Below are 72,089 nucleotides of genomic sequence, written 5' to 3'. Positions count from 1 at the left end.
AAGATGCATAGTATGTGATTTATGTGAAAAGTCACAGAAAATATAAATCACAAGTTTTTTGTAAACTCATAATTTTAGTTCGTAGTTGGTGATGAAATTAGGCATTTTATATGCGAAGACTATAACATATCAACTAAGATGATTTGTCTTGATCATAGAAGTGGAGATTTCTAGTTGATGTGTTGATATGTTTTAAGAGTTAAGACATATTGAACTGGACCGCTATGAGATTTATTATTCTCCTAATGACTGTCAAATGAATAATAAATCTCACGACTTCTATTTCCATGAACTCTTAATCCTGAGAGGATAGTGGACCTGATCATGAAGTTTAGGTTGCTTTGATATATCAAGAGTGAGATCTAAAGCCACGATCAAAATCTCAGTATGTTGGACAGCCACATTTAGTGTTGATGGAACATATATTCTCAAGATGGAATTCATAGTCTCTTAATGAAGATATAAAAAATTCCATTGAGATAAGTTTAATGAGTTTGGTTATTCAGAGTGTTAGGCCTAACCACTTTAGTAAGGAGTTACTAAAGTATATATTTATGAAATTGAATTTCATAATTATATGATAAATAACATCAATGATTAAATCGGGTACTCAAGGATTAAGATGTAGTAATTTACAAAATGACAGTCTACATTCATGACTTTGTATTATTACGAATATTTTATAAAGGGGTTTCATGTATGATAAAGTCTTGAGATATAATTTATAAATAAGGTCTAGAGTGCAACTATATTTTTATAGTGGTATTAAATATAGTTAATGGTAACTTTAGACTTGTTAAGTGTTGACAGAAAAGCCCAAGGCCCATTTGAGCTAGTGTCTTATTAGTCCCTTTTGGTCCCACTCCAAGCCACACACTAAAGCCCAATTGGAAAGGCCTAAAAGGTCAGCCCAATTAGATAATCAGTTTGATACAAAGGGAAAAACATACAGAATTTTAGAGTAAGGGAGAGACACTATTGTGAAATGCTGTGTATGTGAGTGTGAGACGCTCTTTTATTTTCCCTTATAAAACTGATTGAGAAAACACACTTCTTGGATGTAAAGTGGAATTGGAATGAAGATTAAAAGTATTCCCAAGTGCTTCTGATTTTTTGTTTTGAATTTCACCGCACTAAGATACGCTCTCTTGATCTTGAATTCTGAAATTTACATAGTACATGTTATCAATTGCGAATGAAGTAGATCCATTAATTTCTCCACAGCGTATGCTTTGTATGAGATACAAACATGTTTTTGACCAATAATCATTCCCTTAGAAATTTTACAGCTTTGAAGTCTATCATGTGATCAATAAAGTTTGCAACATTGTTATGCTGCAAATAAGTTGTCAAAGCTTTATAGAGAGAATGTAGGTTAACCATATTTAAGCTCACCGATAGAGTTGGAATGATGTATATTGAGTTTTAAGCTTGTCAATAAAAGACATAGTTCAAGCTTGTTTGTGAGGTATGGCCTACCAATTGAGTTTGTACTATCAATTATGGTGAAAACGTGCTGTTGAAGCTTCGTAAAGATATTGGGAACTAGCTGCGTGAACTTATGCTCATCAGTGAAGTTTGTAGTTTTGAGATGATGTAAACTAACTACTGAAGATTTGACAATAGAGTTCGTATCATTGCATTGATTTAAACTGGCTACTGAAGATTTTCTCTTTCACAATAGGGTTTGTATCTCAGAGTTGATCTTGGTAGTAGAGTTTGTATCATAGATCGCCAACTTGAGTTGATACTCGTCAGTGGAATCTGTTTTGATGTAGATTGACTACCTGAGCATATGCTCTTCAATAGAATCTGTATCGTTGGTCCGATGTAGATTGACTACCTGAGCTTATGCTCTTCTGCAGAATCTGCATCAACGATTTGATGTAGATTGACTACCTGAGCTCATGCTTGTCTGCAGAATCTGTATCAACGATTTAATGTAGATTGACTACCTAAGCTTGTGCTCGTTAGTAGAATTTGTATCATAGACTTGCTATTGAAGTTTTGTGCTATCCTTGGAGCTTATATTACTTTTGAACAATCAAGTATTTGAATAGCTTGGAAGTTCTTTTATTTCATTCACCTTAATAAGGGAATTGCAAGGGAAACAATCTTGACTAAAAAGAAATGCTCAAAAGAAATGCATTAATAAAAAAATTTCTTATTTGATACTTCAACATCTTTTACTAGTATTGAGTCATTCTTTGAGTTGCCTCGTCTTTGACTTCAGGTAGGCAGTCCAGGTTTAGCTTTAGTGTTGAGAGCCTCGTCATAATGAGTTCTTCTTAGACTTGACAGTCCAACTTCAACAGGAATCATAGTTTTAGTACCAAAGACTAGCCTAAATGGAGTTTCTCTTATCGGTGTTCTTGCAGTGGTTTGATAGGCCCATAACACTCCAGGCAGTTTTTCTGGCCATAGCCCTTTTGCCCTCTCAAGTTGAGTTTTGATGATTTTCAACAAAGTTTGATTTGTGACTTCGGTCTAGCTGTTTTCTTGGGGTGCCCAGGTGACGAATAATGGTTTTTGATGCCTAAATCTCCACAAAACTCTCTGAAGTCATGGTTGTCGAATTGACGACCATTATTTAAGACGATTACTCTTGGGATTCCAAACCTGCAAACAATGATCTTCCTTGAATTTGAATGGTCTGCAGTTCTTCAATGCTTAAGGTTATCTTTATATCCAAGTGTACTCCTTGTTGGTCTATGACATCACTGGATGAGGCCATTCTAGCCAGCTTTGTTAGCTTCGAGGTTGCTTTCCCTTGGGATCTGTTCAAACCTAACATCATCAAAGTAATCAACCAATTGTTGAGTTAGTCTTAAATACTTTTGTATTCTTTTCTCTTTCTTCTCGTTCTCATACTCGTTGGTCGTTTGTCCAACAGCGAGCTTGGAGTCGGTTTTTAGTTTTAAGTTCTTTGCCCCCAGAGCTTTGGCTATCCTCAAGCTGTTGAGAACAGCCTTATACTTTGCTTCATTGTTGGTGGCGGAGACTTGTAATTACACTTCATATTTGAGGATGTCCTTCTCTAGTGAGATGATAACTACACCAGCTCCACCAAGGCCTGTAACAGACGAATCATCTACATATGCTATATAGTATTCTAACTTAAGGTCTGGTTCCGGAAGTGTGAATCCAGCAATGAAATCTGCCAAAGCTTAAGCTTTGATTGTTGTTCTCGGCTTGTACTCAATGTCAAGTTGACTAAGCTTGATAGCCCATTGAACCATGTGTGTTGCATCGGGCCTGCTCATAGACTTTTTAAAGGGCTGGTCCATTATTACAATGATGGCATGAGTTTGAAAGTATGGACGAAGCTTCCTCGAAGCAACGACCAAAGCAAATGCCAATTTCTCCATCCTTGGGTACTTCATCTCAGCCCCTTGAAAAGCTTGACTTGTGTAGTAGACTAGCCATTGGATCTTGTTCTCTTCACGAACCAAGGCTGAACTGACTGCTGCCTAGGATACAATCAGGTACAAGAACAGACCTTCTCCTTGTATTGATGGGCTCAGGAGTGGAGGCTTTGCTAAGTACTCCTTGAGGTTTTGAGAGGCTGCTTCATACTCTTCCGTCCACTGGAAAACCTGCTTAGGGGTTTTAAAGAAGGGTAGGCACTTATCTGTAGCTTTAGAGATGAACTTGTTCAGAGCCACGATTCATCCCTTCAGTCTTTGTATCTCCTTTTCTGATCTTGGTGAAGCCATATCTAATATAGCCTTCTCCTTCTTTGGACTTGCTTCAATCCCTCGTTGAGAAACCATGAAACCGAGGAACTTTCTCGAAGAGACTCCAAATACACATTTGGCTGGGTTTAGCTTCATTTGATACGTCCTCAAAGTATTAAAGGTCTCTTGGAGGTCGTCAAGATGGGACTTTGCCTCCCTACTCTTTACGAACATGTCGTCCACATAGACTTCTGCGTTTCTGCCTATCTTCTTGCTAAACATGTGATTTACCAGCCTCTGGTATTTAGTTCCTGCATTCTGCAAACCGAAGGGCTTGACTTCGTAACAGTATAGACTTTGATTGGTTTCAAATGAGGTCTTCTCTTGGTCTTCCTCACTCATGAATATCTTATTATTACTTAAAATGCATCCATGAACGTCAGTAGTTCATGTCCTGTTGTCGAATCGACGAGCCGATAAATCCTGGGGAGAGGAAAGTTGTCGTTTGGACATGCACTGTTCAGGTTTGTGAAACTCATACACATCCTTCATTTTCCATTGGATTTTTTTTACCATGATGATGTTTGCAAGCCATTATGGATAGTAGACTTTGCGGACAAGACCTGTTGTGAGGAGCTTATCTACTTCCTCCATTACTGCTTTGTTTCACTCTGGGACGAATACTCATCGTCTTTGATGAATGGGCCTCTTGGTTGGGTCGACATTCAAGCGGTGTTTAATTACTCGTTTGTCAATACCATGCATGTCTTTATAGCTCCAGGCAAAGACGTCAAAATTTCCCTTTAAGAAGTTTATGATTTCTTCTTTCAAAGGAGACTAGAGCTCTCCACCGATCTTTGTGACCTTTGATGAGTCACCTTCAACCAATCACATTGAAGGTTTATTCCGCCGGTTTAGATTCTTCAACGGTTGTCTTTGATTCTTCTTCTACCATTTAAGCATGGTTTTCTTTGGAAGCCAACACAACATGATAACATTTTCTAGTCGGGAGTTGATCTCCACTGATTTCTCCAATCCCATGGGGAGTTGGGAATTTCACTTTGAGGCAATGGGTGGAGGTTGCTGCTTTTAGACGATTGAGAGTTGGTCGTCCTAGGATGACATTGTAAGTGGAAGGAAAATCGACTACCAAGAATCTACTTGCTTTGTTACTTACATTGTATAACTGCCTACTGTGATGGATAAGGAGATGATGCCATTTGGGTCAAATCGACCTCCACTGAAGCTTACTAGAGGAGACTCAAATGGTTGGAGTCGTTTCGGATCCAGCTTTATCTATTGGTAGGTTGTCATATACATAATATCAGCGGAGCTTCCATTATCCACCAATACCCTTTTTTCATTGAATCCCTCGATGGCTAACATGATGACAAGGGGATCGTTGTGTGGCTGCCTGATTCCTCTTGCAACTCGTTCAGAGAAGGTGATGTCGTCTATACAACGACACTTCGTCACTGGCTGAGTCATGTGGACGCTGTTGACTTGTCTCTGATAAGCTTTCTTCAGGGACCTGTATGAACCTCTGGTAAATGGTCCTCCAATAATCATCTGGATTTCCCCTACTGTTGGTTTTGGACGATCCTCTTCTTCTTCCTTCTGGTCGTCACTGGACAAGTCGTATGTTTTTGGTCCGGATTGATAATCCTTTTTGATGAACTTCTGGAGTTTGCCTCTTTGGATGAGTTCCTCAATTTGCTTCTTCAATTTACGACATTCATTAGTAGAATGACCATTACCTTCATGGAATCAACAGTACTTCCGAGAATTCTTGCCCTTTGGCCTTGAGCTTAAGGGCTTTGGCCACCTCAAGGTTGGGTCGTCCTTAACCTGTATGAGAATCTTATCAACAGGCATCGGTAGAGGAGTACAATCTCTTCTTTACCATCTCTGGACTAGTCTTGTTAGCTCACTTGTCTGAAGGATTGCATTTATGGTCCTTCTTTCTGTTCTACAAATCAATCTTCTTGTCCTTCTTTCGTTTGCCTGTTAGGCTCTTGGTGGCCAAGGCATCTTCCCCATTTACATACTTCTAGGATTTGAATAGTAGGTCTGTCATTGACATTGGTGTGGTCTTTCTTAGAGAGAAGAAGACATCTGGATTGACCAGCCTTGCCAGGAAGGTCGTCATTATAAATTGGTCATCACCCTTGTTAATCTCTAGTACTACTTTGTTAAAGCGCTTCACATACTTCCTTAGGGTTTCTCCCTCTTGCTGCTTTATGGTCAACAAGTATGAAGTGAGCCTTTTACGCCGCTAGCCTCCAATGAAGTGACGAACAAAGGAGTCGCTTAACTACTCAAAGTTATCAATCGAGGCCGCTGGCCTCCAATTAAGTGACGAACAATCGAGGCCACTAGTAGCTTGATAAACCACTCTCTTGCAGCCCCCCTGAGGGTGGTGGGGAAGGATTTGCATATCACCTTGTCTGGTGTTTGTTGAAGGTTTAGGATTGTCTTGAATGCACCAATGTGATCAAGAGGATCTTTCGTGTCATCATAGACCTCTAATTGTGGGAGTTTAAACTTGGGGTGAAGAGGACACTTGAGTACTTGGGCAATGAAAGGTGAGTTTGTCCTCTTGAGCATGCCATCAAGGTTTACGACAGTTTTCCCTTTCATGGCACTTTTGACCTCATCCAGCTCTCCTCTCATGGCTTCCATCATTTAATCTTTATCGGGCGTGGTCTACCCAGTTCATTTAAAGGTGGCTCTACTACTGCTTGGACTGTGGTCTTCGTCATTGTTGCGATTACGTCGTACCAGAGAAGTGTTGTTGTTCTTAGGACGTTCTCGGTTCTCGGGATGTCCTCTTGGACGTTGGCTGTCTGAATTTGGATCTGCTCAGTCATCACAGTTGGGTTCGTATGAGGTGATGAAGTGGAAGTGTCCATATGTCTCGAGGAACTTTGTTGGTAGAGATACGATGAATTGCCTAAGATAATTGCAACTCAGTCGTTTCCCATAGACATCGCCAAACTGATGTAGCAGGAAGTTTCCTCGTCAGTATGCCCCTCATCACTGGACTAGACGACTGTTAGTACCTATTTCAAAGAAACAATGTAAGAGGGCACTTGGGGTTCGGGGGGTGCCTCCGATGCTTAAGTCAATTTATCTCCTGGAGAAATAGAGTAATGCAAGAGACAGCCTGAGTATAGTGTGTAAGTGTATATGTAGATCCCTGCTTACTTGTTGTTGTTTGCCTTATATAGCATGTCTATGAATAAATGCTTGGGGAATTTATTGTGCCAAATGTTGGAGGCTTTGAATTGCCTCTTGAATGCCATTATATGCTTGTTTAAAGTCTTGTAACGCTTTTACAACAACCAGTTTAGCTGTCTGAAGTTGTCTGCTGAAATCCGTAACGTCCAGACCTTATTAAGGAAAGGATTTAAGACCGGATCATTAATGTGTGTAACAGTCGTCAGTATTATTGACGACCTATTTTACTGATGGTCTGCAATCTTATAGTCGACCAAATTCACTAAAGGATTGTTGATCAAATGTGGCTTTTCAGTTCTTCAGGCACAACCACAAGTCAATTCTAATATTCATTTGAAAATCAAAATTCTTCTGTGAGTTTATTGAGATATTATTATGTATTGTAGGATGTTTTGAGTTTGAAGTAAAAAATTGATGTGACAATTTCTTATTAGATGATGGAAAACATAGGTTTTACACCCAATGCTTATCAAACTCAAACTCACACTTTAATATGTAATATGATGATGTGACATGTTAAGATTAGAGAGGTAAACTTGAGTTTTATATCACATCCTTATAGAATTTAATCTCATCTAGTATATATAACCAAAGTAGTTTAACTTTTGGGTGACATCATAATTTAAATTTGATGTGGCACTATATATTTTATTAGAGGTATCCTAATAGAATTTATTCTCAATCCCACTATAACAATGTCGGTTTTTTTTTTATTTTGTTTTTTTTATTATTATTTTTTTTTATACAAGATACAATTCTTCTCTATCCTAATTTAAGTGTATATGTGTATGAAATTCCCTCCTGAAGACTTAAACCCCGGCCCTTTACCCCCACACCCCACAAGCACTTATACTTGTAGAGTGACCATCACACCAAGGGTGTGCGGTGGTGTTTTTAAAATTTTGTAAAGTCACAGATCTAGCTAAATAGTAATTAAATACTTTCATTTATTTCAAATCAATTTAAAGAGGCTAATTTGTTCTATAATTAAATCCAATTTATTTAAGGTGTTATTTAATGAGACTTAATTATTTTTTGCTAATTGCTGTAATTAATAACATGTTAAATTCTATAATTAAGACATGAAAGTATGAAGGAATTTAACAGAAATGATATGTTCACAACATTTTCACAACATTTTTACAACAAATTTTAAGTGGCATATTGTTACTAGTTGTTATTGTTGGGGTAAAAAAGTAATCTTAATGTTAAGTTTAAATTTGAACCAATAACAATTAACCACCTGTTATTTGTTATGAAAATGTTGTGGACGTAACATCTCTCGGAATTCAAAATTTCAAATATCCAGAAGAGAGTTTCACACACATACATATAGATTAGGATAGAATATAATTCTATCTCAGATAAAAAAAAAAAAACTATATTCACAATATTTTCACAATAAATCTTATGTGCCAGACTATTACTTATTCTAATCTAGGCTCACTATTGATGTCACTTTTTTACCTACCAATAATAGCCTGCTATTTAAAATTTATTATGAAAATGTTGTAAAACTAGAATCACTGGTGATCAACTTTTTAGGAGTCATTTGAAAAGGTAAGACCGTAATAGTGCCAATTTATTAAAAATTTAATGATTTTTTCAACTATATATTTTATTTGAATCAATTCTATTAATATAATTAAGAGTTATGGGTATGGGGCAATTTCAAACAATAGTAATTATAAAGTATTCTGATACTATAATAAATGCGCATTCAATGAAAACTCACACTTATTTTATAGGGTGGAACACATTTATTATATTCCCATAATATTCTATCATTTTTCTTCAGCAAATGTGTGACCCATAATTGTCAAAGAAACTCATTAATTCTGGAAAATGAAAAGGTTAATTTAGCTTTCATTTGACCCACTATAAATAGCCATGGAAGATGGAACTCTAAAGCACATAAATTGGAGAACATGCCATTTCTCTCCACCAAATAGTAAAATCTTGAAGAAATTTCTTAACAATGGCAATGGTCACTAAGTATTTTATTGCTATTCTTATTATTAGTCTCATAAGCAAAGGTACAATGCTTTTGCTTTGCAAATTTCTTAATTCATCAGCTAGCTCTCTCTCTCAATTTGTCACATTTTTTTTAGCAGATATGTTCCTATGTTTCTATATTACGGAATGTTTTCCTTCAATTAATCTCTTTGTATAAAAAATTTTAGGCCTAAAATGATATGATAGCCAAATGATCTATACTATTATTATTATTATAGGTTTTTTTTTTTTTTTTTGATATAGCCAGACAGGTAGCTAAGTATAAAGTTTAGCTCCAAATGGTTTAACATTATCTTTTTCCAACTTATTATATGACAATTGAAGAGATTATTTGTATATAGTTTTAATCACATAACTTTTTTAATTAGTCATGAAACTTGTTTAAATATTTTTTTAATTAGTCATATAACTTGTTTAAACAATAAATAAAGTGGATCGAATGAGATGACTCTAAACAGATTTGGAACTAAACTTTGTTTTCTTTTTCTTTTTTCTTTTTTTTTTATGTGACTAAACTTTGTTCTTTATATAATAAGAGAGGGATGTAATGTTCGAACTCAGAACATGAAACACCACGTATAATGCTATTATCACTAAATTATTACTTGAACCCCTTTAACAATGCTTCTTTCAAATGGTAGGGTATTGCCAATGCCCTTTCCAGCATATTTCGATTCAACAATCTGAAACTGGAGTTGTGATGCAAGAAAAGCCGGTGTGGAATGTGGCGATTAAGAACAATAACAGATGTACCATATCGAGCCTAAAATTAGATTGCGCTGGTTTTCGGACTGTGAAAAGTGTTGACCCTTCGATATTGAGCGTATCAGGTGCAGTGTGTCTTGTCAATGGTGGGGCACCCATCTCTGGATTTTCCAAACTCAACTTTACCTATTCTTGGGCTCCTCCATTCCCATTTAAGCCACTAGACTGTTTAATTTCTTGTAGTTAGGGGGGCAAGCATTTTCAAGTCCATTTAGGGGCTTAGTTTAAGCAAATTATGACTAAGAGCTTGATTTATCCTCCATTTTTGGCTAATAATTTATTGATGGTTATTGGGCTCATGGTTATCTTGGATACCTTCTTTTTCAAACAAATATAATTTTAAGAATAAACTATAACACATTAGGTAAAGAAAAAAAAGTAAATATATAATATGAATTACACCTTACTCAACTCAATGCTAGAAATAGATCTAACAGTGAAAATATTTATATTTGAGAATTGCATCTCTAATTAATAAGTAATTTGATCAATACTCTACCATATAAAATTTTAATATAACGTTAGTATACAACGAAAATGAGTTAATAAAGAATTAAAATTTTATAGCTATGACTATTTTATAAATGTATTAAATTTTGCCTTCAAATCTATATGACTTACTTTAAGTGCAAATCAAAACTTCCACATTCTTAGGCAAAATCAAGATCGATACTAAGTAAAAATTTAACTTCTAGTGTTAAAAAGTTAGGTCAAAAGCAACCACAATTATAGGAAGAATACTCAAGAGATCATGTGCCATTAATGAGAGCTCAAAAAATCGATTGTATTTTTTTTTTCTTTTCTTTTTAGAGTAATGACTGTAATTTTCTTTCCTCCAAAAAAAGTCATCAAACTTTGCATATTGCCTTCAATTTTTATTTTTTATTTTTTATGCTTTGTTTCTTTTGACATTAACATTTTATGGAAAATAAATCATTTTCCAAAAAATAATTTCTAGAAAATTATCTCATTTCCTATATTTTGTAGCAATCATAAATGAGTTGAAAAACTATATATCTTTTTTTTTTTTTTGTTGAGAATTTGAAAAATTATATCTTGATTTCCTTTATTTAGATTTGTGTAAGATATTTGTTCTCCTTATTTAGTTTTGCATAAGATTTGTTTTTCTTATTTAGTTTTGCGTGTGATAGAGTTGTTTTTTCATAAAATTTCAGTGGAAAACAATTTTATCTTATACAAAGCTAAAAAAATTATTCTCAAAAAAAAAAATACAAAGCTAAATAAAGAAAGTTAAGATAAAGTTTTCTTTTGACTTTTTTTTTATTCGGATATCATTAAATACGGGAAAATACAAAAAGAAATTATCTTTATAGAAGGTTTTTCATTAAAACAGACTGAACATTAGACTGGGTTACGAATTTAGGTCCAATTTTTCCAAATATTTTAGACAAGGATAATCACTATTTTTTTTAAAAAAGATGATAATCTCTAATTAGGTAATACAGATATGAGCATGTCAAACAATTTGAATAGTAGCAGATTTGGCTAAATAGCGATTAATTACTTCCATTAATTTCAAATTAATTTAATGAGGCCATTTTATTTTATAATTAGATTCCATTTATGTAAGTGTTATTTAATGAGACTCATTTATTCTCTGCAAGATAATTAATAACATGTTAAATTCTTATAATTAAGACATAAAGAGTATGAAGCAATTCAAACAATTTGACATGAAAGACCGACTTTTCACGAGTAATTTGAAAAGGCAATAGTGTATATTGGGAAATGCTAACGGATGGCTTTAAGACGTTGGTTAACAATCTATTTAAAAAAAAATTATGGGAAAAAAAAGCAATTAGGCCTCGTTTGGGAGGAGGGAATGGAATGGAATGGAAAGGAATGAAAAGAATAATTTTAGAATATTCTTCTCTTTCCTTATTTGGGAGTTTTAATGGAGGGAATGAAAAGTCCATTCCCTTATTTTGGAGTTTAAGTGGGAGGGAATGGAATGAGTAGGAGGGAATACTCATTCCTCTCTATTCCCTTAAAACCTCAAATTTTCATTCCCCCAAAATTGGGAGGAATTGGAGGGAATGGAATTAGATTTAATGAATTTTTTACAAAACTCCCAAAATACCCCTATAAATTCAACTCTTTATTTTAAAATAGGGGTCTAATAGTAATATTGTCATAAAATGATTCCATTCGATTCCCTCCATGTTACTCCCAAACAAGATTACTTACATTCCATTCATTTTCATTCATTTCCATTCCTTTATTTTAAAACATCCAATCAAGGTTACTTAATTTCATTCCATTCCATTCTTTTCCATTCATTTCCCTTACTTAAATACATTCCATTTCATTCCATTCCTTTTCCATTCCCTTATGATCATTCCATTCCCTTTCCTTATGAACTCCCAAACGGAGCCTTAATATTATAAAAGTGACGTCAAAACTTTCCCAAAATAGATTGTTAACAATTGCACCACCGCGCACCCTTCATGTGGTGGTCACTCCACAAATATAAATGTTTGTGGGGTATGGTGGGCAAGGGCCGGGGTTCAAGTCTTCAAGAGGGAGCATCACACACATATATACTTAGATTAGGCTAGAGTAAAAATTCTATCTTGTATAAAAAAAAATTGTTAACTATTGCCTTAAGGGTACTCGTGAGCATGACCCATGTATATTTAAAGGTGAGTTTATTTAGATATTAGTGATATTTCAAATTTTAATTCTATAATTTTTTATTATTTGAATCAATTCTATAAAAATAGAGCAGAAGCTGTTTTCCTATCGCTAAGAAAGCCCTGGTTTCTCCCAAGACTTCTCTTAGGCAGTGAAATTAGTCGTTCCTTCATCGGAAGAAATTTCTTTCCCTTGAGATAACATTGTTATCAGCAGGGCTAGTGGGTTTATCCTTTAGGGATTCGGGAAACAGTTTTTTTTATTTCTCTCTTCGCTTCTCTCTTTTTTCTTCTTCTATTCCTCTTGTGTACTCCCAGTCGCCATGGAAGATTTATCAAAACAATGGACTAGGCTTTCTTTATTAGATAGAGAGGGTGACAAAATTTCGTTGGGAAAGAATAAAGGGTCAAATGAGCACATCATTGCAGCAAAATTCTTGACTCGACGAGCCTTGAATGTCGATTCTGTGGGGAGGACTTTTAAACCTCTATGGCGAGCAATGAATGGCTTCGAAATAAAAAAAAACCTTGGTAACCATATTCTTCTGTTTGTCTTCAACAATCAGGAGGATGTAAATCACGTTTTGCTCAGTGAGCCTTGGAGCTTTGATAAGCACTTGGTGGTGATCTAGAAATACAAAAGAAATACTCCCATACAAGATGTGAAATTTAACAAAATGTCCTTTTGGGTGCAAGTTGATGATATTCCAATACAATATATGACCAAGGAGGTGGCGGAGGACATAAGTAGCTCAGTTGGAGAGGTTTGTCGTTCTGAAAACCACCTAATGTAGGAAGGAGGCTGCTTTGTGCGTGTCAGGGTTAATGTGGATGTATCGCAACCACTATGTCGTATAAGAGTTGTAAATCTGGAAGAAGGTGGTCGAGTTTGGGTCTTGTTCAAATACGAAAGGCTATCCAACATATGCTACTAGTGTGGGCGCCTTGACCATGGTGACAGAGACTGTTCTTTGTGGTTTGAAAGCAAGGGTTCTCTCCTGCCACAGGAAAAATAGTTTGGATCGTTTATGTGAGCATCATAGATTGTCCATTCAAGGAAAACTATTGTGCATGTATCGGGTTTTCTCAAAGATAGGGGGTCACCAATCTTTCAGAGGGAAGCTAGAGGCGAGCTCACGTCTTCGAATTGAGACTTCACCACCATCGAAAACGGACCCTCCTCCTCCCTCTGGTGAACACTAGGATATGGAAACTTTGGATTTGGTGGAGGACGAAATTAATATTCTGGATTCAAATTTCAATTCAACGGGGGCCGAAAATCTCTCCACCCCAAATCCCACGGTTCTTACCATAAATAAAGATATTTTTTCGCAGCAATTACTTGATATTGATTTTGCTTTGCAGAAGTACGATCATGGGATTTTGCATGAGGGAATATCAGGCATGCCAGCTAGCAAGCCTTGTGATGAGCTTTTACCACAATAGGCTGGCCTTAATGCACCACGTGACCAAACTCTACTGAATCCACTTGTAGCAAAACACTCCCCAGTCTTCGTGGATATCATAGACTCTCCTGGGAATGAAAGTCAGTGCCCAATACCTCCTATGACTTGGAAACGTGTTTCTAGAAAATCTGTTGTCAATTCGAAATCAGCCTCCAAGGAGAATATATGCATTAAGCGCTCAGTATCTACCTAGGGCAGTCATATGGATTTACCAAATAAAAAATTCCAGGTTTCTCCAAATGTCTCTTTATCTTCAACTACATTGGTGGAGGCTGTTTCACAGCCCTGCCGGGAGCAATGAGTTTCATATGTTGGAACTGTCGTGGGCTTGGGAATCCACAGATAATTCAAGAGCTCGGGGACATTATCCGAGGACAAGATCCCGTAGCTGTGTTCTTAGCCGAAACATGGTTGGATGAAGCTAGGCTAAAAGGGTTGTGTGACACTTTGAAATTGAAGAATGTTTTCGGTGTTTCAAGAATCACTCGGGAGGGTGGTTTGGCACTTTTCTTGAGGCTGGATTATGATCTGCAAGTAAAGATGATGCATGAAGATTTGCAAGGTTCTATGGGGTGCCCGAAACTGCTAAACGGCATGAATCATGGGATTTATTGAGACAGTTGGGAAATCAAAGCAATCTCGCTTGGTTGTGCGCCAGGGACTTCAATGAAATAATAAGAACTGATGAGAAACTTGGTGGTCAGTTAAGGCCAAACAATCAGATGCAGGGATTCCAAGATGTACTGGATGAAGTGGGTTTTAAAGACCTTGGCTATGTAGGGGACAGATTTACATGGGCAAAACATTACCCCGACGGCTCAGTCATTTGGGAGCGTTTGGATAGAGCTTTGGGCACAGGAGATTGGATTGGCATGTTTCCTACCTTCCAAGTTGTTCACTTGGGATGTGGAATGTTGGACCACAAACCAATACAGTTTCTACCCTTTTGGATCACACCTCGACAAAATAGACCATGGCGATTTGAACAAATGTGGCTCTCTGAAGTTGGATGCCATGAAACCGTAAAGGCCGCATGGGGGGCAGAACTTATGAGTCCTACAGTGAGTCAGGTAGGGGAAAAAATAAAACACTGCCAAAGGGATTTAAAGTGGTGGAGTAGCAGGTTCTTAAAAACATTTCTCGGACCCTCAATGAGAAAAAAAATACTTGCTTAAGCTTGCCGAAGAAGTTGCACAGAAGGGAGGTCCATTTGACCGTGTATCAGACCTTAAGAAGGAGATTTTGGTGTTGCTTGCACAGGAGGAAAAATTGTGGCAACAAAGGTCCCATGCACATTGGCTATCCTCAAGAGACAAAAATACAAGCTTTTTCCACAATAAAGCTTCCCAACACTTTCGAAGAAATAAAATTGAGGGCCTTAGAGACAATGAAGGGATCTCGGCTTTACTGGTGTCATACTATCAGCAGCTATTTACAACTTCAAATCAGAATGGTATTGAGGCTGTCTTAGAAGTCATTCCCTATATTGTCACTGAAGATATGAATTCAATCCTAACAAGTGAGTTCTCAAAAGCTGATGTTGATTATGCACTAAAACAAATGGCTCCCCTTAAGGCCCCTGGCCCCGATGGTATACCCCTAGCTAAAGCTGTGCTTTATTGTCTTCAAAATGGAAATTTTCCCTCTGATTTAAACCACACCTATCTGACCCTTATTCCTAAGGTCAAGAATCCTAATAAAGTTACTGAATTCCGACCCATTGCACTATGTAATGTTTTATATAAACTCGTGTCAAAAGTCCTTGCAAACAGACTTAAAAAAATTCTTCCACATATTATTTCAAAAACACAAAATGCTTTTCAATCAGATAAAGCCATCTCTGATAATATCATTGTAGCTTTTGAGACCCTTCACCTTCACCATATGAAGACTAATAAATCCGATAAAAATGGCTTTATGACCATGGAGTTAGATATGAGCAAGGTCTATGATAGGGTGGAGTGGCGTTTGCTTTTGCAATTGATGGGAAAGAAAGGTTTTAGCCCAAAATGGATTCACCTTATTTCTAAATGTATTAGTACAGTTTCCTACTTTGTTTTGGTAAATGGTGAGCCTGCTGAATTTTTTAAACCAACTAGGGGGATTAGGCAAGGGGACCCTCTATCCCCATACTTATTCCTCTTATGTTCTGAAGGTTTAACACAGCTCATCAAACATGTTGTTCATGCTGGCAAGATTAGAGGTTACTCTCTATGTTGTAATGGGCCTAAGATATCTCAATTGTTTTTTGCAGACGATAGTTTTCTTTTTTGCAGAACACAATTAGGGGATGTAAAAACCATTCAAGAGATTCTTGACACGTATGAGAAGGCATCGGGCCAGCAAATCAACAAGGCAAAAACTACTCTCTTCTTCAGCAAGTCAGCCTCCCTTACTACCAAAAACCAAATCAAAAACTATTTGGGGCTGCCTGAAATAAGAGCTTATGAGAAGTACTTGGGACTACCGGTAGTGATTGGGAAAAACAAAAAAGAGAGCCTAAACTACATTAAGGAGAAGGTGTGGGGGAAACTACAAGGGTGGAAGGAAAAATTTTTATCTCAAGCAGGCAAGGAGGTGCTACTCAAGCAATGGTCCAAGCCATTGCCACTTTTGTGATGGCATGTTTCAAACTTCCAATAGGCCTTTGTAAAGATGTTGAGGTAATGATCCGAAAGTTTTGGTGGGGGCAAAGGGGAGATAGAAGAAAAGTCCATTGGAACAATTGGGATACTTTATGCCGACCAAAAAAGGAAGGGGGTATAGGGTTCAAAGATTTGTGTAAGTTCAACGATGCAATGCTCGAAAAACAAGTCTGGTGCCTAATTCACAATGAGGTCTCTCTCTTCTATAAGGTGTTTAAATCAAAATACTTCCCAATCTCTATCATCTTTGAAGCAAAATCTACAAATGGGTCCTATGCTTGGAAGAGCATTTTAAAGGCTAGAAAAGTGATTGCTTTGGGTGCAAAATGGCGTGTGGGTGGTGGTAGGCGCATCTGGATTTATGGTGACAGTTGGATTCCAGGTGAAGGGTCGGGGAAGGTTCTATCTCCAATTAATTTACTTCCAGCAAATGCTCGAGTTGCTGATCTGATCCATCCTGTCTCAAGGTGGTGGAATTCCCAGATCATTGATTCAAATTTTCTGCCTTTTGAAGCCCAAAGGGTCAAAGCCATCCCCATTAGTTCAGTTGCTCCGAAAGACATACTAATCTGGCCAAAGAGTAGTGATGGAGTTTACACTGTCAAAACGGGGTACAAAGCACTATGTGAAGAAAGTCTGGGAGAAGCTGCCTTGGGCTCAAGTTCTAGGGCTAGAAAAACTTTCTAGTCAGGGGTTTGGAAGTTGCAAGTTCCGAGAAAGATCAAGCAGTTCATGTGAAGGGTTTGTTCAGATTCACTCCCCACAAAGCAAAATTTGTGGAGAAGGCAAATAGTTAACTTGCTTGAAGTGTGAGGCATGTAACTCCTACACAGAAAATACTCTACATGTCCTGTGGGATTGCGAAGAAACTAGAGCTGTCTGGGATCAGGATTTTAAATGGATTGACAGGAGGAAAGCTGCTAGAGGAAGCTTTGCGGACTTATGGGAAATACTCGGTAGCAGACCTGACACTAGGGAGCTGTTTGCAGTCACGGCATGGCGCCTTCTCGACGTAACAAGTCGAGGCTAAAGCATCCCATCTCCCCATTATACCATGTCCCAGCAGAAGCCCAGCACTATCTGGTTGAGTATAAGAAGTATAACAGAACACCGGAAAAACCCCCACAAGCTCAGGAACATTAGGTGGAAGCCGCCGGATGTACATCACTTCAAAAAAAATTTCGATGGGACTGTATTTGCAGAAACAGGTGAGGCAGGAATTGGGGTGGTAATCAGGAACAATTTGGGTCACATCAAAGCTGCAGTCTCTGAAAAAATCTGTGCCCCTTCATCGGTTGCTGTTCTGGAAATGCTTGCAGCTAGGCGAGCAGCTGCCTCCACAAGAGAGATTGGTGTAGAAAACTGCATCCTGGAAGGGGACTCACAAATTGTTATCAATGCCCTGCAAGCTAGAGATGTGACTTACTCAGAGTATGGTCACCTACTACAAAACACTTTGTCTCATTTAAATTCTTTAGAGAATTGATTGCTCTTTCATTCCCTTAGGCAAGGCAATGTTGTTGCAGATGCCTTAGCTAGGTGAGCAAAATTTTCCTTTCCACTTTCTATTTGGTTGGAGTTTGTTTCGCTAGATTTAATAGCTTTTGTAAACACTGATTTACCTTTCACTTAATAAAGTTATCCATCAATGAAATTCTCAAAAAAAAAAGAAACTATAAAAATAAGAGAAATGATATGTCCACAACATTTTTACAACATTTTTACAATAATTAAGGGTATGAACTATGAAGCAATTTCAAGCAAGGGTATTTTAGATGATTCTGGTACTATAATAAATGCGTATATAATTTACAGCCAGTATTCTAGAAGATTCTGGTACGTCTAGAATATTTTATAATTTTCCTTTCAAGCAAACATTTAATCCATTGTTGACAAGGAAAGTCAATCATTCTGAAAATTTGATAGATAGGAGAGAAATTCTGAAATTTTGAAAAAGTTAATTTAGATATGATTTCGGAAGTAATATAATTATCCATGGAATTCTAAACTTTAAGGTTCCATTTGGTTGGAGTGGTGGAAAAGTGAGAGGATAGAAAAAATTTTAATTTTCCTTATTTTTGTTTGCTTGGGAGTGGAAAAGTAGAGGGATGGAAAAAATGTATTTGTATAAATTTACTCATATGCCCTTGTTAAAAAATGATGTACTATTAAAACAAAAATAATGACAAAAAAAAAAAAAGCAATCACCCAAATGTATTTATTTATTTTTTAGAGAGATCACCCAAATTTATTAGAAATAAAAAATCATATCTATAAAAAAAAAATCACGTCTAAAAAAAAAAAAAAAAAAAAAAAAAGAAGACAAACAATCACAAAAGAAAGCAAAAGAGAAAAAAAAAAAAAGAAGAAGAAGAAGAAGGAGGTACAGAGTCTACAGACCAGACCAAAAAAAAAGAGGGCAACGGATTGGACAAGCCCATGTGCAAGTGCACATGGGCATGGGCGTTTTTGTCATTTACATATTAAATTCCTCCCACTTAGTTTTTTCTCTATTTTGAAGAGAAAACATTTTGGTAGACCCAAGGAAAAAACACTTGAGCCTCACCAATTTTTTTCGCTCCCCTCCTTCCAACCAAACACCCACCAAAAAAGTTTTTCTTCCTATTTTCTCTCTAAAGTTTTCCATCCACCTTATTTCACCTCCAAACAAACACACCCTAAACATATAAATTAAACAGGAGAAGATGCCCATTCCCTCCACCAAATAGCAAAATCTTGAAGAAATTTCTTAGCAATATGGCAACAGTTACTATGTCTTTCATTCTTATTCTTTTTCTGAGTCTCATTAGCAAAGGTACAGTGCTTTTACCTTGCGAATTTTTTCATTCATAAGCTCTCTCTCTCTCTCTCTCTTTTTTTTTTTTTTTTTTTTTTTTTTTTTTTTTTTTTTTTTTGCAGATTTGTTCCTATATTACTGAATATTTTCTTTCAATCTCACTGTATAAAAAATTGTGTGCTTAAAAAGTTATTATAGCCAAATGATCTAGTGACATATAATGTTGGTGTTCCTTCATTTTTTTTTTTTTTTGATAAATGGAATAGTAACAAAATACTTTACTAGTTGAACTAACTGGAATCCCGTTATAAAATTTCAGGATTCTGTGCTTGCTCCCTGGACAACATTAATATTAACACAATCCGTAGCGGGAGAGAGATACAAGGCAAACCTGAATGGAACGTGACCGTGATCAACAACTGCAATTGCCCTCAATTGCTCATAAAATTGTCTTGCAAGGGATTTCAGACAGTAGAAAATGTTGATCCTTCCATTTTGTCAATAATGGATGACAAATGCCTTCTTATCAGAGGCAAGCCGTTAGAGGGATTTGCTTCAGTCAAATTTTCTTACGCTTGGGATCCTCCTTTCATCTTATTGCCTTCAGAATCTATTATTGTTGGTTGTTGAAAGAAGTTCTACCTATTCACCCATTATAATAAGTGAATGACTAGTTACATCTTGCTGTGGCAAACTTTGGATTTGATTTTGAATTTGGGTGTTTGGTTCACTTAATATCAATCAATTAAGGTTACATTACATTTTTTTTTTTTTGAGAATATTAAGTATTTTAATGCGCACACACGGGAAGAGGAAAGAAAGTCTTAAAGAAACTGACAGTGGTATATCCAAAAGAGCCTAACTCTTAAGGTTATATTACCTTAATATGAAGTGTTTGGTTGATTTTGTTGCACGTAGAATTACAATAATCTGATATTATAAAATATTTCACATTATCCTAATCTCGTTACTTCTTTTTCTAATATCTCGATAGTTATTAAGGAAAGTGGGGTTTTGAACCCTAGATGTCATGAATATACTAAGAAGAGCCAACCAATTGTGCCACAAGGCTCTTGACAGCTCATTACCTTATTATCTCGTAGGGTGGTGTATCTTTCATTGGCAATGGAATTTTTTGCTTTAATTTGGTTCTTGTTGTGATTGGATTGTTCTGGTTTGTTTGGTTGTGTGGAAAGTTTGTTGGATTGCTGGGGAAAATTTACCAAATATTTTTTGGTAAAATATATCAATTTCTTTTTAATATATTTTTATGAAAAAAATTATTTTTATTATCTTTTTGGATTTATTTTTTAATTGTAAAACCTAAAATGACGTAGTTTTGAGGTCATGAATGGCACAATTTTCTGATGAAAACTAACATGAGTACTAAATCAAGTAAAGTTGAAATTTAGAGAACTAAATTGAACGAAAGTGAAGTTAGAGGATTGAAATGAGTTCTAGTAAAACTTAAGAGAGTACATTGATTTGGATTCACCCATGTCAAAAAAGAGTTTAGCTCAACAGATTGACACTTATTCAATAATTATAAAATTATACAAATTCTAACATTGCTAACCAAAACAAAATAGCACAAATGCAAAGGAGTCTAATCTACCCTTTGAAAATCTAATTAAAATTTAAAACAAACACACAAGTTTTACTTCCACGCAATATCAACATCCCAAAACAAAGAACAAAATTACATATGCCCTACTAGATACCTAATTTGACAAAGAATAAAAACTAATAAGAAATTTACTATTTTAAAAACTTATATTTTACAATCTAATATCTTAAAAACAATCAATAATTTTGTTTAATTTCCGTGCATTGTGGTTGGTACTCTGTTCTAATTTAAGAATATAAATCAAAGTTTGATTGTTTACTTATCTATACATGGTCTCTTTTATAGATATCATGTCATTGTAAGCAATACAAAATCCAGGGAACATCATCTTATATTTTGAAAAGTTGTTTATTTTGGTTATGGACTGTTAAAAAATAGGTTGAAACATCCATAATTTGTGCCAATTTTATTGACATACTTCGACATCACACTTTTCATACTTGTGAAAGCTTCTTATAAATATCTATAATTTCAAATATTTTTTTTAAACTTTATTGATACCAAATTGTCTTGACATGCACTTTTTCAATTGATATCTAAAAAACTTTACTTGTTACATTATTCAAGTGAGAAGAATGCTTCAATCATCCATCTTTTAATTTGCTTGCATGCAACCTGATAAACGCCTCAATTGCTTTCTTGATGACATTTTACTTGAATGGTGTTAATATATATAGCCCTAAACCAGTTTTTTGGCAAACATTTGCTAAGATACAATTGTTTATAATCATTATATGGCACGATTGAAGTTATCTAGGTGTGTGAGTCACGAGAAGAACTTTGGCAATTGTGTTGAGGTAAAATGTCTACACCCCCGTACTTTAATGTAATTGCTCTTACACCCCATAAAATTTCATTTTAGCTAATTCAGTATATAAACTTTAATTATGTAGCGATTAGACCCCAAAACATATATTTCAGCCAATTTATTACATGAACTTTAGTTTGTAACAAATAGACCCATAAACTTTGATGTTGTTGTTGTAAGTCCCGTTCATTATCATTTTTTAAAATTATTTGGTGCAAAAGTGGTTAAATTGGTAGGAAAAGGGGAGGGGGGGGGGGGGGAATGGCTGTGAGGGTCTTATAGCTACAGTATCAAATTTTATTTACTAAATTGGCAAAAGAAAAAGTTAAAGCTATTTGCTACAGTACCAAAACTTATGTACTAAATTAGCTATAAAAAAAAAGTTCATGATTGTAAGTGCAACAATTCCAAAGTTCAAGGGTGTCAGAACAATTTTTTTATTGTATTAGAAAAATTGGGTTATATTTGGCACATAAAATCATAAATAGTCAAATGTGCGATAAACTGATATTTTGAAGCAAAAAATTACTAACAATTTCAGCAAGTTGACCCCTCCCCCCCCCCCACCCCACCCCGCAAAGGAGAAATTGTCATTTTCGGCGTTTTGAAATCCAAAATTCTCTCTAGAAATAGAATAAGGCAACCCAAATGATCAATTTACTCCCCAAATTACCCAAATTGAATAAGATTCTCAATTTTTATTTTTTTCATTTTTACTTTCCAAACAAAGGGATTTTTGTTGGTTTTTGAAGTTGTTCATTATTACTCATACCGGTGGTTATAGGAAAATAAATAAGGTCTTCCAAGTGGGTGGACAAAATTATCCATCATTAAAGACCCACATTAATTGCATAATAACTGGTGGTGACATCAACAAATAACAGATGTCCATTGTCCAACCGGCGTTGACCAGTCATCAAAGCACCATACGTTTTTCTGTTTGGCAATTGGATTATAAGATAACTTTTAGTTTTTATCTACAGTTTTTTAAAACCTCATTTTTACTCGCTTTTTTCAAAGTGCAAGTATATTCTAGCACACATTCATCAAAAAGCTAAATAAGTTCCTAAATGAACATCTATAACCGCCCCATTAATGAAGCTTCCAACAGTCACCCCAAGGCCAATAATAAAGCTCATTCACTGGTAGAACCAAGGTATGCAACCAAACCATTACAACTCTCTCTCTAATTGATCAATATTTTTTACAATTCTGACTTAAGCATAGAAGAATCCTAGGTTAGTACCACAACAGTCCCCTCCGATCCAATTTCATTTCCTTGTATGCCAATTGAGGAGATCCTTGAATGAGATTTGGTAGACGAGTTACATAAGAATTCGAGAGTTCCTTAAGAATTCGCTATTTATTTTGCTGAATTAATGGGCCCCATCTAGCTCAATTCGATAATAGGAATGCCAAATCACTTCTAAGTTTGGTATTTATTATGTCAAGTTAGTACTCTTTCCTCACTTTTAGAAAGTGGTAGTTTTTCTCCTACTGGTATTCTGTTAAATCACTCAACTAATTGTCCCACGCTACCATGCCCATGCACGAATAGCCGCCATTGTGGAAATATTTTTGCTTTTGTTCCTTTATTTCTACTACACACATTATTAGTCTTTCCGTTACTTTCTACAGAAAAATTATTAAAGCTATCATAAGAGAATTATAAGATTATCAAGAGTGAATGTCATAGGTTAAAACTAAAAAATAAAAACAAAAACAAAAACATCAATAGTTGATCAAATACTGCACATTTCCTTATGAATAAAAAAGTATTGCATATTTTTCCAGAATAAGCTGACAGACCACCTAAACCCTTCCATTCTTGATTTCTACCATCCCTCCTAACACAAAAGATTGCAAATAAAAACGATAAGGAAAAAGATGCAAAGTTCACATTTTCATTTCCTCTTCTTTGCAGGAGGCTGAGGTATCTCTTCTTCCTCTTCCTCCTCCGCATCTTCTTCTCCACCGTCATCATCGTCGTTGTCGTCCTCGTCCTCGTCATCATCATCACCATCATCGTCATCTTCTTCACTTCCGCCATCACCATTGGCCCCAGGCTCATCTTCGGGGTCCCCTTTATCCTCACTATCATCATCAGATTCAGTATCCTCATCGCCTTCATCATCGTCATCGTCGTCATCATCATCATCATCCTCGTCATCGTCATCGTCGTCTTCATCATCCTCTGTTTCACTGGAATCTATGTTCTCTGAAACAGTTGCTTTCGCTGAACGAAGCTCAGAGATTGGAAACCTGAAAAATGAAAACGATTTTATAGTATTCCTCCTTACAAAGGAATCAAAAGAGCATGAATTAGAACAAAGCAAGAGAAATCAAGTCACCAACCCTCCAAATGTGTCTGGCTCTCCTGGGAAGAAATCCATTCCATTTGGCAAAATTCCCATCTGAAGGAATTTCAAACTCATGTTAATTAAATAATACGTATAAAATAAAGATCAATTGTTGCGTTTGAATAAACAGCTGCAAAATGGTGATTTGGGTTTTAAAAATGTGCTTTTAATCTTCCAAAATGCCTAACCAAACAGGCCCTAAGAAAGGTAAGACCTACTTATTTTGTATTTGGCAGACCATATTTCAGATTGCTAAAGAATTCCTCTTCCACCTACTCCAACAACTTAATCCGAGCTTTAAACAAATGGGGAAAAACTGTTTTTAAGTACACTAAAAATTAGATTATCAAAAAAGTACACTAAAAATTATGATGTTTGACCTACACATTAGTAGGTGATCAAGTAATATAGGCCCACAGGCAACAATTTTTTTTTTTTTTTAAGTGTATGACATTCTCTCTGCTGGGAAAACAGGTTCTATGTTACAACATATCCTAGACAGAGGCTGGAACCAAGTCAGCAAAACAACAAATGAGAACAATTTTTGAAATACTCATCTGTTCTCTTTTTTGACCCAAAGAGACAAATGAGAAAAACCAAGGACAATTTTTTTCTTATATTCCCTAAATTTCTCACATAATAATTTCAACAAAACTTTCAACTTCAAGTACTGAAAGTTCAGGGTTTTTTTTTTTCTATGCAGTAGTGAAAACAGAAAGAAGCCCAGTGCGTAAAACAATATATAATTCACAACTTTACAATCAAAAAGCTCATATATTGCACAAAACCAGAGAATTAAAGAGAAAGCTAGCAACACATAAAACGCAAAATTCACAACAAATTCACACACACAAAAAAAAAAATCCCAGAAAACATAAGGTGTATACGGTCTATACCATCAAGAGAAAAAAAGCAAGAGACTTGGCCGTCTGAAGCAGCACAGCCTCCATGACAGAGCAAAGAAAGCCCTCAGAAACGACAGCGTTTGAGCAGACACTCTCCATCTCCATCTCTCCTAGTACTAATAGAGACAAAACCTTGAACGTGACAAGACAACGTACACTACACACAAGCGAGGATTTTAGTAGCTTCTTTGTTTGTTTTTATAGTGAGGGTTTTAAGGGTTTTGCATTGCACATTGGTTTGGTTGGGTGTCTAGTATCTAGTACTACTACTAGGATCTGGTTCTAGAAAGTGTGTTGTGATATGTAGAATGAGGCCAAATCTGGACCGTTGGTATTTGATGTTGATTGAGAGGAATTCTACTCTAGTGTAACTTAAATATATATGTGTGTGGAGTTTTCTCTTAGAGATTTGCACTCTAACCTTTACCTCCCATCTCCGCGATAACTTTTACTTGTAAAGTGATTATTGGCGCGCAGTTTTAAGATATCTTTAAATAACAATATTTTGTTAACGGTGTTCTTGTGAGTTTGTTAAGTTCGTTACAAAGCATCAAAGAGATGCCACATGCATTAAGAAATGCCAAAAACTAATAAAAATATGGATTGTAGACTCGATTCCCCATGAAAAATGAATCGACTGAATTATAAAGTTCTATCTTAACATGTGTACTAGTACATCCATTAACAATACTTTGAAATTAAAAATAATTCAAGTTATATGAACGAAGTTTTTTTTGTTGCCTTTTTACGAATTGATAAAAAGAAACTTTATCATATGCAACCATGGTTTTGAAAACCGAATCGGGCATCGAACCGTTTTTTTCAAAATTTTCGGTTCAACCTCGGTTTTTGACTGATTGTTGACTAGTTTTTGGGCTTTTAACCGGACCGGATTGCACCGATTTTCCTGATTGAACCGGTCGGACCGGCCGGTCTGGTCCAGTTTTTAAAACAGTGTATGCAACATTGATTTTGTGCAAACACGGGAAATTAAAAAAAATCATTTTATATATTTATTTATTATTTATATTTTTGTTTAAATATGTAATTTGATAATTATGGTAGTAATTTGATAATTATGGTAGTTATTGATAGACATTTACTATAATGACATTTATATATAAAACTATTTTTTCTACCATTTAAAGAAAATATACTACGGCAAGATTTTAATGAAGGGTTTAATATAGAATAAAATTTACACTCAATTAAAAAAATATTAATAATGGATGTATCAATTGTGAGGTCTCAAAAGCCTTTTTTTTAAAGGTCTTAAAAGCTTATGTAATGCAATATGAAGAAATTAACAAAAAATCAATTTGCTTATACACACACACACACACACATATATATATATATATATATTAAACGGTTAGATTTTAAAAATATGCAGTAATGCTTATTTTATTGAGTAAGGTTGTGTTGTTTAGGGCTACAATCGATTTTGTAACTAAATTTTGTCCATATATATATATTAGCCGACTAGCACGGAAATTATTAAATTATTATTATTATTTTTTCGCTATTTTATTTTTATATCTGAATATGAAATTTGATAATTACAGTAATTATTAAGGACAATTATTATGATTATGATTATATGAAACTTTATATTCTACCATTTGAAGAATATACTAATATGACAAGATTCTAATGGAAGGTTTATATATAGAATAAAGTTATATTTAATTTAAAAATACGTATTCAAATAATGATATGTAAAAAGTAAAAGTTAAAAAAGTAAAATTTTAAGACCCTAAAAGCTAATATGGATGTAGATACACACACAAGAGATTTTAAAAAAAATGTATAAATTTCCTTTACTTTTGTTTTTCTATTTATGGAATTTTATAATTATGTTAATCATTAATATGCATTTATTATGATTTTGTTTGTGCTTCTAGCGGGAATTATATTATATATTATACCATTTAAAGAGTTTATATTTTAACTCTAATAATAATAATAATTATAATGAGTTTGTGAAAATTTGTGAGACTTCAAAAGCTTAAGTGCAAAGTTTTTTGAGGTCAATCAAAAGTCAAAATATGAAAAAAAATAAAAAAATTCTTTTAATTTTTGTATACATTTTTTTTCCTAGTTAGTAACTCAAACTTCATGCAAACATGATTTTGTTGAGCTAAAAGTCAAAATTTGATCTATTCTAGTCACTAACCTGCAAAATGCATGCAAGAATTCTACAATATACATACATACATATACATACATACATATATATATATATTTGGCTATTATCTAGTACACTATTTTTTTTAATAATCATATATTACACTATTAAAGAAAAACATTATATGGCAAGATAATAGTGGAAGGTTTAAATAGAACCTAATACAAAATTAATTAAAAATAAATATTAAAATTTGTAAGATGTGACATAATTTAAATTTTAAAAATATATAAATTTTTTTTACTTTTGTTTTTTTATGTATGGAATTTTATAATTATGCTAATCATTAATATGCATTTATTATGATTTTGCTTGTGCTTCTAGCGGGAATTATATTATATATTATACCATTTAAAGGGTTTATATTTTAAATCTAAAAAAACAAAAATTATAATGAGATTGTGAAAATTTGTGAGACTTCAAAAGCTTAAGTGCAAAGTTTTTGAGGTCAATCTAAAGTCAAAATATGAAAAAAATTTCTTTTATTTTTTTTAATGGATTTTTGTTTCTAGTTAGTAACTCAAACTTCATGCAAACACCATTTTGTTGAGCTAAAAGTCAAAATATGGTCTATTCTAGTCAATAACCCGCGAAATGCATGCAAGAATTCTACAATATACATACATATACATACATACATACATATTTGGCTATTCTCTATTACACTATTTTTTTAAGAATCATATATTACACTATTTAAAGAAAAATTTATATGGCAAGATAATAGTGGAAGGTTTAAATAGAACATAATACAAAGTTATTTTTAAAAAAAATTAAAATTTGTAAGATGTGACATTATATTAAAAAGTCAGCTAAAAGTTAAACAATCTTATTTTCTTATCTTCACATCTTGTTTAAAAGTAGGAAATCAAGAAAACAACACACGTGAAAATTTTGGTTTTTATTTTTATAGTGTTTTGATTGCTTAGAGCAAACCTGCTAGTATGTGAATTTTTTTGGGTGCATCCAAATTGTTATTACTATTCGACACATCTATGGAATGAAATAACTTGAAAACCGCAATTTGAATAGTTCTTCGATGTTGTTACTCTAAGATCCCCTCCAAAATTCAATGCACGCTACAAAATTTCCCAAACAATCAAACTACGAAATTGTTATTACATTCAAAATTTTAACAAACACACAAATAATTTTCGTTTTCACAAAATTGGCCAAGAATTTTCAAATTCAAATGAGAGAGAGAGACTCACATATCAATTAGTTGTGAGGAAAAGGACACAAAGCCCTGACATTGTGAAAATTTGTGAGACTTCAAAAATTATAATGAGATTGTGAAAATTTGTGAGACTTCAAAAGCTTAAGTGCAAAGTTTTTGAGGTCAATCAAAAGTCAAAATATGAAATTTTTTTCTTTTTTCTTTTTTATGGATTTTTTTTGTTTTTTTGTTTTTTTTTGTTTCCTAGTTAGTAACTCAAACTTCATGCAAACACCATTTTGTTGAGCTAAAAGTCAAAATATGATCTATTCTAGTCAATAACCCGCGAAATGCATGCAAGAATTCTACAATATACATACATACATACATACATACATATATATATATATATATATATATTTGGCTATTTTCTATTATAGTATTTTTTTAAGAATCATATATTACACTATTTAAAGAAAAATTTATATGGCAAGATAATAGTGGAAGGTTAAAATAGAACATAATACAAAATTAACTAAAAAACATATTAAAGTTTGTAAGATGTGATATTATATTAAAAAGTCAGCTAAAAGTTAAACAATCTTATTTTCTTATCTTCACATCCACTACAAAAAACTGGGCCTATAGTGGCGTTTGTGAAAACGCCACTATAGGTCCAAAAAACGCCACTACAGGCCCATTCGGGCTATAGTGGCGTTTGCTGTAGTGACATTTGTAAACGCCATTCTTGTACTGCAATTATAGACCTATAATGGCGTTTATGGAGAAACCCCAGTATAGACCAATTTTTTTATTTTTTAAAAATGCTATAGTGGCGTTTGAGAACGCCATTATAGGGTAGACCTATAGTGGCATTTTTTAAATGCCAATATAGACTCACCCTATAGTGGCGTTCTGCAAACGCCACTATAGCCCAAAAACCAACAAAAAAAATTCAATTACGAAAAAATTTATTTTTGGTAATTATTTTTGGTAATCAAATGGAAAAAGTTTTTTTATTGAATTAAAATTGTAATTAAATTAAAACTACAATTTTAATTAAATCAAAAGATAAAAAAAAATAAAAATAAAAATAAAAACAAAATACAAACAACACTACAGCTAGCCCAACAAATTCAAAATGAAACACAAACCCACCTAAAAAAAATTCAAAATCAAACATACTCACTGTGGGGACTAAAAGGACCTAAGTAAGTATTTGGGCCTTGGGCTTTATTAATGGGCGCTAGTTTGTTTTAGACTAAAAGCCCCCTAGAACTGCAGGTCGGCCCATGAGTCGAGAGTCCGAGGATTCGTCCGAGGACGAATCTCTCCTCGGATAAACCCACGATGATCCTGGGATTCGTTAAAAAGATTAAGGCAGAGTTCTGGAAAAACCGTTGGTTAAGAGGGGGATTTAAGCACCCTCCGGACGCAACGGTGTGAGAAAATATCTAAAAAAAAGGCTGCTACCTCCACATTAAAGACACTGCACCTACCTCCCTGGCCGCATTAATGAGAAAATGACCCATGAATAGTAGAAGTCAGCCTTCTTGCTATCGTTTGAAGACTTCCAGAAGGTGGTGAGACAGGTGTTTAATAGGGTGATTTGCGTTACACGTGGATAAAGAGGGAAGAAGAAGAAGTATTTAAGGAGGGAAGAGAGTAAAGAAAAGGGGGGGGGGGGGGCTAGACAAATATTAAGGACTGTAACCTTTGAAAGAAGAAAGAGAAGTAATATATAAGTTGTCCTCGGCTTACGTCCGAGGAGGTTCGTTTTGCCCTGTTTGTCTATTGTTTGCAAATACTGTAACATTCTAGCCTGTTCATTGAGCTTCGAATATCACTAAACTAGATTGCGAGCCCACACTCTACAAATTTCATTGTTTAAGGCTCATTGGGCCTGAGCCCACGTGTGTTTTTGGGTCCAGGCGCAATTGTGCACTTACACTCACATCTAAAATTTTTTTTAAAAAAATAGCAACTCCACCCCCAACACATTCAGCCGCCATAGATCAACCTGCAAAAATAAATCATCAAATAGATTTTGAATTTTTCACTACTTTCTTGGTTCTATTACCAAAGATATTATCACACTTGAAATTTCTAAACCTATCAATAATAAAAAGCCAAAGAATTCACAAAAATTAATCAAAAGTCTCAGAAACCCACGAAGCAAAGTTGACAGTAGACAAAGGAATAGACCAAAACTATAATAAAAAAAGGAATAGACCAAAAAAATCATTAATTTATTTTTTTTTAAAAATACTTACTTGCAACTATACAACCAATGGCATCAAACACAATAACACTCTTTCTTCAATCACAAATCCCATAACAGTAGCACCATTTACAAATTTGAAGAAAATTAACTAATTACAACACCATCTTCAAATCCAAAACCCACTAACATTAACACCACCACAAATTAAATAGGGGAAATAAAATCAAATAGGAGAGAAAGAGAAAAGAATAAATCCATGCCTGTAGGAAGAGTGAAAGAAGGGGAAAAAAAAACAGAAAAGAAGAAAGATGGAGGAGTACTAGAGATAAGGAAGAAAGAGGAAGAAAGAAAGAAAAAAGAAAAAGAAAAAGAAAAGGAAAAGCTACGTACAGGAGATAAGGGAGAAAAAGGAAGAAAGAAAGAAAGAAAATAAAATATTAAAAAAAAATTGCCTATAGTGGCGGTTGTGAAACGCCACTATAGGTCCTTCTCTTACAAGGGCCTATAATGGCGTTTGTAAAACGCCACTATAGGAGAGCCTCTAGTGGCGTTTGTCAAACGCCACTATAGGTCTTTTTTCCTCTAGCTCATATTTTAAAAAAACCAATCGGAAAAAGAAAAAAAAAACGCCACTATAGGTCTTTTTTCCTCTAGCCATATTTAAAAAAAAAACTATAGGCCGTTGTCAAATGCCATTATAGGGCAAGGCCTATAGTGGCGTTTCATAAACGCCACTATAGGTCTTCTTCCCTCTGGCCTTAAAAAAATCCAACTGAAAAAAAAAAAGGAAAAAAAAAAACTGAAATGAAATGTGCCTATAGTGGCATTTTAAAAAAGCTGCTATAGGCCATTGGAAACGCCACTATAGACCCATTTTATTGAAATGCCACTATAGGGTACCTATAGTGGCGTTTTTAGCAAACGCCATTATAGGCCCAATTTTTTGTAGTGACATATCAATTAAAACTCCATGTTAGATTCACATTAAAAAGATCCCACTTCAACTCACCTCTCTCTCTCAAGAAATTATACAGTCGTGGACTATGTCACTTGTCTACCATTTCACTAAAAGACTCCCACTTGTTTAAAATTGTTGAGTTAGTAATCAGTTTCTGTTTTAAAAAAATTTTAACTCAACAATTTTAAACAGGTGTGAGTTTTTTAATGGAATGGTGGACTACATCACTTGTCCACCATGTGGACCTTATAATTTCTCCTCTCTCTCTCTCTCTCTCTCTCTCTCTCTCTCCATATTACAATACTCTTTTCTCTCAAATAATAAGTAATGCTAATTAAATTCATTATAGAGTCTTTAATTCATGTTAGAGGAGGAAGTACTACTCATGGTGCATTAAATAATTTTCTATCATGATCCATACAACTAATAATTTATAGTTATTATAAATGTTCAAAATTGTTAATTAAATTCATTGTCTTCGTACTCTTAAACCTTGGTTTAAAGGGATAAGGTAGAAATTATGTTGAATTTTCCACCTTACATACTAACTGCAATTTACTAAAAATCCTCTAAAAAAAAAAAGAAATTTACTAAAACTGGTCCTTTTTAATTGCCAACATTTGGAGCTGTCAAAATGCAAAATTAAATGAGTTAACAATATATGTAAACCAAAATCATTTTTAAACAATCATTATTGTTTACTATCATAAAGGCCATTAAGCTACAAACACAATATATATAGATATATATATATATATATATATATATATATATATATATATATATATATATAACATACACACCAATTACAAAGTACAAATATTTCTAAATTAGCATATCACACCATACATGGGCCCGCTATATTCTGTAATTTAAATTTTTTTAATTGACCAAAGCATGAAATGATTGGGTAATTTAAAAATGTTATGAATTTGTTGTACATTTTTATTGTATTCCTAGGAGGACTCTTATAAAGGACTGCGAAACCAATAAATTTATAGTCATTAAAATGGTTCAAAATCATTAATTTCATAGTCTTCACTCTTCATGGCGCATTTTTTTATTTATTAAAAATAGGTCTTCATGATGCATTTAACTTTTAGTGTATGCAGAAATTATACTTTTTCCCTAAATTTTTCACCCTATTTACTTAGTAACTACATTTTAGAATATATGGTCTTCTTAGGTTGCCAAAATTTACAGGATATCAAAAAAAATATTAAATAATTTAAATTATAATAAATGATTTACCATATATTTTGTTTTGTTGAACTTTAAATGGTTTACCATATAGGAGTTGTAATTACTTTCACATAATTAACATTGCTTACTATTGTAAAGTTCCACAAAACTAATAAATTATGCAGTAATTAACTAATAAATTATAGTAACTGTAAAGGCAAAAAAATCATTAAATGCATAGACTTCATAAATGAGTACAATGATGTAGTTCCTTCTCTCATATTAATTGTGGGACTAAGACCCATAATTATGTAAGATGAGAGAGTCTAACAATATTGTACTCTCAAAGTATTATATATTTACTCTTCATAGATATTAAACCAAAAAAAAAAAAATAGAAGGGCTACGTCCACAATATTTACACAACAAATCATAGGTGATTAGTTGTTATCGATTTTAATTTGAACCTATTACTGAAATTACTTTTCTACCCAACCAATAATAACCCATAACAATTTGCCACATAGAATTTGTTGTGAAAATGTTGTAGACATAGCATTTCTCAACAAAAAAAAAAAAATTCAATACTCCAAGAGAAATGCTCACTTCTCTTACAATTGGCACTTTCTAGTATTATTTCCAAGAAGAATGTCCAAGGTTCAAATATCCCTCCCTCTCAACTATCAAATTATAAAAAAAAAAAAAAAAAATACTCATTTCTCATACATGATGGTGGGTCCCAATATAAATTTAATTAGTAAGACCTATTATTATTTGAGAGGAGGGAGCACAATAATGAAAATTACTCCGGGCCAAAAACATCTACACACATTTTTGTTTCAAGCGAAAATACTATTTTGGTCCTTACATTTTAAGGTCATAGTCAATTTAATCCCTTTATTTTAATAGTAGCCAATTTGGTCCACGTTATTTTCAATTTGCAATCAATTTGGTCCTTACTGTTAATTTACAAACAGAAAATGCATATATGGCTAACAGTGTGCATAGCTAGCATGCTAGATGCTAATGTGGGTGCTAAAAAAACAAATTAATTAATATTAAACAATACCACATCAGCATTTAAATGAAAATTTTAATAATTCACTTGCTGCAAAAATTAAAAAATTAGATGGACACGTGGTGCAAAATTGGACTGCAATTTAGAATCTAATTGGATTTTCTCTGAACTTTGACTTTTAATATATATATATATATATATATATATATATATATATATTATATAATCAGAAACCATTACATGTTTTAGAAATGTATGGTTTAAAAAATGTGTAAATTAATACCATGTATAATTAGAGCCATATAATTGTCATTATTTTTAATTGTACTCATGCATCTGCACAGAGTTATATACTAATTTAAAAAAAAACCAAAACCAAAACCAAAATAATAATAATAATAATAATAATAATAATAATAATAATAATTGTAGGGATAAAGGGCCCAGAAAAGGATATTGGGTCGTGGGTCATGTCTGAGGACAGGTGGATATTAATGAGCACGTAAAAATTAGTAAGTTATGGAAGAAGTCTGGTCATAAAAGAGTGAGAATGAAATCCGAGGAGAAATACCAGCTCGGCAAAGCATAGTAGGGGTCAACGATCTGACCTTTCATCAAGAATGAGACACCAGACGATTATGTTGGTAAGAATAAGCATCAGATGGGGATAAGACAAATGACCAATGAGAAATATCTAAGAGGAAAGCTGTTACCACCGCATTGAATGCTCTGCAGCTAACTCTCTGGCTGCATTAATGTGGAGGTGATACCTAAATAATAATCTCCAACTTTACAGCTACCCACAAAGACTTTAGGAAGGTGCTAATGGGACAAGTATCAAAGCCAACAATTTGATCTACACGTGGAGAGTTGAGATGAAGTCATGAAGGTGAATATAAAGAAGGAAATCCCTACTACAAAGGGATCATCAGATAATTTAGAGAAAAAAAAAATCATTGTATACTCAAGAACTGTAATTGTGTTTAAGTTTGAGAGAAATACACAAGAACTACCATCCTCGGACTTTGCCAAGGAGGATTTTCTTTGCATTGAACTGCTTATGTTCATGCTTTCAAATATCATTTAGCCTATTGTAATTACTGTCCAACATCTTGGAGTTCAATTTCTAACCAACTCTCTACAAATTCATTATTTTGGGCTCTTTGGACCTTAGTCATTTTCACCTTTGGGCTTTCCAAGCAAAACATGCCCTTACAATAATAATAATTCCTCATATGGAATGCTAAAACTATAGCCATTAATAAATAGTTAAATACTAACAATAACATTCATTAACCTAAGAAAGAAACAAAGGAAAAAAAAGAAAGAAGAAAAGCGTGCACAACTAGACCACCAAATTTGTCAAATAACACAATTTTAGCAAAATTTTAGAGAAAAAAAATATCCTGACAAAGTTATTCAATTATGTAGCACATTTTTGGAACTCAAGTTCTAAGCAAGTTTGGACTCCACTACTTGACATGCCATGCATTAGAACTCACTCAAAAAAACGTGTTGTATAAGTAAATAACTTTGTTAGGATGCGTTTCTTCTAAATTTTTGCTAAAATTATGTTATTTGGAAAATTTGGCCCAACTAAACATTCATCAAAATCAAATATTGGTCCATTTTGAAAACAAACGCATTATGACATTCATCAATTATATGGTTCACAACACGTTCAAACTCACTCCATTTTTGTCTCTCTTCCATCACAATATTGCATCGTTCGCGAAGCCCAAACTGAGAAGGACCAACTTAGTTAGTCGCTTTCATTCATCAATAGCAACACCCCTAATGACAATGAACCCACCACAGTCAGTTGCTCTCCTTCTTCACTGTTCACTGCCACGAGCCACCATCAAGGTCATCTACTTGCTCTCTCCCTCCATCTCTACTTTTCTTGGACTCATCCACTTTGTCTCTCCTTCTTCGATCTGTGATGGTGTGAGGGTTTGGGTTATTTGATGGTTAATATGTTTGAGCTATGGTTGAAATTTGGTTTTAGAGTTTAGTGGTGATGGATTTGGGTTCGGTGGTGGTGTTGGGCCGTGGGGGTGGTGGTAATTTGGGTTTGCTGGTGGTGGATCTGGATTAGTGGTGGTGAATCTAATTACCAGTGAACTGTTTGGTTATGAAGAAATTGCAAGAAAATAAAAGTAAAAATTGAGAAAATAAAAATGAAAATCTGTTTGGTTACCGAGAAATGGGGAGTAAATTTTAAAAATATAAACAAAGAAAAGGATAAATTGGTATAAAAAATGTATTTTATAAACGTTGATGTGGCATTTCATACCATCTAAGCGCTGACGTGGATACTAAAATTTAGACACATTAGCATTAGGCATGCCATTAGGATAAACCGTTTTAGTCAAGTAGACATTTTTGTTAGTGAGTTAATGCTAGGATCAAATTGGTTGCAAGTTAATTGATTATGACCCAAAAAGTAGGGCCCAACAAATTTTTTTTGCAAATTTTTTTTTAATTCAATAGTTGCGAATTTATAGATTTGAATTTTAGATGTTTCATTTGGAAATATTAGGAGGTACCAATCAAATAAGTTATAAGGCTCTTAGTAAACAATACTTTCTATACATGTATAGATGCTTGTTTATAACATATATCATATCATTAAGATGTAAACATTCAAACTTTTAATGATAAAGAAATGCTAAAATGCAAATTGCACAATTTAAGTTTAACTGGAATTCATTTTAGACATTTAATTTTACCTTCATTTAACTGAGTCTTCTAAGTTTCAAACTTATTCAATTTAGACATTTTGTTCAATTTCATTAAAATTTTGTCATTAAGTATACAATTGACTAATGAAAAAAAATATTTTTTGAAAAAAAGATTGTCACATAAAATATCCATATTTTTTTATAGATTTTTTTTCTTCATGTGAGAGTAATATTTTTTAATTGCAAAGTTTTTTTTTTTTACTAAATTGGATGAAGACATGAGTTAAATAAATTTAAAACTTAAATGACTCAATTTTTTTTTTTGAGAGAGTTTAAATGACTCAATTGAATGAAAGTAAATTTAGATTACTGCAGTGAATTTTGGTTGAACTTATAGAGCGCAATTTGCATTGTAGCCATAAATAAATTATGCGTTAAAGAGACTTTGCAATTTAACTGATACTTTTTGGTGTTCTAATTGAAGACATCTAGAGTTTAAATATCATTTCCTCCAACTATTGAATTATTAAAAAAAATTATAGCAAATGTAGTACTTTTAAGTGCTTATAAAATAGAATCAACATATTTTTTTTGAAGTAAAAATTAAAAATACAATCAACATTATTACCATAGCACGTTGTTAATAAAATTTTAGATATTTTTAACCAAACACAAATTAATCAAACATATAGCATGCGTGGCATACAATGTGATACAAATCTAGAGTTAGAACTCACCATTGAAAACTAGATTTTTTTTCTTCAAGTGAGAAAAATATTTTTTAATGGAATTTTAAAAAAAAAATTGGATGAAGACATGAGTTAAATAAATTTGAAACTTAAATTACTCAATTGAATGAAAGTAAATTTAGATAACTACAATGAATTTTGGTCGAATTTAGAGAGTGCAATTTGCATTGTAGCCATAAATAAATTATGTGTTAAGAGACTTTGTAGTTTAACTGGTACTTTTTGGTATTTTAATTGAAGACATCTAGGGTTTAAATCTCATTTTCTCCATCTATTGAATTATTAAAAAATAAATTATAGCAAATGTAGTACTTTTAAGTGCTTTTTAAATACAATCAACATTGTTTTTTTTGAAGAAAAAATTAAAATACAATCAACATTATTACCATAGCACGTTGTTGATAAAATTTTAGATATTTTTAACTTCAACACAAATTAATCAAAAACATAGCATGTGTGGCATACAATGTGATACAAATCCAGAATTAGAACTCACCCTTAAAAACTAGCTTGTAAGGAAACGGTGTCCAAGAGCTTATATACACATGGTTAAACTTACACTTAAGCCATGTGGGATACTTGGATTATAACATACCACCATTCTCCACAGCCAAACTCCACGATGACTCACTCTATTGACATTGACCCGATGGTAGAGCTTACTCTATTTTGACAACTCCACTCACATATTAGTTATTCAATGACTTAGTAAGACATTTTACCATAAAACTACAACTCATTTGATCCCATACTCAATGAGCTATTTTTGATTATCCGACATGGTGGTTGACTCTAATACTAAGTAGTACAAACTCATAGGTAAAACTCACTCTTGAAAACCGGTTTGTAAGGAAAAAGTGCTCAAGACCTTATATATACGTGGTTAAGTTTGCACTTGAGCCATGTGAGAAACTGTAACATAATGGACCAAAAAAATAAAGATAAAAAACAAACCCAACTACTGAGTTGGGAATTGCCTTAGTGTGAGTTGGTTGAGGGTTTTTGGCTCATAAAGTCATTGTGATAGCGTATGGCTTCTAATTATTCTTCATTTTAGCCATTAAATTTTTTTCGTAAAATTACTCTACTTGCATTACAAGTAATGTTACTACATGTAAATCCTTGTGTGAGAATACCTATGGCTGTGGATATTTTGGGGATTTGAGTTATTTTATATTTGTGAGTTTGGTTGTAATACTTATCATTGATAGAGGATTTTTGATTGGTGTTGTCGTGGACATAGGCATAGATCATGCATGGAAGCTAAGATTGAAGAGGAGGATCAAGCTCTCTTATTTTTATTTTTAACTTCACGAAGGAAGCTTATTTTTAACTTCACTCATTCCTTCGTTACTATATTATTAACTTTAAACACAGAGGAAATACAAGTAATTTTGAAAGTTGAGGTAGTAAATTCACACAATTAATAGTTAAAGAACCAAATTAATAATTTCAGCTATACATTTTTTTTTAGGATACAAAATAGAAATTCTACTCTAAGTATATATGTGTGTGAAGCTCATTCTTGAAGACTTGAACCCTGGCTCTTGCTTCCCACACCCTACAAGCGCTTATACTTGTGAAGTTACACATATTATTATGTTTAAATTTGATTCATTTAATAATCAAACTTCAACCTAGACTTGAAAATGGCTTGTTCAATAAATAAATATGTATAAATAAGGTTTAAAAAAAAAAAAAAACTATGTCCAAATCAATCAATCAATATCAATATACATATAAAAGCAGAGATCTCATGTAGAAAAGCATAAAGTTCTGCCATGTGGAGCACTCTTTGAAAGAGAATTGAAATATTCTTAAACCACATCATAAATAAGAACAAATTTAGAATTAGGAACTCTTTATTTCCTTTGGTTCAATATTTTAAGACTACTCTATTTTATTTGATTCAATGTTTCAAGACTACTATTTGTTTCATTTGGTTCAATGTTTTAAGATTTTTCATTTCTCTCTCTCACACACAATTTTTTGCATTTTCATTCTTCCTTTTCACTCTACTCCTATATATACGTATGCCCACGACCCTTCATGTCATCTCATCTCAAATACACTCATATCAAAAACAATATCATTTACCTTCAACCTTTCAACGAGACCTACATAACTCTAATATTGTTGTACCATTTGATCCTAATCCGTATGAGTAGGATGTGATCAAGGAAGGGGGCTAGCATTTTTTATTCAGTAATAGTAGGTTATCGTTTTGATGTTGAAGTCGGATGTTATAGATTTTGTGAAGGTTGTGATTAACTTTGAGTCTTTTGGTGTTTGAGATTTTGGTATGGATAAGTCATAAATGTATTTTGTTGTAGAATGAAAGAAAAAGAAAAAGAAACATTCTAATTGATTATTTATGAAGTTAACTATTTTTTTTTTTAGGACTCATAATTTGTAAGTTTCTTTGTAGGTTTTTTACTGCTATTTTGTGCGATATAAATGATAGTGATAAAAATAAAAATCGATGATAATTTCAAAGTGTTTTCTATTTTTTTAAAATGATATGGAAGTCCAACTAAAAAAAATTGAATTTTGATAAATGGATGTGTTTTTAGCAAATTTCTTTGTCTAATCACGTTCTATTTATGTTGATAATTTACAAATGATTTCCTTAATTTCATTGAGATATTGAATTAGACGTTTGAGATTAAAGTCTCCATATTTTGGTTCTGAGAATAGAGTAGTTGAGGAACTGTTTGAGAGGTTGCTTAAATTTATATAATTTTAGAATATAAAAATATTTTATATTTTAAATTCTTATTTATAAATTTCAAAATCATTTAATCAATTAAAAAAATAAAGTCTACTTGTGGGGGGTAAAAAGACCCTGATGGGGATGTGGGCCTTTGGGCCGTGCTAAAGAAGGCCGACCTGCTTTTGGATTCAGAATTTGTTAGTACTACGGGTCGGCCCATACGCCGAGGATCCGAGGGTCTAGCCGAGGGTGATTTTCCCCTCGGACGGACACTGGAGAATCAGGGACTTCATGGTAAAGGTTAGGGAATGACACGGTCAAGACCAATGGTTAAAAGGGGTGAACTCTTGAATGTCCTAAGAGCACCGATGTCAGAGAAATACCGAAGATAAAGGCTGCCACCTCCACATTAAAGACCCTGCACCTACCACCCTGGCAGCATTAATGGGGAAGTGACACCTGAACAGTGGAAGGGAAACTTCTGGTTACTATTCAAAGGCACTGAGAAAAGAAATATCTAGGCTAAGGGAGAGTTGGGGCAACACGTGTACAAAGTATCAAAAAGAAGAGTATTTAAGGAGCAACCTAAAACAGAAATGAGGGAGACTTTTTTGTAATCTAAAAAGGAAAAAAGAAAAAAAGAGAAAGTGATAATATAAGAACAACTCTCGGCTTACGTCCGAGGAGGTTGATTTACAATATTCCTAGTTGTCTCCAAGTGTTTACAGTCTTTGGCTTGTCATTTAATCCTCAAACACTTCTAACCTGGGTTTCAAGCTCACACTCTATAAATTCATATTGTTTAAGGCTCATTGGGCCTGAGCCCATAACTGTTCTTGGGGCCAGGTGCAATTGTGCGCTTACACTACTTTAAACGGTAAATATTATAATATGTTTTAGTCTTATAGTGTTATACAATTTTTTTAATAAAATATGAATTAAGAAAATAAAATTTCAAAGTATTCAACAATATTGTGGGCAAACATAAATATTATACAAAAAAATAAATATTATATGTAGGTTTTAATATACATAAAAATGATTTCAAATGAAATTTGTAAAGTATTCGTGTATCATGCGGGACATCATCTAATTGTTTATAAACAATGTAGTTCATTTACGGCTCTAACAAAATGGAACGACTATACTTGTTTTCTTTTTTATAGCCCTAATAAAATGGAAACATTGAATGAAAAAAATAAAAAAAAATGGAAACATTATACACACACACACACACACACACACATATATTAAAGAAACATTATTATTATGGATAAAGTTTGACAACAAACTTGATTGTTGCTTAAGACTACAACTTCACTTAATATCTTTTTATAAGATGTGAATTCTAAAAAATCCACCAACCATTCGATTCCTTTGATAGATAAAAGGGCAAGGGGGGGGGGGGGGTGAAGGCCTTTGGTGTCCCCTCCAGTCAAGAATTGGGGCCTCACAATCACTATCCAATATGCTTTTCTATATTGGCAAGAATAGGTTGAAACTTTAGCATGGGCTCATGCATGCACAACTTTGGCTAATTTAATTCGATGGAGAGATAAACCAGTAGCTCTTTCCATTGTGCAAGCAAGATTGGGTGGATTAGCCCATTTTTTTGTAGGTACTATTGTAGGCCAAGTTGTAGAAGGGATTGCGAGACAGCCCAAGGCGGAGGAAAAAATATGAAGTACTTTATTGCTTAGTCTAGCTTTTATGGAAACTTTAACAATTTATGGACTGGTTGTAGCATTAATTATGGATATGATGCCAGAAATAGACCGATTTTATATCACCTTCAATTCAAATTAGCAAAAGCAATGTCTCCTTGCATGATATGGAAGATTAAAAATCAATAGGTATGTCATTAACCATATATTTAAAATTTCAAAATTTTGAAATATAACATTATACATAAAAAATAAGTTTATGAATCAAATAATAAATAACATCCGATTGGTATGAAATTTGAGATGTGTATTAAAAATATAAACAATATGTAATTCAATGGTTAGATTTTCAAAACATATAGTCATGTTAATTTTTTAATGGAAGTTTAAGTCTAAGGCTACAACCAAATTTTGTAATCAAACTTTGTCCAATTATTATTATTACTACCACTTCCTTATGTTCCATTACATGGATTTTTTTGCAAAATAACACCATTTTTCAAAAAAATTTGTTAGTTAGCAAGGTTTCCAAATTATTTAGAAAAACTAATATCTCAAGTCTTTTAAACTCGAGTTCACTGTAGCAACTCAAGCATAAGAGACTCGAGTTCCATGTTCTAGCCACGTTGATGTGGAAATTTAATCCACATGGAACTCGAGCTTATGAAACTCGAGTTCCTTACAAAATTCCTTTCGTTCCTTCACCTTTAGTTCTTACCTTCAATGAACTCTAGCAAAACATTCCTCACAGGTCCAATTTGATCCAACCAACTCCAGCAAAACCTTCCTCATAGGTCTGATTTGAGCAAAATCTCCACCACCCCATATCAATCCGATCAAAACCTTCCTCACAGGTCCTCAAAAACATCTCACTAGCAAAACCAAACCCAACAAAATACACAAAGCCAATTAGAACCCTACAATTCCAAACCCAACAAACATGCCACCACCTCATACCGACTAGAAACTACAAACCCATCTCGATTGGAACCTGTAAACACAAACCCAACAATTATGCCACCACCTCATCCCGAACGGAACTTGCAAACCCAAACCCAACAAACACAATTCATCCTGATAGGAGTTGAGCTTCAGTGGGAAACGAGAGATATGAAACGAGACAGAGTGAGAGAGAACCAGCTCAGTGATGAGCTTCGCCCATGGAGGCTCGATTTGGGCTTTGATCTAGAAAAAAAAAAAAAAAAAAGAAGGTTCAAACTTCAAAGAGAGAGAGAGAGAGAGAAGAAGAGGTTCAAAGACGAAGAAGATCAGTCAGTTTTTTTGATTTGATTTTCTATTAAGGAACTCGAGTTCCATGTGGATTAAAATTCCACATTAGCATGCCAAAACATGGAACTCGAGTATTTTATGCCCGAGTTGCTATAGTGAACTCGAGTCTAAGACACTCGAGATGTTAGTTTCTTAAATAGTTTGAAAACATTGCTAATTAACAAAATTATTAGCAAAATTGTGTTATTCTGCAAAACAAATCCCTATCACATCCACCTCTGAAAGTTTTGACCTAAATAAAATAATCCACAACACTAAATAAATTCTAATTAAAATTACTCCCTCTCAAACGGGGTGGTAATCATAACTCTTAAACCATGAGGTCGTACCAGACAGCTGTATCACTCTATTTTGGCACATGAAATCTACTTCCATGCAGCTTGATAAGAATTAAGTTTGGAATTAATTTAGTTTTCATGCTTCTTAACAATGGAGAAATTTACTTCCATTGTAATAAGGGGGGAAAATTGCATTCTATCTGAATAAATAACTGATCTGCAAAATTAGAGCCCAGCTGGCCTAGTTGTGACTTTTGAACAGCTTGCAAAACCATAGCACTTTTACTTGATGCAAAAAACTTTGCTAACATTCATTCTATAAGAAAGAGATGTATAAAAGGTTCAATTAGGATAACCACAATTAAGTCTTATAGCATACTACATATAAAGCTGATAGCTAATATGAGAATTAAACTAAAGAAGCAGAAATAGTCTGATAAACTAAGGTCAGCAACATGCAATTTTTTCTGTTGTCCATTAGCACTGGGGCTGATCCAAACCAGAGGCAACTAGTGGAGGCATGGTAGGAATGCGATTTGGTGATCCATTCTCAACGGGTGGCGGCACACCCCATTTTCCTTCAGATTCAAGTGGCTCAAATACATGAACCCCACCATCTGTTAGTCCTATGGCAAACTGGTTTGGGTCTTGTGGATTTGCAGCAATCACTAGTGGATATACTGAAGAACTGCATCAACATGGGAAAAAACAAAGAGGAATAAAAAGGTCATACCCAATGCACAAAGCTCCAAGTGGAAATCATATATGCTGAATTCTGGCTCAGATTCCGCTATGTGCAAATGCAAAACTCTAAATATCAGAATCATTATTCTTGTTAAGCAGGGACGGAGCCAGGATTTTAAGTTAAGGGGGGCGATTTTGACCTCTAGTTTGGCATCTTCTTAATCGTGGAGGTTTTTTTTTTTTTAATTTTTAATGTGTGCATTTGCTAGGTAAAGACAAAATTATTCTATTTAAAACTTTTTAAAGGGCAAATATTTATTTGAGTAAAATTGGTTAATTAGACTTAATTTTTTTTAGTTTGCTATTGGTGATTTTTGTTGTTACACAAATGTTTTTGGGCTAGTATATGTTGTTTTAGATTTTAGATCTATAAAATTTTAATGGCCTTTAAAATGAGAAAAGTGCTAGAAGTATATTGATGATATAGTGAGTAATTATTGATAAGTAAAAAAGTTATGCAAGTAATAAACCCAGATGCGAACCAATAAGAATTTGTACCTCAACAGTTTATAAAAATATTGTAAATAAGTTTGTATCTTTAACGTTACTCTAAAAAGATTTAATAATATTGTTAATAGGGTAAAATGTAATTTTATAGAACAAAATTGCTAAAATTAATGCATATATATATATATATCAATTTTTTTTTTTTTTAAATTAGGGGGGGCCACTGCCCCCCTTGGTCAATGAATGCCTCCGTCCCTGTTGTTAAGGGCCATATATGCATTATGCAAAATTTGTTAGTAACTGTTATATACCATAAAAGTCAGGAAGCTGAGGCTACATAGTATCGGATAAATTTTAAACTGAGTTTATATGAAAAAGAAGCATGTTTTGTCATCTATGATCCATTGTAAACAGGATGGCTATCTATAAACCATTTTGGAGCTATCTCCTCCATGCTACTATGTGGTGGTTTATACAGCGGAGACCATCCATGTGTATTATTTAAACAAGTCATATGAGTCATTAAAAAAACCATGTGATTAAAGCCACACATGGATAGTCTCTTCAATCGCCATATAGTGTGTTGGAGGAAGATAGCTTCAAACAAGTTTAGAGCCAAACTTTTTCCATACATTAAATGCTAATTAATTCATACAAATTTCTTTAATGTATCTGTGTACTTAGTATAAATGCTTAATAAAAAAGTTGCACATGACATGAACCTTCTACATTTTTGTTGTAGTGCGCATTAGGATCTATGATCTCAAAATCACCCATGATACATACTATGAAATTGAACAATAGATGGTAAGTGGTGACTAGGAAATTTGAAATTTGATAGTATGCATATCTTGCTAAATGAGGCCTATGCCAAGCTTCTTAACAGATAGATTAAAAAAGGATCATTGAATACCTGGCATTAAGATAAGCAGTAGGATTAATCTGACATCGTAATTGGAGATTTGAAGCCCCAAATACACGCACAGTTCCATCCAAAAATCCGGCATAAATTAACTGGCTATCACAGGAGAATATTGCATGGGAGATTGGCGGTGAAGATTCTTCTACAACCCACTGGAATCACATAACATCATTATCTATTCTGAAGGAAAAAAATGGAAAGAGGGAGAACAGAGTTGGAATGAAGTTGCTCATCCATGTTTTTTCCCCCCTACAATTTTGACTTGTTGCCACCACTAAGCAAATCCTTACCACAATTTTAGATAGGATAATTATAGAGGAGGCAAGTCCACAGGACAAGACATTTGATTACTTTAATAAAAAGCTAAGATGAAGATACCTGCTTCACACATTCAAGTTTCTTTGTTTCATATATGGCAAGTTGTGTTCCATGTACAGCAAGGAAGTGTATTTGATCCTGGTGAAACTGAACTTGGGTATCTGACATTGCCATGGATGTCCTTCCAGCTGGAATCTGCAAGAAACTGTTGTTCTGTCGCTCCCACTTATCAGAGTTCCACACAATAATCTGGAAGAAGAGGATACAAAAATTTTGATCACGTCAGAAATAATTATGACAGCCATTTTGTTTGAATGTGTCCACTGTCTATACCTAGGTGAAGAGTGAAATTTTGTTGTGTATCTATTTTGCACCTAGTAAAATAGCATAATGAAGAGCTCTCTTGAATATGATATTTTATTATTCATACTGGAAACCTCTATCCCTCTCTCTCTCTCTCTCTCTCTCTCTCTCTCTCTCTCTCATCTCATGGGCAACTGCAGGAAACCCAAGTCTGGTGGCTCATTTTACCAGCAGACAAACAGATTTAAGCTATCAAACAAGGAAATCAATATCAGACAACTATTTGACCTAGTTCAGACTGCTAGAGTTCCCCAAAAGGAAAGCTATAGAAGATCAATTACTAACCTGAGCATCTGCTCCAGAAGAAACAAGCACATTGAGCACATGTGAGAAGGCCAGGCCAGTGACTCTTTTAGAATGACCCTGAAGCTTGCTCTTAACCTACAACAAGAAAGAAAATGACCAAATTCCCAGATTTTCACTTTAATGGGTACCAATGCATTTGTCCATGCCATAATGTGTGTTACCTCATCTACCCGGACATTATATATGAGAATTGTGGAATCATCCATGCCAACTGCAATAATATTGTTATCTTGAGGGTGGAAAGCAAGATATGTTGCTGCCGGTGGTGGAGGCATGAAAGTTGTCATAACCTGTAATTTCCCAATTATAATTTATAATTGGTCAGTCAAAGTGTGGTAGATATCAGATGCAGCATTAAAATAAGCCCCAAGTGATCTGCGTTATGGGTGATAGATGTCAGATGCAGCATTAAAATATATCAGATGCAACATTAAAATAAGCCCCAAGTGATCAGCATTATGGGTGATGAGATTATTAGAATTATGGTTAAATGATTAAACTCACTGATTCCTAATAGCTTAAGCTTTTGGAACAATCGGTAATTTAACATGGTGTCAGAGTAGGAGATCCTGAGTTCAATCCCTGTTTTCACTCTACCTCCCATTTAAAATGTTAAATTCCTACTTGTTGAGCCCCCACTTATTAAGGGGAAGCTTAGGCTTACAAGTGAGGGGGAGTGTTAGAATTATGGTTACATGATTAAACTCACAATTTTTTAATAGTTTAAGATTTTGGGACAATCGGTAATTTAACAAGGATAAAATAGAAACTTCAGTGCATCAAATCTTGAGTTGATTTGGTCAAAATTAAAATAAGAATATAGGCCTAGATCTGTTAGCAACCTCCCAAATAAGCTTCTCACCAGCATCTACAGCTTAGACCAAATTATACCTTGCGAAAGGACATACCTCTCACCCATTTACAGCATGCAAACTTAAATCACACCTCATAATGATCTAGTTTTAGACATTACCTTAAATGTCATCATGTTGAACAGAGAAATTTTTCCTCCAGATGCTGACATGACATAAGAATCATTCTTGGACAAAGCAAAACATGATAGAGCGTCCTCTGGTTTAGCCTCAGTTAAATCATTGGTCATTGTTATTCCTGATGGTGGTTGTACTAATTGAGGAGAAGCCTTGGTAGTTGCCTACACCACATCACAATAATCACCCTTTTATTCATTAAGAAGCGTAGGTTCAGAGTGAAACAAGAAGCTCTATATTCATGGAAGGAAATTTAAGGGAGGAACAGATTTAGAGAAAAGATGGGAACTTTATACCTTGCCACTCAAATTAGGGTCACATCGTTGCCATTTCCAGAGTAGATGGATCGCATTTGCTGCTAATGCCAAAATACCAGTTCCTGAATTAGTATAAATCAACCTTGAGATCTGCAGAGACACAGGAGAAGGTAATCAAAAACCATTTTTTTAAATCTGGCACTTAAAAGATAATAGACTGTAAAAAGAAGAAAAAATAACAAAGATGGCATCTGAGATAATTTTAATGGAACATATGACCTTGGAATTCCATCTTTCATTGCATTTAAATGACCAAGTTTTGTTTGATGTGTTATATAATTTAAAAAATAAACCATAAAACTGAATGTGCTCATGCTCAGATAAATTTTTGAAAATTTAGTTTAGCAAACTATCTGTGGAACTAGAAAACTTGAATAAATTTATAGGAGGTATAAACTAACAACACCTAGCTAATATGCTCACAAAGTTGTAACTGAAATTCAAAAGGATCAAGAAATTTAATTATTGTATACTTCAGAAAGAGCACATGCTAAACATTAATTAAAATGTGTGAATAAATTGTATACTTCAGAAAAATATAAATATCAATGATAAGTGCTAGGCCAAACTACCATCCGTTTGTATGCACAATGGACCAAGAAATTTAATATTCCCTGATACTCCTAGATATCCTAATAAATCATACCTTGTCTGATTTGACACGAGCTTCTGGGAGCTTCAATGACCTAAACCGAGCAGGTTCACTAATTTCAGTGAGCTTCCAAATCTTTGTTTGGTTGACTTCTTCAGCTAGTTTAGGTTTCACATTCTCCAAGTTTCTTGTCTCTCCATTCTAGCAAGCCATCGGAATGAATTAGTCCATGATTTTAAATATTAATGAAGCACAGAATTAAGATTCATTTTAATGTAAAGAAGTAGTGTCTGAGAGAGAGAGAGAGTGAAATTAGAAGTTACGCAGAAATTGTATGTGATGGAGTCAGAATTACACACATGTATGAATCACATAGGTCAAGGAAAACATGAATATTAAAGTAGAATTTCATTTGGTGTACTAATTACAAATCACATGATATAGATAGCAATTCTCTTAAGCTGAACAAAGGAAGATTTTACAAGACAGACCCTTGTTACAGTCTCAGATGCACTTCTTGCTGCAATAAGAGGATGATTTTCGTAAGCACGCATCAACCGCATCCCATCAACTGTTGCTAAGATTTTGATTCTGTTGTCATTTGCAGAAACAGCCAATAATGTCCCTTCCTTGTTGAAACGGATTCGTGGACTTGCCTTTAATTAAAAAAGTATTTGAGCAACTCAGACCACTGTTCTTTTTGTACACATTATTGTGATAAAAGTAGAACTGCAACCAAGGCAAAAAATAGAAACAATATATAGAATTTACAAACATCCATAAAATAACTTACTGGTAGTCCACCCTCAGCATCAATAGTTGTCAAAAGATTGGGATTATCCATATCCCAAACCTTAATTGTATATTCATCACCAACAGCCAAGAACCGATTCTTGGTTGAATCAAATTGAACAATTCCAAGAGAACGTTTATTTAATCCTAAGTAGGTTCTCTTCACATGACCTTCATTTTCATTCCACTCAACAATGTGTGACTCACCATCTTTACTGGTTCCACATGAAAAAAGCCTACAATTTTCAATCACAGCATTGACTTTTGAGGTTTTCCATAATAGGATTAAATTGAAAGGAAAACAATAGAATGGTGTAAAAGTTCCAGTAGATAAACCTTCTCCCATCAGCACTATAAGCCATTGTAGTACATGAACGGCCAGGAGCATCATAGTCAACCCTCGATCCCATCATGTCATATAACCATGCTTTTATCTTTCCATCCACTGATGTTGAAAAGACAAACTGAGACATTACAGAAAAGGAAGAAACTTAAATAAACTGAGAGTAAATAAGCCATAGGATGCAAGACGTGTATAAAATAGTCATATTGAAGTATCAAGCTGAGTCCTTACATGAACATTTTCTTTGCAGTGGGGACACACAGAATGAACCGGAGCATCATGACCTTCAAAAGTATACAATTTTGCACCAGTAGCTGCATCCCAGACCTTTAAAGAACGAAAACTAGTAACTAAATAATCTTTTATTTTTATGACTAACAGTGTAACTACTATTTGTAACTAACCTTGATAGTCTTGTCATCACCGCAAGTTATAACAGAGAGTTGCTTAGTAGGGTAACAGAACGCAAGATCGTTCACACTACCAACGTGAGCATCAATCTAGAAATTAAATTTTTTTTTAAAAGGGTGTTAGAAACAAATGATGAAAGATATATTGCAAGAGAGAAGAAAATAGAACTTACCTCCAAATGCTGGCGAATGTCATTCCCAGAATGATAAGTATATAGTTGCATCATGTGTTTAGAATATGCAACTCCTGTTTGATGCCCAAAAAAAAAAAATAATAATAATGATATAGCAAATTTAGATCATAGGCTATTTCAAAAAATTTTGCTGTCCAAATATTTAATCTCACCAAATAAAGAACCATCAGGGCTCCATGCTATTCGCTTAACCGAGACACATGGATCTTTGATTAAAGTTGCCTGAATTTCATCAGATTTAGAATTTAGATTTCTCCAATGAAATAAACCATTGACTTGCTTTTTAGTTATATTAATTGGGAAGGGAACCTACCTTTAATATCAGAGAACTTGCTCCAATATTCCATACCTGAAAATTTCTTGAAGCCACCTTCTCCCTGGAACTTACTTCCCACAAACTTATGTCGCCCAAAATGGTGCCAACTGAAAAATCAATTTAAGAAACACTAGTCAATTTAAGCTTAAACAGATAAATATTTACCCGATATAACAGCCACCATAAAAACCAAATGGTCATTAAAAGAAGCTAGTGGAAACCAACCTAGAAGTAGTGTCTGTTGAACAGGATGAAAATCCATACTTGTGGGAATTGATCCCTGATTTAATGTTCGCGCTACAGTCTTTGGCAATTCATCAGTTAGGTTAAACAACATGCTGTGACTTTGACCAGGATTGGTTACTGGAAACATTGCCTGTAGAAAAATGTATGAATATCATTCAGATAATTATTTAACTGTGACCCAAAGTTGATATCATTTGCTTCTGCTGTTAAACTTACCCGATCTGAACCCCCAGGGTACCTTGTTTTTGACATATCATCTATATCCCCAAGACCCTTTGAAACTGCAGCTATAGCTAGAAAATAATATATATTTAGGAACAAAAATAGAGGAATTTGTATGCCAGAGATTAGTATAAAATATGAAACTTTCTCAGGGATTTTACTAAGAGTTAGTGAATAATTTGAATCAGTACCTGGATTTGTTACAGTACCAAAACCAATACCAATTCCAGAAACTGCTTGATGAGTTGTAGTTGAGGGATTTGATATCCATGATGTGAGAGGTGTCTGAAATGATGTTGATGGGGGTTGGAAGGGCTGATTACAATGGCAAACAAAAGTGCAATTCAGAAAAGGCTTAAAAGACTGTAGGCATGATTAAAATCCAAGTTAACTTAGTCTTTGAACGAGAACAAAGAAAATAGTTTATCATTTACCCCATTTGTAGCCATTGGAAGAAAACCTTCAAATTTTGGTGTGGAGCTTATCATTTGATTGTTTGCAGCTAGTTGTGCAAATGAATCAGTGGGGTTTTTGCAACTGTGATCCAAAAAGAGGGTTCTTATATCAGGATTCTGTCTAGGATTTGAGCAAAGTGAATGCTGCCAATTCAAGCTGTCAAATTACACACCAAAATCAGTTTACTCTTTACGGCCTATAGACATAGCCAGAAGTTATAATGAGTATCATACTATAACTCCCCAATAATTAGAGCATCCTTGAGCTAATGATGTCATATTACCTTTGGTTGATAAGCATCCTTAACCTCGAGCCCCTTATGTTAGGCAGCTGCAATTTTTCCCGGAAAAGTGGGTTTGCCTCAAGAAGCTTCTTAAGTTCAATAAACATGATTGCTCTTGCTGTCTTTGTATCTCTATAATTAGAGAGCTGATCATTTTCCCTGCATAAACCCACATGATATTTCATAGTGCTGTCCACATAGCATACATCATTATCACCAACTTGAAGTGGAAACTCAGAATTCTGTATAGAACATGTACCTAAAATTATCTAGAGTAAGGAGCATAGTAATTTCCTTGAACAAGTCCTCATTGAAAGAGGCAAAAACCTTCAAATCCTTCACAAGAATTTCTACAGCCTTGCTGCGATCCAGCCTGATTTATTATAATTGAAAAAAAAAAAAAAAGAGCAGACAATTTAAAAATGAGCAAAAAAGTAAAAAAGTTTTGATGAGTTAGCAAAGACCATAATTTTTTTTTATTATAAATTTTTAAGAATCACGAACTTACTTATCCAAAGCCTCAAGGTACTTTTGCTTTCGAATTTCGAAAAAGATCTTCATGGAATATCGGTTATCATCTGGACTGGTGAACCCGGAAAGATAATTCTCGACCTCATCCCAGTTCCCGCTAAGCACCAACTCCTCAAAGTACTTGAGGTTAAAGAACAATCCCGATTCTTGCTCTAGCCTACTCAAACAATAAATAAATAAAAACTACTAATTATAATGGAATTGTGCAATTACTTAACCAAAAAGAAAAAAAACAAATTGGAAGATGAAAACAAGGGATTGGACAAGAAATTACTTGTGAGCAGTGTCTTTGAACTTTTCCTCATCTAGGAACTGCAAGATCAGGAAGATTAGGTCCCTGCTGAGCGTAGACGCCATTGGAAATTTCCTATTCTTAACTCAGAAACCTGCATACGAACCATTATCACTAACAACAATCACAATTCTTATGAACAACGACAAAAAGAAACAACTAAACCAGCAGGCTAACAAACAAAAGCTTTTGTTTTGTGTTATTTATTTCAGTTTTAAAAGAAAACAAAATCCCAGGAAAAGGAAATCACTTTTCCTTCCAGAGAAAACACATAATTTCTGAACCTTGTGTAACTGTCAATTCTCAGAAAAATTGAATTTCATTGAAACATGCAGCACGCAAAAACTGATTTAAGAACACCAACAACAACAACAACAACAACAACAACAACAACAAAAATGTACGTCAACCAAAATCAAAACAAAATAAGTCAAAATTAAAAATTTACGCCAACTACAAGCAAAACCCACTTGAATCATCATGATTATAACAAAAGGTAGGCAGAAAAAAATTGATCTGAGAAGTAAGAACACTAAAACAAGTTCAAAGAAAAAAACATGTACGTCAACCAAAATTAAAACAAAAACAAAAAAACAAGTAAAAATTCACGCTTTATAAAACAACATGCAAAACCCACTTGAATCATCGTGATTATAACAAAATTATGCAGAATTTGAGACAGGTAAGCGTGAATTACCGAGACTAAGGTACAGAAAAATTAGGGCTTTCAGATATTCATAAACAGTAAAGTAGCTTTTTATGCTTTAACCTTGTGAAATTGAAGATGCTAGAAAGCAGAAAAAAGCGCATGTGAGGTGAGTAGTACTAAGAATGAAAACAAACAAAAGCTACCCATCTGAAAGATAAAAGCTAAAAACAGAGAAACTCACCGTCAAAAACAGAGTATTAGAGAAAACAGAGCACTGACTTAAGCGCTAAGACTCTCTCTCTCTCTCTCTCTGAGTCTGAGAAAGCTCTCTTTTCCAGAAGATGCTAATGATGACGATGACTGATTGAGAGAGACTGAGCACCACTGAGACATAGCAGAGGGCATTTATTTATACTACAAAGGCGGCATTTTCGATGTAAATGATAAGTACTAGAGCTTATCATGATAAGTACAAGGTCGTATCATGTACGTTTTATAACTTTAAGGAAAGCAGTCGAAAAGTGGGTCCCAGAAAGCGAAAGATCACTCGAACAGCTGTCTTAAACTTTGTTAGAAGATAGACAGCGACAGTTGAGGTCGAATATCTATTGTTCCCACTCCGATTCATTCAATACCAACTAGAGATTGACTGAAAGTGAATTCCTTACAAAGTTAATTTAAACAAAAAAAAAAAAAATTCCTAATTTTACCCCAAAATTATTGAAAAAAAAAAAAGGGTTTGTTTGATTAGTTATTGGACCATGAGTACTACTTTTTTTAAAAATAATAATATATTTAGAAGGATTTCCAATTTGAGAAAGTGAAAATTAATATTTAAAAATAATAATAATCGTCTAGATTATATTCTTTCTATTTTTCAAGTGAAATGTAAAATACCTGTTTAAAAGTTAGATTCAAAGTTGAAGAAATCTATGGTCTAGATCTTGCCAACGCCTTTAACTCTAGTTTAGTTTAACCAAAGTTAAAATTTTTACCATAGTGAAGTTTAAATGGGTTGGCAGAATCTAGACTGTAAATTTATTTAACTTTGAATCATAGCCTTTAAATAGACCATTTCACTTTGAACTTTGAAATGAAGAATGTTCGAATATGCTTGATGATAAGATCGGCTGGTATTTTGGTCATTGAACATAAAGTTTAGGTTATTTTTATATGAAAAAATAGCAATTATTGAATAGTGCAAATTGCGCAATGTTGAAAAAGCGCCACAAAATTGATTTTTCTAAAATGCGAATATTTTAAAAACGCAATCCCACACATATCGTCTAGCCCAACGTATCAACAAAATCACATTTTATTAAACTTACGCTTTTAGTCTCCTAGGACACTTATCCAATGGACTCAATTAATGATCAACATTTTTTATTCCGCACATGTCTCAAGTTCTTAAAAAAAATGGTACATGTCTCAATAAATAAATGTTATGGTTACTGTGGAAAATATTTATAAAAAAAATTTACATGAATGATTTTAGATCAATATATCAATATCCTCTATAGAATTGAAGGTAAAAAATAAAAATTGCCAAAGTAAATTGGCCGGAATTGTATACTACTATTAATTAATAAGAAAGTTTAGTTTGAAAGCTTACAATTTTTCATTTGAAAATTTGAATTTTATACTAGTTAGTTGTTGAATTAGATTAGGATTTGACTGAAGTTTTATAGAATAATAACACTTCTTAATTTGTCATTCCGCTATTAAAAATAATAACAATAATTTTCCCCCTTAACAAAATGTCAAAAACAATAGCGATTTTATTCTACAGCGCTGCGGCGTTAGCACTCTCCCAGGTGGCCGAATAATGTACTTACCAAAAAAAAAAAAACATAGGTGTCAGAATAATATTGGATTCTTTAATGAGTGCATGCATGACTCATGACTTAAAAAAAAAAAAATGAAGGAGCAAAATTCATGACTTTTAATCATAAAATAAAATCATTGTCCCCTAGAGGATTCACATCAACATCACCCGTTACCTAATTTTAATTAAATCTATTTTAAATTCTTAAAACTGACCAATTTAAAGTCACATTAGTGTGTCGTGCAAACTTAGGACCCATTTGTTACTATTATTCAAATAACAGTTTTTAGTATCGAAATAATATTACACGTATTTTTACACATTTTTTTACCCACATGAATTTCCAAAAAATATAAACAACCTTAGTATAAATCTCTTACCAAACAGGCCCTCAGTATTTGGTTATCTATTCCATTTCAATACTATTTTTTCTCTTTTTAAAAATAAATAAAGAATTTTTTTAGGGTCTTATTAACACATGTTCTTAGCGTAATTATTAATAAACCATTTTTAAAAAGTTTTGACATAATTTTTATGAAAAATATAAAGAGTCATTAATTTTTATTTCATTTACAATAAAATTTTTTTTAAAAATATATCCTAAACCAACACTCAAGGCATTATTTAACTTTTTTCATTTTTTTAGGGTTTGATTTACCTCAAGTATATTTTTATCTAGACATGTCTTTAAAAAAAAAAAAAATATATATATATATATATATATAATAGTAAGTGGTAGTGGGTTTCAGTCAAGGAAGTCAATACCGTACCGGAGGTTGTACCGGTTTGACTAGCGGTACGATATATTTCGGGTACCGGTCAATACCGGTGTACCGTTTTAGGTTTACCGCTATTTTATATATATATTATATATATATATATATACACACACACACATACACACACAAAATCTCTAGAACCATGTTTATAAGCATATAATATTTCACTAATATTATAATACATATAAAAGTTTATCATAAAACATTACCTTAATTCAGAACAAATTATTCATAGTTTTAGACTTTAGCATCAATTAAAAGAAAAAAAAACAATATAAAAAATAGAAAGCTTAATTTTTCATTGCATACTAAGAAAACAAATAATACTAATAAGTTAATGTAAATAAGTTACCATTATGCCCTTACAAAAATTCAAAAATTACAAAACTAAAAAATAAAAAAAAAAGTTTTTTTTTTTTTTTTTGTACAGGCCGATACGCCCGATATTGCCCAAAATTGGCCAGTACGACCGATACAGCCGATATTTAAACCGGTACGAAACGTTATCGTTTCGATACCGGTATACGTACCGGTACGGTACATACCGGCTAGTACGGCCGGTACCGGTACGGTATCGACTTCATTGATTTCAGTCCTCACCTTTTATTTAGTTAGTGATGTGACAGTCTCTCATAAAAAAAAAAAAGATTTATTTTTAAAAAGTACTAAAAGGTAAGCTAAACCGTTTTTTTTATCCCGAACTTCCCTTTCATTGCCACTATGTACAAATCCCTTGTCATCAATTTTTATAGGAAATATATGTAAAAAACCATAAAAAATTAATTTTTTCCTCATCATTTAAAAAAAAAAAAATTATCATAAGCCAATGCACTCAAGGCATCATTTAACTTTATTCATTTTTTTTTTTATCCCGACCTTTCCTTTCATGACAAAACTCCTTCTCATTGGTACTTCAGAAAGAATGCAGGGCAAACTCACTTTCTCTTTCACTGGCACTATGTACAAATCCCTTGCTATCAATTAATAAATAATTTTTTTAGAGCCTTATTAATGATTGTTTTTAAAGTAATTATTAATAAATTATTTTAGAAAAATTTACACAATTTTTATGAAAAATATAAAAATCTATAAAAAAGTTAATATTTTTCTTTTCCCCATAAAAAGTTTATAAAAACCTTTTCATTTGACTTTTTTTTTTTTTCCTGACCTTCCTTTTCACGACAAAACTCCTTCTAATTGGTACCTTCAGCAAGAACACAGAGCAAACTCACTCTCTCTTTCATTGCCACTGTGTACAAATCCCTTGCCGTCAATTAAAAGAACATACAATGGAGAAAAGTGAGGGGTCCTCTGTCCTCATCATCATGGAACCAAACAAATCCAAAGAGTGAGTTTATGAAAGCGTCAACCGGAATCTTTCATTAGCATAACAAACATAAGCATCTGTCTCCTTGTAGCTATTTCACACACCCTCACAATGGAAGGAGACCAATATCCAGCTCCATCGTGAAATTCAGTAAACCCACAAAATTTGGCTAGACCGCCACTATGAAATCTAACCACCATGAACAACTCGACCACCATCCTCATCCTCCATCTTCATTGATCTGTGTAGATCGGTGAGAAGGAGAGCTCTGAGATGATACAGTTGATCGTCAGAGGTTGAATAAAAAATAAATTTATTTAGCGTGTTGATGAGCAGTACGCCAGTAAGTGTATTTGAGAACTGTTCATAGATTAAATTTTGGGACAAATTGTTAAGGCTAATAATCACTGCCGGCTCCAAGATTTCTTTTAAAGGGGTGGTTAAAGAATTTAAATTAAACAAAATTTAATAAAAAAATAATTGAATATATAGAGGTATTGAAAAAAAAAATCCTACAAATACATGACATTTTACTATTTTCTTCCGTAAGTTTTTATATTTTAACATCATTATGGGTTTCCAATATTAATTATCAATATAGTGGGTTTCAGTTAGCTTAACTAGTAAAGTCTCTGATAGTTGAATAAGAGATCTGAGGTTCAATTCTCGCCTACACCAAAAACTGATTGGTGTCTTGGTCTAATGATAAAGAGCATCATTAGAAGCGGACGCTATAGGTTAAAACTCTCTAAAAAAATATATTAATTATCAATATGTGTAGGTGTAATCATTTTATTTTGTAAAGTTTGTATAATATTTTGTATTTTTATACAATTTTCATTATCTATTTGTCCTTGTTTTTATAAAAACTAGTGTATAACTATGTCCATATACACAGGTATAATTAAAAATAATTACAATTATACAGTTATAATTATACAGTTTAAACTATACATTTTTTAGAAGATATTTAAATTATACATGATATAAGCTTATACATTTTTAAAACCACACATTTCTAAAATATGTGATGGGTTTTCATTATATGTACATGTGTGTGTGTGTGTGTGTGTGTGTGATTTATAATTAAATGGACACGTTAGGAAAAATTAGACTCCCATTGAAACTCAATTTACAATCTAATTGGATTTGAACTTTTCAATTTTTACACTCAATAATTCATTTGGCACAAAAATTAAAAATTAGATAGGATATGTGGCGCAAAATTGAAAATCCAATTGAAATCTAATTGAAATTTCTTTAATCTTTGACTTTATATATATATATATATATATATATATATATATATATATATATATATATATTAAATTGAATGACAAAACTCAACCCACGTACATTATATTAATTATTGACCCAAAAAGCCATACCCATCTATACATATATAAATAATACACTATTTATCTACTTAATCAATCAAATGTTTGAAGAATCACTTACTTTATTATTTTTTATAATCTCTGACTTTATAACAAAATGCTATTATGACATGATAACAATACACATACATGTAACAAACCCTTTATATTTCATAATTATTAAATTATATAAAGTTATGTTATATTTATACTATACACGCACACATTCACACAAATAATATTATAACAAAAATAAATTAATAAATAATGCACAAAATCAATATCAGACATACACTTACGCAAGTTGAAAATACCAATAGTCAAATAGAAAAAGATAGATTCATGAGAGAGAAATCCATAATTTATGTTATTGGTTGGTTTTGAGATGGACTAATTTGTGTGTTTAGTTTTGGGTTGAATTGATCTATTTCAGAGTGTGCAAGATTTAAGTCAAGGTGTGTAAAAATATTTTTAAATGTAAATTAAACTAATAATATAATATTTAATGCATATAATTTTTTTTTTTTAATCAAGCCGGGGGTTCATTTGAATTTTGAACCCCTTGAAGAATTAGTATCAACTCTCCTGAGGCTAATGTAAGGTTCTTTTACTCGAGTATGGTTAAATATTCAGCTAAATTACAGATCACACTTTCTAATTTTGTCTAAAATTTAATTCAGTTATTTAACTTTACTTTTGTTCAATTTTGTTCAATTGATCAATTCCATTAGGGTTTTGCCGTTAAGTGTCTCAAAACATAGTCTCTTGAGACTTTCTTCAAAAATGGTTCTTTGATAGAAATAATAAATAAATTAATAAATAAAACCCGCCATTTTCCTCCCCAAACCAATCCCAACCAATTTTTACAAAACAAAAAATATATATATATGGAGAGCTTCAGATGAAAATGATGATGTCGTCATTGCATTCACACTCACAATCGCACTACTCCGACAACTACCGGAGCAACCTGTAGGTCGTACACTAGATTGTAACCTCACCTCACTATGTTAGGACTAAATCATGGCAACCCATGCACAGCAACCAAATAAAAAATAAAAGTCATGGCAACCTACATGTGGAAAATCGTTGGTTCGATCAGAGGCAAATATTAAAAAGCATAGATTACACCTAAAATCTTTCATGGTTTGAGCAATGTTTGTAGGTCTTTTAGAATTAGTTATAAGGGAGAGATTTTAGTTCTTCGATACAACACAAAGAGATTTTTTAAAACTAAATCGAAAGGGATTTTATTTTATTTATTTTTTATTTTCTAGTTTGGATACGGGGAAAGTTTAAGTTTTTTTTTTTTTTTTTTTTTTTTTTTTTTTCACGTATTCTTCACAAAAAAATTAAATTTTTTTTACAGAAAAATTGATTTCTTTTAGTTTATATATATATATATATATATATATATATATATATATATGTATGTATGTATATTGTGGGTTCCAGTTAGCTCAACTGGGTAAAGTCTTTAATGGTTGTATAAGAGATCTGGGGTTCAATTTTCGCCTACACCAAAAACTGATTGGTGTCTTAGTCTGATGATAAAAAGCTATCATCAGGGACGGACACCATAAGTTGAAACTCTCTCATATAATTTAAAAATTACAAAACCATGTAATATTAGGTGCATCATATAATTTAAAAATTACAAAACTGTGTAATATTAGGTGCATATAACGGTAACCTACTTAATAGACGAAAAGTTTGAATTGAATAAAATTAATAGTTTGACGACTGAATTGAATGAAGTTGAATTTACAACCATGAATTGAATTTTGGGTAAAAAGTTAGAAAATGCAATTTATAATTTAGCCCAAATATTTTGTTGAAAGGTGTTTTAGGAATCTTGATATGAGTTCTCTTAATGCTATATTTGGTTCACGAGAGAGTGAAGAGAAAAGAAAAGAAACATGAAGGGAAAGGAAAAGAAAAGAGGAAAGAAAATACTTTGCTCGTGTGTGTTTGTATGTAAATGGGAATAAAAATAAAAATAAAAATAAAAATAAATATTCATAGAAAATTATTTTACTATTTTATTCTTGTAAATTATAAATTATGATGATGAATTAATTATGAGAATATAGAAAGTAATTTCTTAAAAAGACAAAAATTTACAGGGGTAAAACAGTAATTGGTGGAATTGCAAAAAGTGGGACCCATGAAAACTATTTCTCTCAATATTTCCTTTCACCCTCCTCCTCCTCCTCCTCCTCCTTCTTCTTCTTCTTCTTCTTCTTCTTTTTTGTGTGTGTGGAGAAACATCGTCATTCTAATTAAACAAAGGAAATAAATGATTTCCCTTCCCTTCTATCCATTTCTTTTTTCATTTTAAATTATTGAAGATGTTATTTTGAGTTTTTTTCCCCCTCAATTCACATGGCATAATTTTATTAGACAAGTTGTGCCACATCAACAATATTTGTATTTTACACAATAATGAGTATTGGTTTAAATGATTTAAAGCTAAAAAAAAAAAACTCAAATTTTATCCACCTATATCAATTGTGCTTACTTACCAAAAATTAACATATTTTCATATTGAACTCATGAACCATAAACTTCTTCACTTCACAAGACAAGCTCACAACCCACATCTTATCTACATTAGTAATGGACACATAACCCACATTGTTTCTCAACTCTTCACAAATTGAGCATAAAGTAATTTTCTCTACATCACAAATTGGAGTCACGACCTGCTACTTTTTCTCACTTCATGAAATGGGCGCAAGGCTTAAATCTTGTATCTTCGTTGTATAGGCTTAAAGGTTAAAGCCCAAATCTTGTTAATTCAAGAAATGAGCTTATGACCTGAATCTTGCTTTTTCACGGGCTAGCTTAAAGTCCTAAACTTTTTACTTCATGAAATGGGTTCACAACCCAAATTTCCTACCTTATCAAGTTCAAAACATGTGACATTGCCAACATAACAGGACGGGCCTATGACCTATATTCCTCTCACCATGTGAATTGCACTTGAAACCCATATCTTCTTTTATTTAGAAATCAAGATTAAAATCCCACTTTACCCTTTTTTGTGACTAGGGACTTCTTTTGTAAAAGCCCACATTTACACAAAATGAGTTTGGAGTAAAATTGTCAATTGTACCACTTGGGCCATTAAAATCTTGGGGCCCATGCGCATAATTTGGGGTGAAATTGCTTTCTCCCCAATTTGGGGACAAAATTTGGGGGGGGGGGGGGGGGGGGAAATGATGGGAAATTTTCCATTTGCCCTCCCTCCCCTAATTTACGTTGCTCTTCTTCTTTTTCTTCTTCTTCTTCTTTTAAACTTTTTTTTTCCTTATATTTTGTTAATTTTTAATTCTTAGTACTAGGGGTACAAGAGTAAATTTATACAATTTGCAGTTTCTATCCTCTCTCTCTTTTTTTTTTTCCACAATTAAACAAAAAAATTTATATCTCTCCACTTAGATATAAAGAAGTGTTATTCCTAAGAAAGGCTAATTTATTATACAATATTAAATGAAAGTAAATTTTTTACCAAATGTGAATTGCAATTAATATCACAAAGAGTGATCATTCAATACTCTTTTATCTCACATAATAGTGGGTATTGCTAATTAAATTTATTGTGAGGTCCTTAAGTTAGAGGAGGAAGAATTGCTCATGGAACATTGAATAATTTTCTATTATGAAGGTCCATAAAAATAATGAATTATAGTTATTATAAATGTTCAAAACTTCTTCTTTTTTTTCTTTTTTTTTATGAAAATGTTAAATTCATGGTCTTCACACTCTTAAACCTTAGTTTAAAGGGTTAAGGTAGAAATTATGTTGAATTTTACACCTTCCTTACCAACTAAATCTAACTAGAAATGGTACTTTTTTTATTGCCAACATTTGGAGTTGTCAAAATGCAAAATCAAATGAGTTAACAATATATTTAAACCAAAATCATTTTTTTACCATCATTACTGCTTACTATTTTTTTTTAAGGATTATTGCTGTGGGGGGTAAAAGGACCTAAGTGGGCATATGGGCCTTTGGACTGTAGCATGGAAGGCCGACCTACTCCAGAATTAAACTCTACGAATTGGCCCATACGCCGAGGATCCGAGGGTACAGCCGAGAACGAGCTTCTCTGCGGACAAATCCAAGAGAACTCAAAACTTCATTATGAAGGTCAAGGTATAACCCTGGAAAGACTAATGGTTAAAAGGGAATACCTTGAACCTTCTAGATGCACCAGTGTTAAAGAAAATATCAAGTGCAAAGGCTGCCACCTCCGCATTAAAGGCTTTGCATCTACCTCCCTGGCCGCATTAATGGGGAAGTGACCCCTGAACAGTAGGGCTGAAACTTTTAGTCACTGTCCAAAAACTATCAGGGAAGGAAGTATTTAAGGGGGGTGGAGGCCAGAGAGAGGGGGAGGGATCGGCAACAAAGAAAGAGACTAAGAATTGTAACTTTTAAGGAATAAATAGCAATAGTACAGAAGTGGTCATCGGCTAACGTCCGAGGAGGTCTATTTTCAGTTATCTTTTGTTATCTACCTGTGTTTGTAACTCTTAGCCCGTTATTAAGTTCTCAGCACTTCTAATCTAGGTTTCAAACCCACGCTCTACAAATTTTATTGTCTAAGGCTCATTGGGCCTGAGCTCGTAGTTGTCTTTGGGTCCAGGTGCAATTGTGCACTTACAATTGCTTACTATTATAAAGGCACTAAAGCAATGAATGGAACAAAAATACACAATAATTTCACAACATTCCCAAATTAGTCTACCACCATATTATGCAACTTTTTTTTTATTGACCCATATATAAAGTAATAGACTAATTTTGAAATTTTGTAAATTTGATGTGTGTGTGTGAGTGTATATATATAATTTTTTTTTTATGTATCCCTAGGACTCTTATAAAGGTCCATACAACTAATATATTTATGAGAAGTGTTATGTCCACAATATTCTCACAACAAATCATAATTGGTAAGTTGTTATTGGTTATAATTTGAATTCACAACTTAAATTTACTTTTTTGCATATTCATAACAGCCAATAACAATCTATCACTTGAGATTTGTTGTAAAAGTGTTGTGAAAATATTGTGGATACAAAAATTTTCTAAATTTATAATTATTAGAAATGTTCAATCTTCTAAAAAAGAAAGAGAAATGATATGTCCACAGCATTTTCACAACATTTTTACAACAAATCCTAAGTGGCAGGTTGTTATTGTTGGGGCAAAAAAGTAATCTTACTCTTAGGTTCAAATTTGAACCAATAATAACTAACCACCTGTGATTTATTGTAAAAATATTGTGGACATAGCATCTCTCAAAAAGAAAAGTAGAAAGGTTCAAAATCATTAATTTAGTAGTATTAATGATACATTTAAATCTTAATGTACGTAGATCTTATACTTTTTCCATAAATGTTCCATGCATTTAAATCTTAGTGTATGTAGAAATTACACTTTTTCTATAAGTGTTTCACCCTACTTAATAACTACATTTTAGAAGATAAGGTGATTAGGTTGCCAAAATTTATAGGAAGTTAATGTATAATATTAAATGATTTAACAATGATTTAAAATAGAAATGAATTTTCATTCTTCTCAAGAAAAATTAGAAAGGTTCGAAATCATTAATATAAGAGAGGTAATATGTCTACAACATTTTCACAATAAATCATAGGTGGTTAGTTGTTATCGGTTTTAATTTGAATCTACCATTGAAATTACTTTTCTATCCCACTAATAATAACCCATAACAACCTGCCACATAAGATTTGTTATGAAAATGTTGTAAATATAGTATTTCTCTTAATATAATAGTCTTCATGATGCATTTAAATATAAGTTAGTATAGGTAGAACTTATACTTTTTCCATAAATTTTCTATGCTTTTAAATCTTAGTGTATGTAGAAATATACTTTTTCCAAAAGTGTTTCACCTTGCTTAATAACTACATTTTAGAAGATATGGTCTTCTTAATTAGGTTGCCAAAATTTATAGGAAGTTAATGTACAATATTAAATGATTAACAATGATTTAAAATAGAAATAAATTTTCACCCTTCTCAAGAAAAATTTGAAAGGTTCAAAATCATTAATTTAGTACTCTTTCATGATGCATTTAAATCTAAGTTAGTGTAGGTAGAACTTATACTTTTTCCATAAATGTTCTATGCATTTAAATCTTAGTTTATGTAGAAATTATACTTTTTCCATAAGTGTTTCACCCTACTTAATAACTACATTTTAGAAGATATGGTCTTCTTAATTAGGTTGCCAAAATTTATAGGAAGTTAATGTACAATATTAAATGATTTAACAATGATTTAAGGGAAATGCTAACGAATACACTTAAGGCATTGGTTAATAATCTATTTAAAGAAATTTTTTATGGGAAAAGAAAAAAAAATACTTTAATGTTTTGATAGTTTTTTTCATTTCTCATAAAAGTGATGTCAAAACTTTCTTAAAATAGATTGTTAATCAATACCCTATGGGCACTTGTTAGCCTAACCCATGATTTAAAGTAGAAATAAATTTCCACTCTTCTCAAGAAAAATTTGAAAGGTTCAAAATCATTAATTTAGTAGTCTTCATGATGCATTTAAATCTAAGTTAGTATAGGTAGAACTTATACTTTTTCCATAAATGTTCCATGCATTTAAATCTTAGTGTATGTAGAAATTATACTTTTTCCATAAGTGTTTCACCCTACATAATAACTACATTTTAGAAGATATGGTCTTCTTAATTAGGTTGCCAAAATTTTTAGGAAGTTAATGTAAAATATTAAATGATTTAACAATGATTTAAAATAGAAATAAATTTTCATTCTTCTCAAGAAAAATTAGAAATGTTCAAAATCACCACTGCTTCCCCTTGGTGCGGTGGTCACTCTGCAAGTATAAATATTGCTTGTGGGGTGTGGGAGGCAAGGGCCAGGGTTCAAGTCTCCAGGAGAGAGCTTCACACACATATACACTTAGATTAGGCTAGAGTAGAATTCTATCTTGTATCAAAGAAAAAAAGAAATGTTCAAAATCATTAATTTAGTAGTCTTCTTGATGCATTTAAATCTAAGTTAGTGTAGGTAGAACTTATACTTTTTCCATAGATGTTCCATGCATTTATATTTTAGTGGATGTAGAAATTATACTTTTTCCATAAGTGTTTCACCATACTTAATAACTACATTTTAGAAGATATGGTCTTCTTAATTAGGTTGCCAAAATCTATAGGAAGTTAATATACAATACTAAATGATTTAACAATGATTTAAAATAGAAATAAATTTTCAATCTTCCCAAGAAAAATTAGAAATGTTCAAAATCATTAATTTAATAGGCTTCATGATGCATTTAAATCTTAGTATTAGTGTACGTAGAACTTATACTTTTTCCATAAATGTTCCATGCATTTAAATCTTAGTGTATGTAGAAATTATACTTTTTCCATAAGTGTTTCACCCTACTTAATGACTCCATTTTAGAAGACATGGTCTTCTTAATTAGATTGCCAAAAATTATAGGAAGTTAAAATACAATATTAAATGATTTAGAAATGATTTAAGATAGAAATAAATTTTCATTCTTCTCAAAAAAAATTAGAAAGGTTCAAAATCATTGATTTAGTAATCTTCATGATGCATTTAAATATTAGTGTAGGTAGAACTTATACTTTTCCATAAATGTTCCATTTAATTAAATTTTAGTGTATGTAGAAATTATATTTTTTCCCTAAGTGTTCCACCCTACTTAATAACTACATTTTTGAACATATGATCTTATTAATAATACAATTAATAATATTGTATCTATTGTATTCCTTTTTTTAGTGATTATAAACTACAGTTAATAAAATTACCATAGAATCTAGTAAATAAAATTTAAAATATTTCCAACTCAAACGCAAATAGTTTATGGACATATAAAGACCATAAAATTGGAGAAAATAAGAGTTTCGATGCCTTAGTTTTACTTTATTGAGTTGCAATTTTCAACATGTAAAAAAGGAGCGTAATAACTTAGTCCGTGTTCTCACTAAACAAATAGTTCTATTTGTAGACACCAATGTATATATGGATAGAAGAGCTACCTAGTGACTTGAATAATGTATTCAAATTTAATTTAGTTCAATAAAATTACTTACCTTTTCTAAAAAGAAAAGACCATACAATGAAAAAAAAGTGAGGGGTCCTCGTGGAAATCAAACAAATTCATAAAGTGAGTTATACAAAGCGTCAACTGGAGTCTCTCATTAGCATAACAAACATAAACCTTAGTCTCTTTGTAGGTATTACACATAGGATGAAATTTGACAACAAACTTGGTTGTAGCCTAAAATCATAGTCACCCTAGTTATAGTTGAAGGCTACAACTTCCTTTAAAAAAAAATCAGCATTACTACATATTTTGAAAATCTAATGTTGAATTACATTTTTTTTACGCTCTTAATATACATGTTAAATTTTGTACCAATTAAATGTTATTTACTATATGATCTATGAACTTATTTTTTATGCATAATTTACAAAAACTTGCAATTTAAACAATTGATTGATAACATAGTTATTGATTTTTGATTTTTTGGAAATTTTGCAGGTATGGAGGATATAAAAAGAAAATATTATCCATTGATGGATTTGTTAAAATTTACTTTCAATAAAAAGATATTAAATGAAGTTGTAGTCTTAGGCTACAGCCAAGTTTGTATCCAAACTTTGTCCTTTTACACACACCCTCACAAAGGAAGAAGACTGATATCCACCACCACCATGAAATTCAATAAACCCACAAAATTTGGCTAGACCACCACTATAAAATCCAACCACCATGAATAACTCGATCACCATCCTCATCCTCCATTTCCATCAATCTATGTCTATCGGGAGCTCTGAGATGATACAATTGAGTTAGGGGTTGAATAAAAAATAAATTTACTTAGTGTGTTTCTGAGCAATACCCTAATAAGTGTATTAGGCTACTATTCATGGATAAATTTTGGAAGTAATTGTTAAGGCTGATGTAGAATGCTTTCACAATTTTATTTGAATTTCATTAAATATTTGGCTAAATTACAAATTATACCTTCTAATTTCACCTAAAATTCAATTCATGAATTGTCTAACTTTTTCGTTCAATTCAATCTCTTAACTTTTAATTTTATTAAATTATCTAACTTTAACTTCGTTCAATACAACACAAAGAGATTTTTTAAAGCTAAATTGAAAGGGATTTTTTTTTAGTTTGGATATGGGGAAAGTTGCTGGATTTTTTACTTTTTACGTGTTATTCACAAAAAATTAATTGTTTATAGAAAAATTGATTTCTATTAGTTATATATATATTTAATTTAAAAATTGAAAAATTAAAAAACCATGTAATATTAGGGGCATTTAACGGTATCCTACTTAACAGAGTAGACAAAAAGTCTGAATTGAATAAAATTAAAAGTTTGACGGCTGAATTGAACGAAGTTGAAGTTACAAGATTGAATTGAATTTTGGATAAAGACGTAAAGTTAGAAAATGCAATTTATAATTTAGCCTAAATATTTTGTTGAAATGGTGTTTTAAGAAGCTTGATATGAGTTCTCTTAATGCTATATTTGGTTCATGAGAGAGTGAAGAGAAAAGAAAAGAATACATGAAGGGAAAGGGAAAGGGAAAGGGAAAGGAAAAGGAAAGAGGAAAGAAAATACTTCTCCATGTGTGTTTGGATGTAAATGGGAAGAAAATTGAAAAAAAAAATATTCGTAGAAAATTATTTTACTATTTTATTCTTGTAAATTATAAATTATGAATCAATTATGGGATATAAAAAGTAATTTCTTAAAAGGACAAAACTTTATAAGGGTAAAAGTGTAATTGGTGGAAAAGCAAAAGATAGAACTCATGAAAATTATTTCTCTCAATATTTAATTTTCCTCCTTTTTCTTCATTCATTTTTCTTTTTGGAGAATCATCTTCATTCTAATTAAACAAAGGGAGTAAATGATTTATATTCCCTTCAATCAATTTCTTTTTTCATTTTAAATTATTGAAAATGTTGTTTTGGGTTTTTTTTCCCCTCAGTTCACATGGCATAATTTTATTAGACAAGTTGTGACATATCGATAGTATTTGTATTTTACACAATAACGGGTATTGGTTTAAATTATTTAAAGTTAAAAAAGACTCAAATTTTATCCAACTACATTGATTGGGCTTTCTTACCAAAATCAACATATTTTCATATTGAACTCATGGCCCATAAACTTCTTCACTTTACAAGACAAGCTCACAACCCACATCTTCTCTACATTAGTAATGGACGCATAGCCCACATTATTTCTTGACTCTTCACAGATTGAGTATAAAGTAATTTTCTCTACATCACAAATTGGAGTCACGGCCTACTACTTTTTCTCACTTCATGAAATGGGCATGAGGCTTAAATCTTGTATCTACATTGTATAGGCTCAAAGCCCAAATCTTATTAATTCAAGAAATGAGCTTATGGCTTGAATCTTGCTTCTTCACCATTGGCTTAAAGCCCAAATCTTGTTACTTCATGAAAGGGGTTCAAGGCTCAAATTTACTACCTTATCAAGTTCACGACATGTGACATTGCCAACATCATAGGATGGCTGTATGACCTATATCTCTCTCTCACCATAAGGATTGGAGTTGAAACCCATATCTTCATTTATCAAGAAATCAAGACAAAAATCCACTTCACCCTTTTTTTGTGACTTCATGGACTTCCCCAATAAAAGCCTACATTTACACAAAATGAGTTTAGAGTAAAATTATTAATTGCAGCACTTGGGCCTTTAAAATCTTGGGGTCCATGCACATACTTTGAAAGCCCAAGCCTCATTTGAGTAAAATCAAGAAGTTGATTTCATACCTTTCTAGCTGGTACAGTTGGAATATGTCGTACTGGTACCTAAACCAGTACAAAACATTAATGTTTTGTATTGGTTTATATACCAGTAACACCGGAGTTGTTCTGGCTGTTTTGGGAAAAATACCAGATTTCAGCTAGTTAATTAGTACCGGACCAGTACCATATTTACAAACAATAAAAAACTTTTCGCTCTCTCTCCTTCTCAAATCTTACTAAAGCTTTAAATGGTGAGTAGTGATTACAAACAATAAAAAACTTTTCGCTCTCTCTCCTTCTCAAATCTTACTAAAGCTTTAAATGGTGAGTAGTGACGCCAAAAAATTAGTGAGGTTGCGATTCTTAATGTTGATAAAAAAAAGTGTAAAAAGAGAGAAAAAGAGAAATTTGGTGAAGCTATGAGAGAGAGAAAGATCTGGAAAATATAGAAGAGGAAGAGACTGAAAAGATGAAAGAATTTGAAAGGTTGAAGAGATCAGATATGCCAGTAAATGTGTGAAGGTAAATGACCAAAGAGATGATTTTTTATTTTAAAAAAAAATTGTGAAGAGAAAATGCTAAGATCACAACTTTTGCTACAATTTTCTTATGTGGCAAGTTGTGAATGGAGGAGTTGTAAACCTACCACTTTTACTCCACTACTCAAGACTTGCCACGTGAGCAAGATGTGGCAAGAGTTGTAATCTTAGCATTTGTGAAATGATAATGGCACCTTAGAACTTGTAAAATGACACGTTGTTACTAGCTACTTTTTATTATATATATATTTTTAGAAACATTGTTACTTGATAGGCGTCTGAAGTAAAATAAATAATTTAAGTTAGGGGGGGGGGGGGGAGGTATGAACACAAATAAAAGTAAAAGTGTCTAAAACTATAGTAAATGGTTCAATAATTACTAAAAGAAAAAATTAGTCATGTAAAAATTTATTTGGTAGAGATTTTTTTTAAAGGTTAATTGCTAGAAATGTATAATAGATAGTAATAAAATTATTTATTTTATATGCCAATGAAAATAATTATTATCAAATTTAATTATATATTTATAAAAATTGAGGTAATCTTGAAACGGTACACTAGTATTGACTGGTATTGAAATATATCATTTTTTTGGTCAAGCCAAAACGGTCATTGGTACGAAATTGACTCTATTGAGTATAATACTTCATTTGGTATCAAGAAACCTCAATTTGTTATGTCCAACTCACTAAAAGACAAGAGCATCAAGTAGATACACAAACAAGTTAGTTTCTTTGAATTAATTAGATTTGTTTAAAGAAACTAAGGAGTCGATTGGTTGAGGAGAAAAGTGGGATGATTTGTGGGGACAAGAGAAAATAGGGGAGAAAAGTGTATTTAATTGGGAAGGAGAGAGGGAAGTGAAAATGGTAGGGCCCAGGAGTTTTCTCCTTGGGCCCACCACTTGGGGTGAAATGGCATTTCTCTCCAATTTGGGGAGAAAATGGGAGGAGTGGATTTGATGGGAAGTTACCCATCTGTCCTCACTCCTGTAACTTATGCTGCTTTTCTTATTTCTTTCTTTTTTTCTTTTTTTTTTTAAATTTTATTTTTACATTTTCAAACAAATATATATTTAGGTTTTTTTATTTCTAAACTTTTTTCCTTATATATTATTAAATTTCTTTCTTAGTACTAGGGGCATAGGAATAAATTTTTACAATCTATAGTTTCTATCCTCTTTTTTTCTCTCAACTAAATAATTTTTTTTCTCTATATTTCCACTTTTTCACCCCAACCAAAGGAAGACATAAAGAAGAGAAGTCTTATGAAAGGCTAACTTGTTGTACAATTAATACTTAATTAGCTTGTAATCCTATGTATATGCATGGATACATTTAAAAATATACAATAAGATGCATAATATACTTCATATATATATATATAATTTAAATACTATTGATAGTCATTTTTATATTTTGTTAACTCCTTAAAAAAATTTGTAAGGATATTATTAGGTATAAAATGTAAATTGTCAATGTGGGGATTAAAAGGACCTAAGTAAGTGTTTGGGCCTTGGGCTTTGTTGATGGGCGCTAGTTTGTTTTAGACTAAAAGCCTCTTAGAACTGTAGGTCGGCCAATGAGTCAAGAGTCTGAGGATTCGTCCGAGGACGAATATCTCCTCGAACAGACCCACGATGACCCTGGGATTCGCCAAAAAGATCAAGGCAGAGTTCCGGAAAAACTGTTGGTTAAGAGGGGGATTTAAGCACCCTTCAGACGCAACGGTGTGAGAGAAATATCTTAGAAAAAGGCTGCTACCTCCACATTAAAGACCCTGCATCTACTTTCCTGGCCGCATTAATGGGGGAGTGACCCCTGAATAGTAGAAGTCAGCCTTCTTGTTATAATTTAAAGACTTCCAGAGGGTGGTGGATGGGACAAGTGTCTAATAGGGTGATTTGTGTTACACGTGGATAAAGAGAGAAGAAGAAGAAGTATTTAAGGAGGAAAGAGGGCAAAGAAAGGGAGAGAGACAAATATTAAGAACTGTGACATTTGAGAGAAAAAAGAGAAATAATATATATAATTTGTCCTCGGCTTACATCCGAGGAGGTTTATTTTGCCCTGTTTGTCTATTATTTGCAAACACTGTAATATTTTAGCTTGTTCATCAAGTTTCAAATATCACTAAACTAGATTGCGAGCCCACACTCTACAAATTTCATTGTTTAAGGCTCATTGGGCCTGAGCCCACGTGTGTTTTTGGGTCTAGGCGCAATTGTGCACTTACAATTGGCACCGTCTGTGGGAAATTTAGCGTGGGAAAACTCGAACACCATGGCAGGCTTAGGCTCACACCATGCAGAATCTCAGGGATCGCAACCTGAGGATCTTTTCGAGCGTCTTGAGCGTCGGAGAGATCGAGAGGGTAGCGTTCACACCGAGTATCCTAGAACGAGTCATACTCACAGTAGAGGGGACAGTACCGCCCATAAAGATGGTGCTAAAGCCATGCAGAAGGAGATTTATCACCTTAAGAAAAAGCTGCGTCGCATCAGGCGGAGGCGTGCTTCACCCTCATCCAGTACCTCTTCCGGGAAATCCCAGGGAAGTAGTTACAGTTCGAGGTCATGGTTGCCCCCCAGCAGA

General features: G+C 33.0%; 3 protein-coding genes across 7 annotated transcripts; 1 reads left to right on the top strand and 2 right to left on the bottom strand.

Moving 5' to 3' along the window:
- The first annotated feature begins 17,517 nt into the window (after positions 1–17,517).
- LOC142622465 (uncharacterized) lies at positions 17,518–17,949 on the top strand. The gene has a single exon (XM_075795935.1). It carries the CDS (start codon positions 17,518–17,520, stop codon positions 17,947–17,949), a length of 432 nt encoding a protein of 143 aa, XP_075652050.1.
- Positions 17,950–23,496: 5,547 nt separating this feature from the next.
- LOC142634344 (uncharacterized) lies at positions 23,497–25,097 on the bottom strand. The gene is made up of 3 exons (XM_075808643.1): positions 24,952–25,097; positions 24,051–24,109; positions 23,497–23,957 (listed from the first exon to the last, which is right to left on the bottom strand). Exons 1-3 carry the CDS (start codon positions 25,063–25,065, stop codon positions 23,600–23,602), a joined length of 531 nt encoding a protein of 176 aa, XP_075664758.1. The 5' UTR covers positions 25,066–25,097; the 3' UTR covers positions 23,497–23,599.
- Positions 25,098–43,350: 18,253 nt separating this feature from the next.
- LOC142617974 (topless-related protein 1-like) lies at positions 43,351–53,179 on the bottom strand. 5 transcript variants are annotated; one of them, XM_075790955.1, is made up of 25 exons: positions 53,038–53,179; positions 52,130–52,241; positions 51,833–52,012; positions 51,584–51,697; positions 51,325–51,483; positions 51,020–51,197; positions 50,777–50,900; positions 50,580–50,656; positions 50,343–50,493; positions 50,115–50,224; positions 49,954–50,023; positions 49,781–49,854; positions 49,602–49,697; positions 49,429–49,524; positions 49,191–49,318; positions 48,856–49,090; positions 48,554–48,718; positions 48,117–48,263; positions 47,450–47,560; positions 47,138–47,317; positions 46,326–46,454; positions 46,144–46,239; positions 45,556–45,744; positions 45,169–45,329; positions 43,351–43,752 (listed from the first exon to the last, which is right to left on the bottom strand). In XM_075790955.1, the coding sequence occupies exons 2-25, from the start codon at positions 52,210–52,212 to the stop codon at positions 43,542–43,544; spliced, it is 3,264 nt and encodes a 1,087-aa protein (XP_075647070.1). In that variant the 5' UTR covers positions 52,213–52,241; positions 53,038–53,179; the 3' UTR covers positions 43,351–43,541. The 5 variants fall into 5 exon arrangements, with proteins under 5 accessions (XP_075647070.1, XP_075647087.1, XP_075647082.1 ...); XM_075790972.1 differs by having other exon boundaries at positions 50,151–50,224; positions 53,038–53,176; XM_075790967.1 differs by having other exon boundaries at positions 50,580–50,650; positions 53,038–53,176.
- Positions 53,180–72,089: the final 18,910 nt, after the last annotated feature.

This window comes from Castanea sativa, chromosome 1 (genome assembly GCF_040712315.1).
Source record: "Castanea sativa cultivar Marrone di Chiusa Pesio chromosome 1, ASM4071231v1".
Classification (NCBI taxonomy): domain Eukaryota; kingdom Viridiplantae; phylum Streptophyta; class Magnoliopsida; order Fagales; family Fagaceae; genus Castanea; species Castanea sativa.
Note: the sequence above shows the minus strand (reverse complement) of the source record. Positions and strands in the feature narration are given on the sequence as shown.

Coding starts and splice junctions, on each gene's coding strand:
- LOC142617974 (XM_075790955.1), bottom strand. CDS start 52,212: ATGGCGTCTACGCTCAGCAGGGACCTAATCTTCCTGATCTTGCAGTTC. Junction 50,024..50,114: donor CAAGTTCTCTGATATTAAAG/GTAGGTTCCCTT, acceptor GATGAAATTCAG/GCAACTTTAATCAAAGATCC. Junction 46,455..47,137: donor TCAACATGATGACATTTAAG/GTAATGTCTAAA, acceptor GGGAAATTACAG/GTTATGACAACTTTCATGCC.
- LOC142622465 (XM_075795935.1), top strand. CDS start 17,518: ATGTCCCAGCAGAAGCCCAGCACTATCTGGTTGAGTATAAGAAGTATA.
- LOC142634344 (XM_075808643.1), bottom strand. CDS start 25,065: ATGGAGATGGAGAGTGTCTGCTCAAACGCTGTCGTTTCTGAGGGCTTT. Junction 24,110..24,951: donor TTGCTTTTTTTCTCTTGATG/GTATAGACCGTA, acceptor AAATTCCTTCAG/ATGGGAATTTTGCCAAATGG. Junction 23,958..24,050: donor GAGCCAGACACATTTGGAGG/GTTGGTGACTTG, acceptor TTCATTTTTCAG/GTTTCCAATCTCTGAGCTTC.